Genomic DNA, 72,089 nt, shown 5'->3' with positions numbered 1-72,089 from the left:
TCGTTTAAAAGGTAGGGCAAATGGAAGTAGGGGCTCAGGTCACAGACCAAAGTCGGCCAAGAGGAGAGAGCGTGGAGGTTGATAAGCCTGGAGTACAAGGTATAGTCCTTTTCCATTTAGACTGCCACTTCCTATGTCTATACTCCCCCCAGCAGGCTTCTACCTCATACCTGTTAAAAAGGGTAGCTCTCATCACACCTTTTATCGATCCTCACAAACTTCATGCTGGGGATGTGGGATCACAGGAACACGAGCAGCAGTCAAAGACAAATGATAAAAGGTCTACACTAGTACTTTTCTCAAGTGTATATAGTTTGAAGTTGGTGACTAAAACTAAGCTAATAAATAATTCGGGCCCACTGGTGCTCAAGAATATTATGTCATTTCAAGATCGAGCCAAGGTTTGTGTATATTCACGAAGCAGGCTTTTCATTTTCAGCCATGCTGCCTGCTGTTTTTGTTGATGGTGACAAAGCTGCTGTTGCTAATAAACATTATGTCTTTAAATAACAACATAGCAAAGATAATGTAGATAATTGGCTTACTCTTGGTTATTATCTTAAGTGGTTTTGGGTAAAGGTTGGGGCCTGGACTCTATGTTTTCTACATTTATAAAAAAATCTATTTCATTTGAGTTGGCTGACTGGAATTACCATACTAACCACTTCAGCAATGGGCTGCCTCATGCCTCAGGTCATGATAAATAGATCATACTATTCATATTTTTAGTTTTAATAGGACGTTCATACTTAAACATGCCCCAAAGCTTCTTGTATTGTGGCTCTTTATTGAGAAGTGTCTTGAGAGCCTGGTTTTCAGATCGCTTTCAGAAGTACACACAAATACATGGGTAATTTACCGGCGCTGCCCTCTTCTGGCTAAGGTCATTACTCATAAATAGACAACAGTTCATCAACATCAGTAACTGCACCTTCTGCCCCGCTCCTCCCTCCCAAGGGTTTGGCGCTTTGTCCTCTCTTTTTCATCCTGTTCTTGCATCCCCTTGGAAACATCATATCCTGTAATGGCCTTTACTTCCACTTCTGCGCCAGTGATGCCCAGCTCAACATTTCCACTAAGTCTATCAACACTGCAGCTAACTCCAATCTGAACAACTGCCCCACTGAAATTAAACCATGGATGCAAGCCAACTTCCATTTTCAAAACTAAACTGTGATAATCAGACATGATCATCATTCCCAAATGCCTCAGCAACTTTAGCCTCAGCATCAATAACTCCACTCTGTCTCCTTACCCACACATCCATATTCTCAACAACAATCACATAGCTGGTGTCTGCCCATCACTATCTTTCTTTACTGCAGACACTTTAATTTACTTCCAGAATTGAGTACTGCAACTTTATTCCTAATGGATCATCAAAGTCCAATGAACTCCAGTGCATACAGATCCGGTAATCAGTTCACCCCGGTTATTCCGAACTTCCATTGGCTCCCTTTCCCACAACACATCTAATTCGAAAGAGTTTCCGCTCACTCAAAATGCCCCCCATAACCATGCCCCCTGCTACCCCACCACCTTGCCCCACAACCACACCTCTTCCCATAGCTATCACCAGTCTGATGCCAACCTCCTGTCTGTAAAAAACGTTTTTATATTTTTAGTGTTGATGATCATGGTAAGGTAAATAAGGTAAGGCTAAGGTAAATGACTAATCAAGATGTAAAAACGTTTCAAATAGAATCCATTATTTTATTTATTTTTTTGACTCAGGTTAATGCTGGTGCTCATTTGAGCTGACCTTATTCTGGAACAAACTCAATGAGACTCGATAAGAATAATTTTATATCTCGTCACAGGAAAAAGGGACATGTGTGTTTGACATTATGCAACGACAACACAGAGAAAAAGTCGGTCTCTGAAGTGAGGTAAGGCTATTGCAGTTATCGAGCAATCGAGTCAGCCCCAGAATGTCCTTTATAGATTTCCAAATGGCTTGAAAATGAACATCTAACGAGCAAAGCCAACAATGGGATTTCATAGAAGACTACATAACCCACTCACTGCAAACCCAGGGTGCATAAATGGAACACTGCTCTGAGTTATCAGTGTAATCCCTGTTGACTTCAACAGAATAATCCAGAAAATGTTAAATATTCTGTTCAGAAGTAAACCTACCTCAAATTGGGACAGGGAGAATATTGGTATGACTGCGAGAGCATTAGCATTATAATGGCAACACCTACAATAAAATCTTGTTTACAAAGCGTTAAGTGAAGTTGAATTTTCTAATTTCAGTAAAGAATTTGATACTCTGAGCTGAGATGCAACCAAGCATTGAGTGTGTAATGGTTGGGGAAGAAAATAAGCAAGCAAGACTCAGTCATGGGTGTATTCAAAGCCAGTGTTTGGGGTCGATATACAAACCAGTCCCTGAAATACATAGCACTACAGATCTCTGCAGCTCATAGTCAGCCCTTATTAAAAACCAGGGTCAGGCAAGTCTCTGCTGAGTATCATAAGCCTTTAACTTATTTGTGTTTAATTTTGTGTCTCATATTAACAAATAATTTCAATTATTTTTTGGAGGAAACCTTATCACTATTAAAAACAAGTCACAATTTCACATATGTTTGTGCGCTTTCAAAGGGGAGATCCCCTTTATCAGCCATTATGATTAATGAGATTTCATTTACACGAATACAGATGATCAAGATTGAGCAATTGTGAATCTAATAACATTTCACACCGATGTTGGGAAATGAAGGAACTTGTTAAATCACCTGTCATTTGTCAACATCCTTGCTGAAATACGATACACAACAGTTCAATGACTTAGCGTCTTTTATTGATTAGGCAAACAAACATCACTTATAAACACAACCACGATCATTAAACTACTCTTCCCCCTATCTTGAAACCCATCGAGTATCGGTCTGGTGACAACTAAGCCTCTGGGGGCAACGGCTAATATTTCCTGTGTAGCCATCAGATAATGGATAATGGATATCTAGGCCAGGAGTCAGGACTTCCTCTTCATGTGCCAATTATTGTTTACAGTCCTATTGGCAACTTGAGAGGCAAGTATTTAATTGGCACTGAACGATGATGTGTGGCTCATCTCAAACACAGCAACGCATAAAGAAGAAACATAATAGTGCTTTCAAAACAAAATATTCAAATGATTCTGCTTTGAATTCCGATGTATGTTTATAGAGAATACACTTCTATACAAATATAAACTTTATGTTGTCACAAACTACATCTGACTAGGTTTTAATACAATCCTTCCAGTATGAATATCATTTGTAATGCTATGACTAATGAAGATTCAGCTCTCATATATTTCACTAAACCAACAGCTTCTCATTAACCAGTCAGGCATCACAGAGTGGAATTAACTGTCGCTAACTTGATTCAAATGACATGTGAGTATGTTTGTGTCTCCTGTGCTGTCAGTGACTACTAAATAACTATTTAAAAACCATCGGCCCGCCTGTCTCAGTGACATCTTCAAACTGCCATCAGAGCGCTCGCTTCAATGGCCACCACTGACTTCCTAATGGCATTGTTGCAAAGGGACCATTTGGAGAGCTGCCACATATTACAAACAACGCAAAAGCCTTTGGTGGCTGCACTGAATGAAGATATCGAAGCTAATGTTAAAGTAATTTGAATGTCATTGATATGGAGATTATGTGTATTTGCATTATGAATTAGCTATATCTGGGTTGACCTTCCCTAAAGTCCAAACTCCCAATTTCCATTTGGATCATGTGTTGAAAAGAAAAGCAAATACTTATATTTATAAAAAACGTATTGTTTTGCTTATGAGGTCAAACTACAAAAGTAGCAACACGAGAACAAGAAATGCATAATTTAGTAGTGCAGCATGCAGCTTCATTTATTAAGATGCCCCAATTACAGTTTTGCAAAGCCTACATATGATTTGCCTGAATATGATTGCAGTGAGGTGTCATCTACATTAACATGGTGCATTGAACAGTAGAGCTCTTTAGTCTTTCAATATATTCTTGTAGATACATTTTTTTAATATGGATCATTTGTAACAGCAAAAGAAGAACACACATTAAGTGGCACTTTAAGGTACAAATGTATAGATCTGCTCTGGCACTCACAACATTTGCTTGACGTTAGGGATTGGTAGTGGTATTGCCAGAGAAAAGAAGAAGGCAACTCAAATAAATGGTGTTTAAATGTAATTTCTAAGAGACAGGGGCGTTTTTGTTCTTTTTATAATGCTCCAATATTGCGTCGATGATGCCCTTGACAATGTTCATGATCCACGCCATCTTTGTTCTTGCTCAAGCTGACTTTTATTTATTTTGTCAAGGTGCTTTTTCAGCTATTGCGTCTGCTTGCATTTTATGATTCCACTATCTAGATTTAAAGTAAAGTGATAGTCCAAAGTGTTAAGAAAATATCTAATAAGCAATAACCACCACACATTTTATTTGAATATTTAGTATTGGGAGAGGATAAAGGATTCAAAAGGCTCAACTAAATGTACTTGTAAGCAGCATATTCTGAATAAGACTTAAACATTGAATGTATTACTGTTTTGAAACAGTGAAACTACAGTACCACTGTTAAGCCCTTTCAGTTGAGCTCAGTTTAAAATATGTTTATTTGAATTCTCAATACCTTGCAGTACTTGCTAATGGAAAACAACCCTTCTCAATTCTTCTCTAAATCAAAATACTGGGGATTTTATTTTCCATCATCCAGCAGATTTCCTTGTATTAACAACTTGGCCGACCCGCTTGAGAATGAAAATTATCTTCAGAGTAGTGAAATGACGGGGAGCTTAATCTGCTCCAATTTTGGCTTTTTAGACCTTGAGTCCCTGAGTGAAAACCATCCGTTTGTGTAACTACTGTTTTCGTCTGCCTTTTTTTTCTGTTTACAAAATAATACACCAGGTTTAGTATCTGTCATCCATGACTTACTAAAGCCAGGTAACCTAGAGCCACAACTTGTTTATTGAGCAGCCCAGGGAGAAGCATAAGGATCCATCTCCTATATGGGGTGGGGGTCTACCTGGCAATCCTATCATTGAGCCAAGCCATTTTCAATCACGCCACCGCTGTTGCCTTTGTAGGGGGAGGTTTGTCTGTCAGGGGATTTGTTCCTTCATTACTGGCCATTGATTCAAGATGACCCATGTGGGATAAGAAACGTTTGGGTCTGAATGCAGATTAGTAGAAGTGCAGGCAACTGATTGTTTTTATATCAAGACCATTGGATGCTCTTTAAAATCAACACATTCTCACTCCCAACTCGGCCTATGTTGACGTTATGTCAGGGTCCCTGTTGTCACTTTCCAACGCAAGGGGGGGCTTTTTAGCGTCAAATTTCAACTATCAGGGAGTCCCATTGACTTGCATAGAGCTCCCTGAACGTTGGTAATAGACGAGTTGGGATCCCGGCGAAATGCTCTCCGCAGATCCATTCTCACTACGTTTATCAACCTTTTTCTTACTCAATATCAAGCCAAACTTATTGTTTTTACTTTTTTTATTTTAATTGAATAATGTAGGATTTTTGTTGCCGTCAGTTATGGGGAGAGTAGGGGCTCAGAATACTGAAATCTGTATTGTTTCATCGTTTTTTCCTGCTAATTTTGTATTATTTTCTAAACCACACACTGTTGTGAGAGGCATTCACTTGCCTTGATCCCTGCCGAGTCAACGCACGACTGTTCTTTGGTGTCAGTGCCACAGCAACTATTTAGGGGAAATGTTCTCAACTCCATTACTGACATTATATTCATCTTTTATAAAAACAAAAACACATTTAAGCTATTCTGCCCCAAAAACATATTGTGACAACTTGCACCTGTAACTAACCCTTGTGTCCTTTTCATTTAAAGTGAATTCAACAGGTTTTTCAAGTCACCCAATTTGTCTGAGTTTATCCACACTAACCAACATAACCACATCTTCAATTAGATTAACCTGCAGTCACATAACATTTATCAAATGCACAAACATTCTGTTTAATTGAAAGCATTTATTAACTCACACATCAATTTAACATTTCTTTGTCACATTAGTAAATAGAAGTGTTATTAATTCATGTTTTATTCCCATAAGTTACTTAACCCCCTTTATGTCATACCAAAGAGTTGATGGACCCTTCTTTCATGCTGAGGACCAAACCCACTGCCATGACAACAGGAGGTTTTTACTTTATTTGCATGCTGTTGAAGTGTACTGTATATATGTTGTCTGTCTGTCCTGCAATACAGTAAGATAAATATTGAAAGATTACATTTTCAGGCATATATTTCATTTTCCATATGTTTCCAAATGTATAACTTCATTTAGTGGCATTGACCACAAAACAAATGTATTGCAGGTTTTGCTTTTTGTTAAAGTTTAGGCAACAACAAAAAGCAAAAAACCACTGGTATGGACTCTCATTTGAGACAGGGTTCGACTCCCTGTGGTGGTTTGATCTATTGTTGTGGTGTAGACAGTTAATTAAAGATCCATAAAGATATAACTGCACAGTCCAATAATCCCTAATTGTTGACATGATGTGTTTAAGTCCTCTAGGATCAACAAACGACATATCGCTACCTGGTTGATGCAGGACAAATGGTACCAACACAACTGGTCTATTACCAACGTTCAGGGAGCTCTATGCAAGTCAATGGGACTCCCTGATAGTTGAAACTCGACGCTAAAGGGCCCTCCCTTGCGTTGGAAAGTGACGACAGGGAAACCTGACATAACGTCAACATACAGGCCGAGTTGGGAGTGAATGTGTTCCCTTCTTTCATAATAATTGTTAGAAAAATATCACTCGTCAACGGCTTGGTAGTCATCACAGACAGAGCTGCATGGGACAAATAGTTCCCAGAGTAGAGTCCTTGATATGCTTATACAAGAGAGGGTGTCACAGTCAACAAGATGGAAGAATACTGGTTCAAAGCAATATTCTGACATTAGTTAAGATTAGCTAAGGCCTGAGTAAGCAATAAACAGGACAGTCATGACAGTCATATGCCTATCTCTGTAGGGGCTGTGCCATCATGCCAATATTAGGAACATAGCTATCATAACTCCAACACAGTGCCTCATGAGCGTCATCCATGTAGTCACATCCGGCTACCTACACAGCTACCTAGGGCCTCTCTTATCATGTGCTACGCTGATATAGAAGGAACATTCAGTATTTTCCCTACAGTATAATACTATTTATATCTGTTGCAACACCAACAACCTCCTAGAAAAAGTATTCAATGGTTTTACCTTATCTAGCTATCTGTGCATCATATATTCACGATCCAAAGTAAACAACATTTCCTTTGATGATACTTCAATTTGTATTAAGGGACAAAACGTTGTAAAAATATGTAAATGTGATCCATTACAAAAGGGGTATCTCAATAGAGCATAACTTTCATTTTCAAAGCAATGAAACGAGTAGTATTGGAGCAAGAATCAATGGCTTTCCTTTTTTTTGTAATTCAGGCTGCAACCTTCCCCCTTAATTCCTCTCTCTGCTGTTCATGATGAAGAATGGAAACGGAGTACATGTGTAATGGTGTGTTCTCCAATATCACTGACATTCATTCATGGAGTATAAGAACCTATTACCAGGAGGTTTGAGGTGCATTTTTTCAGAACCTCATTTTGTCTTATGATTCCCCTATCACTGTGTTCTCTGAACTCACACTAATAACATAGAAGGATGTTCATGCTATTTGACATTTCATGATTTATTTCTACCCTCTTCCATTCTGTACTTCAGCATACTGTAGCTTGGTTTCTACCTTTTGTCATTTATACATTTATACTTTTTATTACTGAAACATGCATTTTACACCTTGTATTTTCTTCAACATCTATTGTGCCTTAGTTCCAAACAGCAATTTGAAATGGTATATGGAGTCAGAAGTCAGTTCCTTTCATTGTTAATACGTTTTGGCTCCTAATGTTTTCAGTTTTTCAAGCTCCCAAATGTTTTTCCTGCTGTTGGCGCACAATATAGCCTACAGTGTAGAGAGGGAAAAGGAGCATTGGTACATTCTCTCCCCCAGTTATTTCTTATTTTGGAAATTGTTATGTTATTAATGATATTCCTTATACCTTGTCTTATGATAATTTGCTAAAAATGCCTATGGTTTTAATGTAAGTTGGAAATGCACTAACCTTTTTATTATTCATCATTACAGTATAGCAAACGTGTGTTTGTCTTACTTAAGCATGATACTGTGTATCTATAGGTGCAATTGAAAAGTAACCAATGTGTGTTTGATACTTCCAAAATGGAGAGCCTTATTACATATTAACTCCATAAGGGATGAGTATTCAAGGGTATTGATTAGAAAATGAAAAAGATGTTAAGCTCTTTCAGCAGTTTTGAGGTGTGAATGTATATCGTGTAGATATATTGCTTTTATCCATCCTAAATGGATATTTTTTGTCATGAAGCTAAATAATCATGTTATGCATTGAGCTGCTTTGTATTGTTAAGAATATATTTCTGCTTATACAGTAATGTTTATGTCTGAATGATTTGTTGTTGAAATGGAATAGTGATCTGAATTCTGTATGTGTTGAAAGAAGCATTTACTATCTAAAAGGCAGTAATACCACACTGTGAACATTCTTACATACAATTCCTTTGAATTCAATTACCATCATTACCAACAAAATATTCTTATGATCACTGTACATTTCTTACTTTTATATATGATTTTGCTGGACTAATATTATTACTGCATTTCTGTGCACCCTCAACTTGACACATTATATAAAAAGGGCCTCTTGACTCTTTTCTGTTGGGAGATGTTCAGGCTTCCAACTGGACTCAACACTTAAATGGTTGTTTTTTTCAGGTGAAAGCAATCCCAGGAGGTCAGCAGGACAACAGGGGAAGATCTTTACAAGGAGGAACCTGGTGAAGATAAATCACCGACTACAGTGTGACATGAAGAAAAGGAAACGGAAAAAAAGATGACAAAGAAGACAGAGAATGTCTCTGAGGTAAGCCGTAACTCAAAAAAACAAAACAAGTCAATACTCACCAGGGTTCTGAAAGTATTTAGGTCATGCAATCACAAACACAGCATGTAAAAAATAAGTGCAGTCAGACAAATTGGACCACATAGAGTGAGATAATTGAGGGAAATAACAAGCATTTTGTATTTGACAAAACTCAGGCAAAACTATTCAAATATCCAATAACACAATTATGAACAAGGACAAAAAAACTCTCCACAAAACCACTTTTGTTCTATTTTAATTTCTATATAGAAACCTTATTTCTTTAGACAAGCAGCGTTTACAAAAGTCCTAAGAGGTCTATACCAGTTATGGATTGCACACGAGTTCCATGGTCATTCCTATTTAATTTGTGCTGTCGCTGTGATGCATGGGCAATGGTTCCAGCTGAAGAAACGTGGTTGCAGGTTGTGAGGCTGAGGAATCGATAAAAGTAAGCCCACCAAAGTGATGTACCCTGGGTGCATAATGAACATGTACATTACTCTAGGAAAGTGAATTGGTAGAAAGAGCCATGATTGCATCTGTCAGTCATTCTTTCATTGTGAGCTCACCTGGCTTTGTAGTGATGTTTTACTGCTGCATGCAATGTTTCTTTGTTAAGGGTTACACAGTTTAATCATGTGAACTCTGTATATTTTACTTTGCAGTACTCCTCTCTAGCATGTCCTTGCCTTTTGCAATGTCAAGGGCAGTTACATTGCAAATGAATATACATAAATATGTTGATGTGTGCCACCTTTGCATGTGAGAGAAGAGCAGGATTGGTATTTGCAAATTGACACCCCCAGTCGTGGTGTCCCACTGTGCAGGTAAAAGGGCGACTGTTATTCAGATGCAGAAATGTTATGCATAATGTGATTACAGTCTCAGCAGAGATGGAATTGGAAACGCATCTCATGCTATTATTAGGGTCTCTTCTCAAAACACCAGAATCATTGGTTCACTGCACTGCAAATTGTGTTTTGTTTTTCTTTTCCCCCGCATTTCCATGCTGCTGAAGAGTTGTTAAGAGAGCAGCAGGTGCTTCTTGATCCTGGCACTGCTACTCCTGTTCCTCTCTGTGCTGCCTGTCAGAATGACACCCACCTCGGCTACTTGTTCCCTCTACTGCATTCTGTTTACCTGACAGTGACTTAATAAAGCCTCTCTACTGTAGCTTCGCACCTGCTCTGTAGCTGAGCCATGCTGTGCTTGATTTACCCCTCATGTCCCCCCCCCCCGTAATAGATTTACAGTGGAGCGATTACATGGCCTAGAGAGAAATAAATCTGAGTCTAATTTGTACACAATTCAGGCAAATGAACCAGCAACACAGTCAAGCCAGCGTAACAAGAAAGATATATAATTGTTCTAGTGGGAAATTGAATGCTCCCTTCCATGAGAAGCAGTTGTTCGATCATAGTTCGAACAACAGAGTAGGCTAACACTAGCAGCTCTTCCCTGCTGTTTTTTTCATTTGGATTAAGTGTAAGGAAAAGCATTGTGTTTTCCAACCACACCATTTCTTCCACCAACGTTCTCTTTTAGAATCCAAAGTGAAATCATATGGTTTTAAATCTTAACTCTTTTAATTACACAGGAAAACAACCGGATTAAGTTATATAATTAAAATAACAGCAGATGGAGCTTTAAAGTCATGGAGCTAAGACTAGCTTGATAAACTAGCCGATGATCAATTCTGCCAGCAAAATCGATGGTCTAGAGCAGGGGTGTCCAAACTACGGCCCGGGGGCCAAATGCGGTTCGTTTAAAGAGACGGAGTGAAACATCTGCCACCTGTTGTTATTATTAATGTTGGTTGAAAGCAACAGGAACTAAGAGTTGAATGGTAAGCGGAGGAAACTGTTTAGGCATGACTGTCAAACCTTAAAACATTATGCAAACTGACAGTAGCCATTTGAAGAGGGCATAGGAGGAAACATAACATTTCAAATCGAGTTTGCTTGGATGTGTCATTGGCTGTTTGCCCAAACATACATTGGCCAATATTAGTAGGCTATATCATGGACCTTAAGTGTAATTCGAGACAGCAGAGAGCCAATTGTAACGTACAAACTTGGCAAAGGTTATTTAATGGAAATTAAATCTAAAGACATCCCTCCCGTGATTGTCAGCTTTATTTATATATTTTCTACTTGTATAAAGGAAACATGCAACATTTATAGGGGTTTTTTGTCCTGCTGACTGCAGCCAACCACATCCATTTGCCCTTGAAGTCCAAATCAATATTTAATTGCTTTTCTCTTTTGTCGTAGTTGTCTTAAGTTCCCCTCAAGTACATGGCAAGGACTTTAGCCTGGACATAAGCCTTCCTCTCTCTGAAGTGAGCACCTAAATCAAACTGGAGCGGTCACTTATTATAATGCTTACCCTCTCCATCCTTTTTTTAAGTGGACACAGAACAACTGTCGGCTAAAGTGGAATTAAAAACAACTAGGTTAATTAGGGTATTTGCAGCTTATAGCTCACAAACCTATACCTGACTGTTGCTACCAGCGAAAGGAAAGTCTACGCACAGCTAATACGCGAATGTGCTTTTTTCTCCAGGCTGCTTCCAGAAGTCTCCCGTCTTGTTTTTGTGAGGCTGCTCTGGTTGACCAAAGCAATGACATCTAACAACAACAGCAATCCGAGTAACAGCCTTGTGATCAATAAAGCACATATTGTAGCTGAAGGGGGAAAGGGGTGAGGAGCGTGCGGGGGGGCGGGGGCGGTACCACTTTCACTTTAATGGTCACATTGTGAAAAACATGTTGGCTTACACAGTCAACTTTAAAAACAATGTGAATCTGAAACAGAATCTTTGACTCCCTCATCACAGCATTATGTTATTATCTGGGTTTTTCCAGTCTGGCGTTCTCCCAGTAACTTTGTCATGTTCTGACCTCAAAGCATGTTCACGTTACCCTGTTTTCCCTTATTACATTACAGAAAGCATTCGACAATGTATCGGGACAATTTATGATTTTTGCAGCAACTCAGTTGTCTCTAAATTAATTTACAAACTGTCAGTGCGGCAGATGGAAAGAGTAGGCTATTGTCTCTCCCAGGATGTTTTTGTAGATATCACCTTAATGATCGTTGTTGCATCAGGAATTTGTCAAGTCTAATAAAAGAAAGAGGCCTTTTATTTTCATGAGCTGATAACAGCTGCATCATACAGCGGTATACAAAGATAATGTTTTGTTCTCTTGGGAGACTGTAGTTTTGCCTGAGCTGTGGTAAAGCCACACTGGAAATCCCTGATATGCTGATGAGGGTTTAAAAAAGGAATAGCTCATATAATGGGGTGATCCTGGGTGACTTATCCAAATCCCTCACTCATCTTCTTTTATTGCTGTTCACTTTGTCCCCTGTGACCGCCCCACACATGGTGGGTGAGCAACAGCGGAGAAATCCTGAGTGTACTGCCTGTTAATTTGATTTGCTCAGGTTATGTCTCACGGGTGTATAATAGACAGCCATATCAGGAACACATTTTGTGAGTGCAGACTTCAAGTGTAATAATCACCAATAACTTGATGCATCAAGAAATATTGTTATGAGCTTAACTTAATGTCAAGGGAAACATAGGACAAAGCATAACAATTGTACACAACCTCTGAGGAAAATATGGGACCAAAACAACAAAAGAGGCTGCTGAAGCACTTTCATTTCAAAATTGAATTTTATTCATTTATATTTTAATGGTTTACAAAAAGATAATAGGACAGCCAAAAAGCTACAGGGTCTCCTGCATGCAAAAACAATAAACAAAACACTCCCACACCAAATAAACAACCTAGTCATTTGTCTTCATGATCAAACAAAAAGACAGTAATAAGCTTCCTAACTAACCACAGAAAAGGGGAGAAAGGAGATACAACAAGGCCTCCCTAAAGTTACCAAGACTAACACAATTGTGGGTTTATAGCTATATGAAGGTACTTATTGGAAACTGTTTCACCAGGTACCAGCTGACAAACACCGGCAGCAACAACAGACAGCCCAGTGGGCAAGCTGCCACTTTCTCTCGATACACAGCTCTAGTTCAGATCTCAAACACCGTGAGAGAGAGACTACAGACCGCCAGCACAAAGAGACTAAAAGACAGTCCGTTCACTTAACAAGTCTCTTAATAGTTTTTTTATTTTATAGTCGATGAAGGGAAATTAATAACTAATGGTTAAACTGATGTAACTACAAGAACTTAGATGGATAAGACGGAAAATGTAGTTTGCATACAGAACTATTCATTTGCACGAGCAAATATGTTTCGATGGACCTATAATGTTGTATTGTTTTAAAATATACTGTATACCAAGAAACTACAATATTACTGGTGAGTAGCACAACGTTAATACTTCTCAATAAACAACACTTAGTTACTCCCTATTTGCTTGATGCTTACTTACAGCACACAATGATTTTAAGTTTAAGGCGCAAACAAGTCCACAAGGGGGATTACAATGGACCTGTTTTATTTCTGGCTGGAGACCTTTTATTCACATCCTTTTTTTCGAATTTCATTTTCTTTGGACCCTTAAATTGAAGTAATTGATGCATGTTTTCCTGTTTCCTTAAATGCCCACCATTTTGTGATACAAAAATCTCATTTTTTGCCTTGAAAAATTATGATCTGTGAACAACAGTATTACACTCACCAGCAAAACGTAATTGGTAAAACGTTTTATGATATGGTTCTCACTGGTACATGTGTAAATATTGCTGCCCAATATTCGGGTCTTTGCATATGACAATGTGTTTCCTCTTTAAATGCAAGTCAGATCTCCAAAGATTAAATATCCATTTAGCTGATGGCAAATAGTTTGAGATGACAGTTAATGTTCTGAGCCTTATTGTTATGTTTATATAATTACACTTTTTGAGGGATTTGTCGGCGTGAGATGATTTTTCTTTATTTCTCATTATATGCTTTCATTGAATAAATTAATCCTTTTGCAACATATCTGCCTCATCCAATTAAATTCTTCTTTGCACGACTAGTGTTCAATTTGTCATCGTGGCATATCTCTTACTCAACTTTTAAATTAGCAACATGACTTTTAATTCCAATTCAGCAACTATAACAAAGGACAATTACAATACTTCATAATATCAGTCAGGTTTGAACTACCTTTTCATTACATGCAAATACATGCCATTCAAATAAACACAGATTTTTGTTTAGATAGAAGATAGAATCGTTTAATGTCATTATACATGTACAATGAGATAATAATAAATGCTTCTCCCTTTCAAGGGTGCCATCAAAACAAAAACAAAAACATCACAACACAAGACAACAAAATACACGCAGCATACGGGAATAAGGAATAAAGGAGTAAGGAATAAAGTGCAGTAATTATGTCCAGGAGTATAAAAATAAAATTTGTAATGTAATAAATAAATGATAATAATAATAGTGTGTATTTATGATAATAATAGTAATGATATATATGTATATATGTACAGAGTCACATTGATTCACATGATTTCAGGGGTTAAGAGCAATGATGGCTCTTGGGAAAAAACCGTCTTTGAGTCTGTTTGTTTTGGATGTGATACACCTGTACCGCCTGCCGGAATGAAGAAATACAGAAGATGCTGGTTAATGTTTTACCTACAGACACAGGACTTTTTTTAATATATAGAAATAAACTTGCCTTGCCTTAAAGAAAAAAATAACATATATACTGTAGTTTACACACAGAAGACATTTCTGTGATTTATTTGTTCCGTCTAGAATGTACAGATGGTCCAAGTTCCCAGCCTATGCATATTGCAGGTTTTTAATCAGTTCTGTGACAGAGCTTAACATGTTGCTGCATTGAGCTGTTTAGTGGTTATTGATTAAAGTCATGTTCCAGTCAATGGCCACCACCAAGCCATGTGTTTCAGGTTGAAAATGTTGACATCAACAACAATGACTTCAAAAAACAGCATATAGTAATTACACTGTAACATGAAAAGGGTTACCTAAAATGGCTTTACTTTTAATGGCATTATAGTAAATAAAGCAGTGTGCTTCTGTAATGTTATCAATGCTGCTGGCAAAAATAAATAATGTATATAATTTATTAGCTGAGGTAAAATAATGATTTCCACACTAATCAATAATTTAAGTTGGCTGAAAATCAATCATGCATTAGTCAAATTGAACCTAAACAAACAAAAAGACTCCAAATAAAATATCTGTAGTTTTCCTTTGGGGGATCAAATCAGTCCAAGAGAGACGGAATGTTCCTTGACGACCTTTCTACAAACTTGAACATATTCACTGGGGCTTACATGTGGAACAATGTTATCTTTGGCCCTGAATATGAATGCAAACATTACTGAGGAAGACGTCCCTTCAAGGGAGATTTAAATGCAACCCTAAACTGGTTAGTTTAATTAATTCTGTACGAATATAATATGACTCTGCTCAGTTTCTGCTCCAGTGAGGGTGTGTGTTTGAGCTTCAGTTTGTGTGAGTGTGTATGCCAGGGTATGCAAATGAAATTCTGCATGTCTCACTACTTATACATGTGCTGTCTTAAAAAAGGGGCCTTTATTTACAAGAGGTATTTTGAAACTGGATCTCTCTCAGTTTAGATGGCTAGCAGCATCTATAATGATTGAGATGTTTGTGTGTAAATAAATCAGTAAAGGTCAGAAACTCATCCACTCCAGAAGCACAATTAGAGCCCATCGTGAACTATGGGGTCTCTAGAGTAGCAGGGCAGTGTGCCCCTGACCCTCGCCCCCCTGTTTCCCACCAGCAGAGTGTCGGAAAACCCAAGCAGAGAGAATCTGAGTGGGAGGCACATTCAATGGGATGCTCTCACACTGTTTACCATCTTTCAAACAGCGCAGTGGCAGACTGGGAGTGATGCTGACATATGCAGCGGGATTCTCTTCTGCTGTTAGCGCCTCGCTGACACATCCTGTGTATGAGTCATGTGTTGCCTGGTAGTTACTTTATGGAGTTTAGCGCTTACTCAGAGCTTATAAGAAGTGAAATCCATTCAATATTTAAAAACCTTCCATAGCACACCAGGATTTGGCTGACAAATATGTAAGTGATGAATAATTGAAAGGGAACAATTTACAAAGATTAGCCACAGCAGAGTTTATCTCTTTGTGTTACTCCCTGTGATTTGAGAGCGAGACACCGAGGTAGAGGCTATGCATGAGTGCTGCTGTGATATTGGCGCGTGCTTGCTTTATGATATATGCTTAAATATATGCATGTATGCAAGACAAATGTCGCATAACGTACCATCGAGCATCAAGGGCACGAAAGTATTGCTGCTGTTTGCTGGGAAGGTAATTTCACAATGTGGCTGTTGTACAAAATGGTGACACAGTCTTTTGTTAGAATAAATATTGATGAAATCTGAAAGCAAGGTGCTGCTTTCTCCAATTTTTCATTTTCGCTCTTTTGGATTTAGTAGGAAGTGGAAAGATAAGACTTCCTCACACTGGGAATTGTTGTTTATGATGCAACAATGATGAAGCAAAACATGTTTTTCAAGGTGAAATGCATAATACAAAATGTTTATCACAGCGGGCGGCAGAAGCTCTGCCAGGTACTGTTAACATGTACAATCTATATTTCTCTCATTACAAGCCAAGATACCTGCTTGTAAAAGTCTACTGTGAAACCAGTGATGGAGGGAGTCATGGTCCGGTAGATTTATAAGAGACTGAAACGAGAGGCAGAGGTTCTCTTATCTCTTTTTATGTCATTGATTTATTCACATATGGGAATGGGGGACAAAACAGTATTTCATCAGAATGATTAGAACTCAAGAGAAAGATTGAGGCCCTGTGTGTCCTTGTCTTTGCATATTCATGTTGTTGCACGTTGAAAGAATAATTAGACATTGATTACCCATGTCCACCACCAAGGACCAATCGTTACTTTGTGAGGAACGAGGAGAATCAATTGAAGCCCACTAGTGTCCGCAGACCCTGAAAGAAAATGATGTCCTTATCGGGTGAATGATGCTTTGTGATTTATCACATGTTGAGGATGGTAATAAGGATTTTATAATGAACATTTAGTGCTACATAATTTCTAGTCAAACAGGGAAATCTTTTAACCATGTTCTTTTATTTGTAGTAATTTGTTTAATCTAAGGAAATGTAAAGCAGAAAGGTCAAAGAAGTCAGATATACAATTAAACTGAAACTTCCTTTACAATTAATAAAGCGGCATTTACTGTATGAATAGCCTGGGTACGCATTTCACCATCTGTTAGGTGAGGTGAGCCATGCTGCAAAGGAAGCAGCACTCTGGTGTAAAAATGCAAACTTCTGACACCGGTCACACTTCAGGCATTTGCAATTAAAAAGTTGTTTATCACAGCCTCCAGTCATTGTATTGTAAAAGCATAGCGATGAGCTTTAATCAGACTTAAGCAGTGCGAAGAATTAAACTATCGGGGTGAAAGATGATAGCCACTGCTGCTTTTCACTATTTGCTGCAAGTCACCTGCTGTGCTTCACTGAATAATTAAAAGCTTTATTAATTACGATGAAACGGTTAGGACCATTAGCTGTAAGGGAAATATATCACCTTTTTGATTTTATTTAGGGTGATCATCAAGCATTTAATATTGTGTTCTTGAACAAGTAAGCGGGTCAGACTTCAACAGAATAACAACTAGGAGCAGAATTTAAAGGTGGTAATGATCAAATACTGGATAATGGGGCCTCTGCAAAGCAAGCTTAATGATTTTGAGAGGATTTACTCTTAATACATAATAATGTGGGCAGTGTTACAATTACACATTTAGATTTTTTTTAAACATTTAACAGATCAGTTATAACTTGTATTTGTTGCGCTTTAAAGGTCCTGGAAGGCAGGTATTGCTCTCATTGTGTTTTTTTCCCCTCCATCTGAGGTTCCCTATTTTTAGCCTGTGTCTTTGCAACCTCACTTTATCATGATACTCAGCAGGGATTCTCTCCGAGCCAGTATTCCTCAATACTTCTCTTCTCCTCCTGCTGTTCTACCCTCCGGATATCTATTTTTTTTTTACCTGGCACACCCTGTATTCCTCACACCATCCTCTCACCTTCACGCCTTCAACAGAATGACTTCTCATGCTCATCATTTACGGCTGGAACTCAAACTGCACACTGAAAGCCAACCATCATGTGTTACTCACAATTTTCTAAACCATTGGGCTGGGTTTGACCAGTGTCATGATTCCAACATGACATGGGGGGCAAAAAAAGCCAAGTGTAAGCATCAAATAAACCTTAGTGATAGTTTGCTGGGTGTTGCTTGTTCAGCAGCACATGGCTGCACATATGTTCTTACTGTTACATTAAGGATGTTACAAAGACCTTGGCATGTTTCCTCAGTCACAAGCATGGCAGTTTTTCATAACAATAACATATGTTTAAGGGTTCTGAGCCCTTTTGAACACACTTATTTATAGCGAAATGCATCAGTAAAAGTTGCAAGAAGTATGTAGACCAATGTAACTTGGTATAATTATATATAATATATCCAGAACTGGTAGAAACTATTTTGCTAAACAAACTCAAATACGTGTAACAAAGTAAATGTTATTCAGAAATGTGTTAATTTAGTTTAATCTTAATCCTTGAATAGCTGAGACATCTTGTGTGAAGAATTAGAATACAGGTTAAAAAGAAGCATTACTAAAATATATTCAGTTTTGCTTCAGTTGAAGCAGCATCTGTTATAGTTGCATCAAAATCAAAGACTTTTCTGCCTTTTTTCTCGATGTCAGATGAGAATGTCAAAACTTCAATGAAATGCGCTACAAAGGTTAGAGTCACAGAAAGCACCTAGCCACACATGAAACACTCACACGCATGGAAAACTTTTTTCTCTGCTATATTTAATTCATGCTGACTGAACAGACTGTCCAAATGATGCTGCACTTAGTTTATTTATGCGTACTTTGACAGAAAAATAACAACACTGGATGGGACACAGTTGCAGCCCTTTCATCTACAATCAAATGATACCAGATGTTGCTGAATGTGGTTTATGTGCCATATGTCCCATCTGCAAGTTTCTACCTCGTCCAGGATGAACTAACTCGAAATCCAACCTCCAAACAGGTTCAAGTTCAAGTCCTGACTAAAACTTCAGCATTAAAAAAAGTAAATGTCATTACGACCTCTATACATAAACAAATTCTGAAAATATGGGCGAGCTTTTTCTAACGGGCCACTTGGAGTGTTACTCATATAATGTGTTTAGGCTGTTCATTGACAACTTAGCTGATGGATGAGGTGATTATATCGCTCTTTTGCTTCACTCGAGGACAGCCCCCAGTTCCTAATTGGTAAGAGAGCAGATGACAAAGGGAGAGACGTCTCCCTGACTCTCTCTCCACTCCCCTCCGTCCTTCCCTTACCACTTCCCCATTCCCAGTCATTTAACTAATCTTGTTTTATCCCCTTGTCGACAGGCGCAGGACTCAGGCGGTAAAATGGAGTGCCGTAGAGATAACTTGCATGCAGGACCGCAGTAATTTAATGGGAACAGATGTTTCCCCTGTTAGAGTGACAGCAGATCCTTCTCCAGCTCCCTGAAGGGAAGAGTGGACACTTTACAGATGGTTGTTGTGCCTGTGGTCATCATTACTTAGGCCCATGTTTGGACTGGCTTCCAATCCTGTTGGAAGTTTCGAAAGCAGTGATGGACAAGAAGAGCCTCTGGATAGAAAAAGAGCTAAACGGCCTTTGGCTCAAACCTTGAAAGAGAAGCCTTGACGCAAAGGAGAGTGAGTAAACACAGTGTGTATATGTTTTTAAGAGTTTCCTTTTCAGTGTCCATGAACTATTTGTTGTGTGTGTGTGTGGGAATTCTGGTGCTCGAATGTTTGGGCACTTGAGACACAGTCTGTACGTTCTCATCACTAGAGATGGCCTCCGCAGACAATAAGAGCGGCAGACACTGATCGACCCCGACACTGCGCAACAAACAGAGGTAACAACAAAAAACATAAACACTCCCACGGAGAGAGGAAGAGAGAGAGAGAAGTGCTGGAATGTATTTCTGTGCCTTTTCTCTTCATGTGTCTTCACACTCAAAAGATGAATACCTCTTTAACACGCTCAAATTGAATTCTTCCCTTTTGTGTCATGCAGCAATGAGAGAACATTTCATCACTTCTTTGCTTTTTCATCATGCTTGTAATTCGAGCTGTCAGCTGTGCTCCGTAGGTCGCCGCATTCTCCTGTCTGGACTGAATTTATAGTTTTTTTCCTATACACCTAATAACCATTTTTTTATATGGAAGTATTTGAACCTTTTTTTTCTTTTCAGTTTAATTTGCTGTTCTCCACGAATGCCCAATTATTTGAATACTTGAACTACACAATGCCTTGTCAACTAAAACTGTAAGAATGAACAAATGAAAGGTGAATTGTATAGGAACTAAAATAAATGGAAATAAATTAATTAAAAGTAGTAGTGGTTTATTTGATAAACAAGTGGACTTGAACTGTAAAGCCTCACGTAAAAATACACAGAAAACTCGTTAAGTGAATATCCTTTGGATCCTAGTGAAGATAACAGTTCTAAACCAAACATCCGCTCGTTATTTGAGCTTTTTGTTTTGATATTCCTGCTAGTTCATTCTGCTCTGATATTTCCTGCCGATTGCACATCCTAACAGTTCCACCGTGAGGTAATCCATTCAAGTAAACAATGATTTTGGCAATCATTCCCTGTGCTTCTATCGCAAACCCCTCAGCAGAAATCCATTTTATGATACAATCTAACCACATTGTACAAAGGGAGACTGGGGATTTTATTGGTATGTACTGTACAAGCCTCTGTTCTGCTCCGTATTTCCCATGTGTGTAGTTTGCCTTGACTTAACGGTCCAGCAACCAAGTCGTACAGGCCAATAGTTCTCGCTGGGTCTCAAAGTGTTAAGAGAGCCCTGGAGGAATGCTTCTGTCTTTCTGCCTCTTGTTGAATTGGCAAACTATATAATAATGCCCAAAAAAGGCTTATTTGCTGGTCATCCATAATAATACAGCTGTTAATTGCTGTGCATGGCTGCAAATGATCACACTGGAGCCACAATCTCATGTGAATATTACATGACTTTTGCCGTTGTTTATTCATCACAGTGGACAGTAAATGAGGCCATATTTCAGCATATGCCAGGCATGTAAATGTGCTGCTAGAGGGAGCATTTTATTCCGGAGAGCCATGAGAATGGAGAAAGACGAGCACAATGAAACTAGCATTAACTTCCAAGGACAATTGACGCATACAATGCCAAAAAGCAACGGCGTACTGATTGTACAGTACATTCTCGCTCCGAGCTCCCCAATAAACGAATATGCAATTTATATGCATATTAAATGCAAGATCACTCCTGGTTTTAGGAAAGAAAAGCTGTCATATTCGTAAGAGGATGTGCCAATTGGAAAGGTCACAACTGTCTATAGAGAACAAATGAGGCCGGTAATCGTTTTTCCTGCCAGGCTTCTACAGGCGCATAAAGGACCAGGTGCTTGTCTGAATCTTGACGAACCCCTCTAAGTAAAATCATTGACGCGCACCCAGCTCAATTAAGCAGCTACTATGGTGAGCAAGGAACGATCACAATCCTGTAGCAGACAGTGAAAACAGTCACACTGCGATGCCAGCGTGATGAGGATGAGTTAAACTGCTGGTTATGATTAGCAGTAATGTGACTGAAGACTCTGTAAGAGTTAAGTTAGCTCTTTAAGTCCTGTTTCTAAACCGTCTTGTCACTCCGAAAAAGCAGGAGAGAAAGCACCTCTGACTATACCCCTTTGAGAACTGTTAAAACGATTTGTACTGTATCACCTCAAGGTCGTGTGTGGCACCGGGTGAAGAGGATTACAGGCTCTAATGGACAGCGCTTGACTTTAATAAAGAGCCCTGATGAGGAGGCAGATTGGTCCCCATCGACAGATCAGCCGCTGCCATTTCCATTTCCATGGGTACCCAGATGCATCACGGTTTGAATTTCACGGCTGATTGTTGATCCCTGTGGACTGAATCTGCCTTTGATACAGTACAGGGTATGTACTGTGTGTGTGTGTGTGTTTCCAAAGCTGGTGTTAGAGTATGTCATTGTCAACTCACGATGATCCATTTCAGATACAGAGATGAGTCCAGCCTGATTTGTGCCATTGAGATAATTTGATCTAGATTCACACTGCTCTGTGTCATTCAGGATCACAATGTACTGTAAATGGATTTCCGGATGTAATTCAGGCAGTCTTTCACACACATGGTTTATATGAAGAGTAATCCAAAAAGCTATTATAACTTCCTGATTAGAAAACAAATCTTCTTACACAGCTTTTTTAAGTGTAGTCTGCAGAGCTACCAGAGACTTGAATTGGACTGTGGTCGAGTCCATGATACTTAATCATTTTCTTATCAGGGGTTGCTGCCGGAGCCCAGCTAAGGAATGACCCCAAAAGAAGAAGAAGGAGGAGAAATGAAGGACGGAGGGCGCCTCGTGCTAGCATGTGTCGTCTCCTTTGAGCTCGGTGACACACCTGCTTATTGACAACGGTGTTTTATTCCACCTGAAATCCCCTCCTGATACCCACTCTGAAGGTTAATGGGGGATAAAGCATTTTGTCATAAAGCTCACAGCAGCACCTTTTCTCTCGGTCCGGCATCAGAGCCAAAAGACAGGAGAGAAAGCGACATTTATATCACAGGAGGCGGTCACTAGTGAACACTTATCATCATGGCCTATTTCGGAACAATATACCCGCTAGAGCTTTAGATGCTTCAAGTACAAGGGCACAGCTTAAGATGTGTAGTTAAAGTTTTTCATTGGTCCTGGACAGTACGCTTCTGCTGCGTGGTAAGCATTCATAAATCAAATCAGTGTAAGTATGATGTATGAAGAACATAGAAATGTATAAGATGGTGAAATCCACTTGAAGAAATCTCTCACACAGATCTAATAAAATGAAGTGGTGAAGGTCAGAGTGTTTTTGACATGCAGGTATAGGAAAACATTTCCTCACTAAAGGTCTCTGGGGCCTTGGGGAAGAGAATTTACTAACACATAGTGCCTGCCTCATTGTCCATCCATGAAATGCCCTTCACTCAAATTCACAGTGTTCTTTTTTTTCCGGTACCAAAGAATTCAGGTGTAGTGTTTACACACCGATGCTTCTTGTGAATTTAAATTTGTATTTTGCATTAAGCACTGATGATTTGAACCTCAAACAATGACAACACAATAATCTTTCTTTACTGATGTGAACAGAGATGCTCTATGATGGTGGTCTATTTCAGAAATTATTATTTAGTTTTTTTCCAGCAGATTTAAGTGTTTCTTTTATGGCAGTTAACTTCAAATGGGCGAGCAATCTGATTCACTCACGATGCATTTCGGTTAATTAGAGCCGAGCATGGCGATTGGATCTCTTTTTGACTTCAATATTGAAACTAAAACAAATCAATAATATAATGAGGTAAATTAGGTTGGCGATTGAGTTGTTGTTGCATGCACGCACCCACACACCAACACACCCACACACACACACACACACACACACACACACACACACACACACACACACACACACACACACCCACACACACACACCCACACACACACACACACACACACACACACACACACACACACACACACACACACACACACACACACACACACACACACACACACACACAAGCACACAACTTTATGAACAACCAAGCAATGTAAGCATTGGTAGATGTTTATGTAATTTATAGAGCAACACTGCCCCCAGCTGAAATATGGCTGAGCTGCTGGTGCTACATGGAATAAATGCTGCAAATATACAAACATGTGCATGTGTTACAGACCCAAACACCCTAGAATTATTCGCTCTGAAAATGTGAGTTTTAGCTTATAATTCACCACTAATGATTAAATGATGCAATAAATGGACTGAAAATTATGCTATGAATATTGTGTTGTTGAGCAATTATAATATATTTTTATGTAATTTCAAAATGTTATTTATTTCGTTTTCAAATTACTCAGCCCTAACTCCTAGTTTGTAGAAGTATTATTCAGTCACTCTGGAAATACTTGCTAAAGGAATATCATTTAAATCATTTGTCAATTTTGCTCTTTTTCAGGACTAGGGAGTTGTCAGTGACTGTCGAAATTTGAACAGATGATTGGTCAAAAGTAAAAATTGCTCCTAAATAGCTAAGAATGTTCCTTATGACAAGACATCAAACATGGATTGATTTGCAGAAATGTTTATATAGCTTCAATTCCCTGAATGTATATAGACAACTTTGACAACTTTCCATTATCTCCATAGCTTCCACAAGAGGTCAGCAAAAGCCTCCCAATTATACTTGATTAGTTGTTTTCATGTCTCTGTAAAGTCAATAAAAACCCCAAAGGATTGTCTCATACACTGTACATGTTCTAATTATAATAAACAATACACAAAAAAAATGTTTTTCCTTGTGATACTTTACAGCCCCTGTAGACATAACATTTGCTTTGCCTGTATGTCTGCACATCCTGGGAACAGAGGAGCTTTTGCCCTTTAACAAAACTGCCCTCAAGTTCTTTTTCTTCAGAGCTCATTTGTCTTCTGAAACATTAGTCACACATGTAAATGCCACTTGCTGTGCACGAGTAAAGGTAACACAATGATGCGACTGTTCTCATCCGCTGTGATGCAGCAGCTGAATAAAGACATGCATGTAATTTGTGTATCTGTATAATTTACTAAAGGAAAAGATGGACACAAATGCATTGTACACCAAACTTACAAACAAGGCAAACACATTTTCCCTTGAACTGTTAACATTACATTTCATGTTCTTAATATCTAAAAGTATAATCATTTTTTACTTTTTGCTCAATACAACTTTTTGCCAGAACATTGAGGAAGCATGTATATCATAACCATTAGGCTGTAGTACTTTGTGTCCATAGCCTATGCTCTAAAAGTAGTAAAACCATTAGCCATACATTATTATTTTACTCCAAAGGTATTCAATTTAATTGTGTGATGTATTCTACTGACCTAAGGAACTAACAAGATGATTTATAGAGCTCATGACAACTTAAATAAAAAATACAAAAACAAAAGCCTGTTTGTCAACAAATAAGTTTGTAACATCATGAACAAATACCATAAAGTTTGATAAGGTCAATGTGAAGTTGTAATGCAAACCCCAGAGGGACAGTCCAGGAATGTAAAGCCTATTGAACAAACACATGCTAAAATGTCACCATGTATCATCAGGAAGGAGAACAAACTGAGCTTTTTTTATGCACAGGTCTGCCCTATATCGTGGAGTGATGCAGGAATGTGAGGGATGCTGAGTGTCCACCTGATCCACTCTCTGCCCAGGGGAGGGTCTCCATGCTCCGCTCCTCTCGCCGGCTGCCATAACAAGCTCCGCACAGACAGGAGGGGGAAGCGCATCCTCGGAGAGATCTGCTGGAAATATGACCATCAGGGGAACCTAAACGCGTTATTCGTCTCCGGTCACATGATTCGACAACTTGATGTTTTTGTGCTGTCATCCTAAGGACATAGCAGGAGAGGCAAGCAGGGAAGACACCAGCCGACATCAGGAGCCGCTGCGCCGTGTGAGGCGAGGTCACCGCAGAGTACTACGGTAAGAGGGGGAAAAAAACAGCTCTTTAAACCAGCCGGGCTACTTTCCATTTGCGTGTTTTTGCGCAAACACCGGCTGTTTTCTGTGTGTCTTTTATCTCGTTTTCTTAAACCTCTCCCCGGTGCTCAGTGTAGCTGCGGTGTATTAGCCTCCGTGCATTTATCTTAATTAGTCCACACTGCATTACGCTACAAGCAGAAAATGCTGTAGCTGCTATAGCATTCCTCAACACACAACATGCACTACAGTAAATATGGGTTAGTGGAGCAAATCCACACGCCCTGTGACCACAGGATGCCCCATGAGAACATTTTCGCCTGTACAAATGTTTTTTTTTACATTAATTGTGGTGTCATCTGAAAAATGTGTTATTTTGGATCGAAATTGCGAGCAGATTTTATAGGGAAGGGGCGCACTCGATATGCAGCATCTTCACTGGTCTAGACAGAAAACGCTAGGGGGCGAGTACACGTAGTACACATGTAGACAGGCCTACGCTGCATACTAAACATTCACACTGGACACTGTATTTTACACACTATAGTTTGTTTTCTTGTATAGATATAATAATGTGCCAGTTTATTTTATTTTGAAGCAAGGGCATATCCAGGTCAAATGTCTGATTTCAAAATAAAATATACATCCTTATCTCAGACAAGCTCAGTCTCTCTCAATTCTACATTTCTTTGTGGCACTATGACAATGACTGGCCAATACATCTGGAACACAACATTAATGGGACAATAAGATGTCATAATTGTTGCAGTAGCCTATAGGAAACTGGTGGAAATGCCATGTGTTCACATGATATGAATTATAAATGTCCCTCACTCACCATAACCTCATTCACAACAACTTCCATTCCATCCCTAATTAAATGGCCTCAAAACGCTGATGTTAATTTGAGAATTTCTTCAGTTTTCTCATCTGTGGTCTGAATATTGGGACACATGGCCCACATCTCTTTCTCCTTGGGAATACATGAGCTATAGTTAGACACATGCTAGTTTGAGGTTTCATTTCTTGATGCTGCCTTTTTAAATATCCTAAAATGAGAATAACCCTGTGTTGAAATCATCCACAATGGTGTCATTGAGCATAGCCGTGAACATGAATGAAAACAGGACATTGATATAACAACATCCTGTGTAGAAAGACATGAGTCATTGCCGAGTCAACATGATGCATTTCTTTTACATAATATGTGGTTCATCTGCTTGAGGGTAATTCAGTGGTTGCCATAGATGCTCTATCAGATGACAGTCATAAAACCTTATTCAATGCTTCACTGGTGTCCTCTTGTATGAGGTGAGTGTTGAACACCTGGTCCGAAAGAAGAATGGTTAAAGATTTATGTGTGATTTAAATGATGCCCTCTCAACTGCAGTATCTTCATTTTCAGTCATGGAAAGTCCTTTTTCCATCCTTGTTTTTCTGTACTCATTGGTTTTATTACGCATCTCCACATTCATAATCAGTTTAGTATGCAATGGAAATGTGATTGGTTTGTTGTATACAGTAGATTATTTCACAGATTAAGTCGTTTTTGTAAATGTTTTGCTTATTGCTGAACTATTTTAACTGGAAATGACTTGTAAAATGTGGGAAGTCAAGTAACTTTATACAGACTGATTCATGTTTTAACCGTTCTTAATCATGCCTGGCATATTCAGCCATGTGGGCTAATAAAAGGTTAATTAACCATATACATGTTGCATTAGGTGTCTTGTTAATTATCCTTCATAATCTGCTAAACTGAACTGTCTGACTTTTGTCTAAGTGGCCTTCTTTCTCTGCTGTTGACACCCTTGTAATAGTTTGTCATTGAAACAAGTGGAATGGCCTTGTAGATGCTGATTATTATTAACTGTATGGACTCTCTGCATATGTAGAGTAGAGTGCTTCACATAACCTTGTGAAGCACCTCAGTACATTTTTTGATTAAACTGCACTCTTGATTATGATGAAGTGTGTTCTGCTGTGTTATGTTTGCAACTTGATGTAAACCAGGGATACTCTTCAAATGTACATCCATACATTTTATGAGAAACAACACGCTCCACTGCATCATCACAACCCTATTTAAAAAGGTGCATTATGCCACCCACTCAAGACTTGATTATCATCTTATTAATACAGCATCTGTTTAGAGGCCAGTGTTTTATAAATTAACCTTGACTTGAGGTGTGACTTGCTGTGGGAAGAGGAAGTACTCATGTTGTCACTCCGTCTGATCATGAGGTGTGAAAGAGTCAGAGAATAAAGCTGCTGGGTCCAATTTGAGCCTTAAAAATAGTTTAAAATATCACAAATAACATTGTATTTATACCATGTAGTCAAGTAAAACATAATCATCAGACTGGACTGCTGTAACACAGTTTGATTCACAGTTCTTGCATCTTCTATTCACTTATGCTGGACTCTAGTGAAAGGAGCACACGTGTCCCTCTTGGCTAAGCTGCAGCAGAACGAATGGTGGAGCTGTAATTGTGATAATCATTATCTCGTGTCCCTGGATTCACCTACGCTGTGTCCCAGAAGTGTCATTTTCTCAAACTTGAGGCTGGAGATTACTCTACTCATCATCTAATATGAATGCATAAAAATAATATTCTTTAGCTATTTCCCCCGGTGATGGCCACTTATTTCTAAGTGTGGGGGTTCGATGCTCAGGCTCTGATGTGCTCATTCATTTTAGGGGAACATTTCATCTCAAACAAATCTCCATAAACATCTCCAGGTGATTTCTAACAGACCATTCTTTTGTTTTCATTTGATGAAATCCTTTGATTAAATATTCAAATAAGGCATTATCTAGTGTTAACTGTTGGTGAATTAAAGAGATAGCTATACACCCAAATGGCCACCTAAATGTTTATTTTGGATCTTTTTCTCTAGTGTTGTGAAATTGGCAGATTTCATGAACATTAAGACATGTCTTTTAATGGTTTATTTCCGAAAAGACACGATTGTTTCATAGTTTTGTATTGTATGTCTTTATTGTCTACTGTAAAAAGCAGCATTAGTTCTCCAGGCACGTTTTCAGTAGGCAACCTCAAAAATTGAATTGACTAATGATACTCAGTCACCACAATCTGAATTTGTGCACATGTGTGAAATCAAATTTAGCAGCCTGACTGACAAACCGCAGTCTCTGCTTGCTCTCCATGTTGAGCATCATACAATGAAGGTTCCTGCATGCATCTGAGCTCTCTGCAAACCCTCAGTAGTTTCCCTCATTTTATATAAAACTATGGATTCATCATCTCAGGAAAATCATGTGCGCCTTCGGGGCAGAAGCCATCAATATTGAATTATGTGTCAGGAAGGCAGTATTTGAATAGCATGAATAGCTATTCATTACACTCATTCATTATTAAAGTTGTTTGAATAGCGTCATCAGATATAGGATTTTTAAATATTTTGACCAAGCAAATAACGATTAAAATAATAATCTCAAAAGAGTACAATAGTTATATCGAATCCATTATTAGATATTATGTAGAGACAACTTTACCCTGCAGCAGCGCTTAGCTACAGTACTTAGTGTTGTCTGTTTTGGTATTAATTAATGATTGAACCACAGAGTGCTGGGTGATGACTGCACTCCCATAAAACTTTAATGGCCTGCATGTTTCCCCTCTTAGTCAATGGGCAGAGTGGCACAGAAAGGAAGCTCTTGTGCTTGCAGTAATCGTAAGCCGCGAGAATGTCTCCTTATTCTTTTGACTGCATGTGTGATGCAGAAAGGGAACAATAATCCGTCTGAAAAGATGAAGATGGCTTTATAAAGTCTCCCAAATGACTTGTGCAAGTGAAATGCAGTATGAATAACTTAGCATATTATATACATTTTTTATACCCATTATCATTTAGCCGAGGCTTCTTAACATTAATGATTCTATATTACCATAGCAAAAGGCCTAGCCTAATTATTTTAAGCATGATGTAACTTGAGTGTAGCGCATAACCTACAGTATTGTATCTATTATTAAAATTGTCTTACCGCTGCTCGATAACTAAACTTTTCTAAAAACCATCTGAATATAAACTAGGGAGTTCAACTTGGGAGCAGAAATGTGTTCAAATTCAGAGGACAGACCCATTTCTGCCTGGTTACTCTGTGATTCATTTTTGATTGACAGATTTAGTGATGAGATTTATGTTTTTAGGTCAGGTCAAAGGTCGCATTAGCTGTTTCCTGACAGTTTTTCCTTCGTATATGTTTTAAGCATGACCTTGTTGTATCATTGTACATTCACTAGATCCACATATAGAATCAATTCACTGGAGATTTCTCTGCTGGATGAATCAGAGAAATTGGTGCCATACCATCCCTGTTTTGAAACATGTTACCTTGAAGAAAACCTTCATTAATTTCATGTCAGTGTGAATTACTAACAGAGGGAGAGCTACATGGCCTCTGAAAACCCTTATATAACATCTTATGTGGTTAAGGAGGAGCCAGGAAAAAGTACTGATGGACTTTCTATAATAGATTAATAACATTATGGAAGATGAACAAACAAAAAAGTCAGGATTACTTTACTGGATTAGTTTGGATCTTTCTGTTCTGTATCTTAAAGGTCACCTATTATGCAATGTCTTTATACATAAATATGTGTCCCCTCTGTGTAAAGAGATTCTGAAAGTTTTAGGAAAAAATATTCGCTCACTTTTTGTAATAAACATATTTTATATAAAAACCTGTCTGAAAATGAGCTGATCAGATTTTGGCCACTTTATGATGTCATAACGGTTTTTTGGCTTGTGTAACCATTAGCCAATCACCAACCGAGGTAACACCCCCACCTTATCACCTGAATCTCCTCCTAGAGCACCATTGTGTTTTTTTTAACCAAATATCTCTCAGAGGGGCGTGGGGAGGGGCTCCTTATTTTCATCTAAAGTAACAGACAGAGAATCTGCACTTTTGAAACAGGGCTGAAACAGAGGGGTTTATGGGATGCTACAATGTATGATCTGTTTGGTATTTTGAGCCAAACACTTCAGAGACATGTTTTGTATATATCTGAGACCTATAATATATTGATGGAAAACAGTATGATAGGGGACCTTTAAGTCGTTGTAAAGCAGTGAAACAAAAATGTGCTTCTTTTGGTTGTTAGTGTTTTCCACTGAATGACTTGATGGTTGAATTTCCCATTCAAATGTAAAGATAGCATAGAGATTTAAAATGTATCCAAAAGGTTTTCTTATTACACACACACACACACACACACACACACACACACACACACACACACACACACACACACACACACACACACACACACACACACACACACCCCCACACACACACCCCCCCCCCCACACACACACACACACACACACACACACACACACACACACACACACACACACACACACACACACACACACACACACACACACACACACACACACACCTTCACACAAGAAAATTATAAGAAAATCGTCCATCCATTAAGTGTAGTGATTATCAGTATTCAGGTTTCTTTTCCCACACTGCTAAAACACCATTATTCAGACAACATTTTTTTGAAAATATATGTTATTAATAGAATCAATCTCTATTATTTGCCAGATAACTGAACTTTGATAAAAGCTGAGAATTTCCCATGTCAAAGGATACCAAACAAAGTTTATGAAAACATTGATGTAGGTCCATAAATCAAGCCTTAATGAAGATGCGCCAGTGTTTGTGAGAGTTTATTTTTGGAAATGGGCGACTAAATTCCTAAGCTCATCAGTAACAGCTGTCACTCACACTATCGACATATGATAAAAAGATTTTGCTAGATTTTGCACACACCTTGATTGTATTTGTCACCTATTCTCACAATCTGCATGTGTTTCTAACAATGACGTTTAAGAGCTTCTAAAGTCTCATTTATAAGAGATCTATTGACCAGGTTTAGTCCTCAGGATAAAGTTGGTGCTTTTAATGTCGAACAGGTTTATGTTCAAATGCCAAACACTTTGCAACATTTGGAAAAGTTGAGCAGAGCTACTACAGCACTTGTGAAAAGAGGTGTTTTAAAACATTGTTCATTCATTCTCCTCACCCAGACTGAGACTGAGTGGGCCGTCCTGCTGGGTTTAGTGACTAATTCACCTCTTCTCCTCTGCTTTCAGCCTCTCTGCGTCACAGCGGCCAAGTGTTAACAATATGGCTTTGTGTCTCACACCTGTGGGCAGAGGGACTCGGAGAGTAGGAGTGAGGGGCAAGAGGGGCACGCTTTTTTTCTCAGACTCGAGCACTGCAATAGAATAACATCACTGTACAGTCAAATTCATGTAGAGATTTGCCATTGCGTGTAGCTTTAATTGGACTAAATTGTCTGTGAACATCACTCTCTTAATCAATGTGATTATATTTGAAGGTTATATTGTTAGAAGCAAGTTGTATTTGTGTGAAAACTCCTCATGTGTACCACGGACACTGTTTGGGAAGACTAATTTGGGGATCATTAGATTTGCATGGTTGGAGATAAATAGCTTGTTGTTATTTTTGCTTTGCGACAGTGGTTTCAGGGAATTGCAACAAAGGGTGTTGAAGTAAACAGTACACTAACATTAGCCATTTACATCCTCACCCATTTGATTAAATGCAGTACCTAGTCATTCTCACAGACATACTGTGCACAGATGCAAACTCCCACTCATTTCCCATCTGTTTGTTGTGTAATCATGCGTCTTAGGGGTATTTTTGCCCTGGCCTCAAATAGGGTTTCAAAGAAGGCCTGCCTCTTTTATTTCTTGAGAATATATAATAAAGAAGACATTTGGGTTAGGTTAACATTTCTAACTATTGTCTTTTGCTTTCATTTCCCAGGTTCCCCTGTGATTTGATCCCAATCTAAAGCTCTCACAAGGGCCTCAGGCTCCACCACTGACCTCACTGAGTCATCTTTCATCCGGTACTATCATCAATATCTCGGAGAGGATGTGAGTAGGAGAAGGACTGAGGGTAGGAGACCTCAATAAGTCCGACCAAGACAGGAAGTGGGATCACATGGCTGCTATGGACTGACGGGTCAACTGATACCAGATCACACTGGCTTTGCTTGGAAGTGTAAGTCTTTTATTAATCCATCTGACCAACGAACAGGTCAATTACGCTTCAGGGAATCAATTGTAATTCTATCCATTAATGGGAAATAATCTAATAATTACAGTGTCTCCTTTCTAGATTGATTCTTTTGACCTTAACAATGCAGCAGAAGGTGATCGGAGACATGTAAACAAGATTGAGATAGCGATACAGTAGCAGTCCTAGTATAGGGTATAAGGTTTTGTGAGGATTTGTAGCGAAATTAGTTTTTTTTTATGTGTATTTTGAAAGGAAATCATGTTGCAAAGCCTCAGAGTGAACTGCATTTAAAGATATATCAGCGATGTACCGCTTCATCCTTTTTACTGCCTCTGTGTACCAAGTATGTCTTCCATTGTAGCTGTTATCTCCCAACCCAGAATCCATCTCCTCTCCCCTCTCCTCTCCCCTCTCCTCTCCCCTCTCCTCTCGTCTCATCTCCTCTATCATCTCTCCACTCCTTCATGCTGCCACACTACCCTGACATGTGTTTGTGCTCTCGTCCCATCGTTTCCTTGGCACTTGACAATGGCTGTTTCTGGTTTTCCTTTCTTTGTTGCCCTGCCTTTGTTTCCACTCTCCCTGGAAACTAAAAAAAAATCTTATTGTGTACAAGACATGCCATCTATTCTTCGCCAAGCACACAATATGGGTCTGTCTTTGGGCCTGTATTGATTTGTGAAGAAACTAAAACATTAGATGTCATCATTAGATATCAATTGTATATATTTGTGTATTAGTTCCCCTGTGAACAGAACATTATTAACCTTTTTATAATGCAAAATACCTTCCTGCAATACTAATGACACCTATATTTTTTAGCAGGGTTTTTATGCCTCATTACACATTTGTAGTCAAGCAAACCTCAAAATATCGCTCTGATAGTTCCAGATTAGAAACCATAGTTCAGTAGCCATCACGTCTGGCAAATATCCATGAATGTCCTTTCTACAATGTGGAACACATTGAATTATTTAGAAATCATATATTTTTCAAGGGAATGGAGGTTTCAATTGCTGTAAGCTTTTAGCAGGGTCAGATCAGTGAAGCTCCTTTTTGTTTACATATCGTGCGGCGTTTTCCATAGCCTACAGTACTGTGGTGCATTCCAATTAATATAAATGTAATGTTAGAGTGTCATGTGGTGATGCAGTAGTGCATCATTTAGTAAAGTGGATAAACAATGTTGGTCTGTCTGTCGGTCGATTCACCACTTTAATCCAGACTGAAACATTGAACTATGTTATGCATTGCCATGACCTATTTTACTGACATGAATGTAGACCTACTGTAGGGATTCATTATAATACATTTGGTGTCTATCATCAAGTCAATATTTTAATGTATCCAAAATCTGATTATGATCAGATATTTGCTAAATAAAAGCCTTATTTTTAACTTGCTATTTCAAGCAGTCTATAATGCTAAGCCAATAGGAAATACTGTTAACTGTACATTTTACCAGCTACAAATGATTGTCATTGTGACAATATTAGCATGCTGGCTGAAGTTAGCATTTAGCTGTGCCTGAATTTAGCCTCAGCGTGGCTGTAGACACCAGTCTTGCTTCATTGCACTTTGCTGAGCATCCTGTTAAACTGTGTATAAAAGTTATTGCACGTAAAACTATTTTCCAAACGTTCACAACAAACTATTCATATATTTTAGATGACATTAAGCGGTTGACTTTGCTTATTGCTCGATCTGGTTTTATAGACCCTTTGCATACTCATAACTGTTCAATATAAAACCCATTTTGATTTCAATAGATAGCTTTCCAGGGTGTACCCAGCCTCCCAGTGCATGATGGGATAAACTACATGCATTATTACCCTAAGGTATGGATAATGGATAGATTGTAAATGTAAAAGCAGATTAAAGCAGGTAGGGATTATCTGTAGGGTTGAGTTAGATTTAAATGTAATGATATGCCAACAGAGCAAATGCATTTATATGTGTAACATAAACTAAATTGAAATTCTTAGTGAGATTAATAAAGTTTACATCATTATTATAATTAAAAGTAACCAACTGATTTAGTGCTGGTGTCTTTTAATGGTGCCCAGTAGTAATGTAAAACATGCATGATTGGTAGTGTTTGCAATTTTTTCTGATTTGTAGATTGTAAGACTGCCATTAAAAATGTCCATAATAATTGACAGCTGTTTCCCATTGGCACCTCATTGCAGCGCTACAGTAAACTTGTAAAAATTGCATTTTACATGTTTAATCCACATGCTTTTAGCAAAACAATCGTAAAGGATAATTGCAGGGAAAACTTTCATTTTTATTCCTGGCTGCAAAGCTCAAATAGATTCCCCACAAACACATGGCTGGAGGTCAGCATAAAATCATATTGTTATGCTTTAGGTATTTATAATCTGCTTAAGTGTTCTCAGAAACACATTTCTGAATTCAACTGATTTTCATGGAATTGGAAAATAAAACTCTGTTTATATCGGTAAGGTTACATTTGTAAATACAGTCATTTTAAAACAGAATGGGGAAAAACTGTTGAAACTGGTTGGAAATAGATAACACATCGTCTTCCCCAGCAGTTTGCTTTGAATTAATGATAAACTTGAGTGAACCCGCTGCAGGCAAAAGGAGAATTCATATTTCTGTGGTTGGTGTTTTTTATTTTTGATGGTTTGGGAGCCAAGGTGAGGACGATGTGGAAGTGAAGCAGAAACATTTTAGTGTGCCTCGAAATGTGAGAGACGTATAGTATATAGTATATAGTATATAGTATATATTAACTATTTATTATTTTTCACTTGGGTTTTTTTAAGTTTATCTAGCTGTCTCACATTTAATGCACTGTCATGCTTATCTTCATGTTATCTCTCTTCACAAAATCAAAGCGGATCAATGTTGAATGATTCATATTAAGGTTCAGCCGCCCTGTGATGCATTTTAAATGTTAGCATTGCATCATGCATGGATTCCTTCTGCTCTCCCAACTCAACTGAAGCAGTATAATTTAATAGCCTGCAAACATGTATGTCAAGCAGGTGCATGAGGTTGAAGGTATCACCTTGCTGTTAGTCTTTCATTAAACAGACAGAGGCAGGGATCTGGAATAAATGATGAAATAGCTGGGATGGCGAGGCCAATTATACCAAAGCGTGTTTTTCCTCGTTTAAAATGGGTCTCTCCAGCAAATCCCCTTTTCAAATGAGGGTCACATGATGTCATATGCTAATTAAGATATATAAATAGTGCATTGTAAATGGCATTAGTCAATGTCATAATGAGTCATGACAAGTTCTTTAAAGATAAATGCAGATTGAAACAGGAATATGAAGAAATGTACATCATTAATTCTCAGAGAAAGTTTAAGTAATATCCTGTCAGTCGCCATGACTTTATTGAATTCTCATTAAAGTCTTGTTTACATGATAAATATCAGGCCCTTTAAGGCTAAACTGAAGATATAAAAATTGTGTTTGTAATCAAGGACTACATTTTCGAAGCCTTGAATGAAGGAGAACGATGAGCATCTTTGTAGGACCTATAATCACCATGTTTTACTAAATGCTTTAATGAGCAACACAAAAACCCTTGTTCCTTTTGGTCTGAAAAAGAAGTGAGATATGTATGTTATCATTTGGCCAAATCTTTTTTATAAAGTGACTCACACAGTGCATCCTATAGATAAACTAATAAATGACCGCTCATAAGACACCTTATATTTCTTCCTCTTCTTAGTGTTCTCTCAATGTGTGTCATCAATCCCCTCTGTTGGCCAGAGGGCCACACTGCAACACATAATGATTCATCACATAGGACTCAATTCTATTCCATTTTTCTTTTAACTGGAAAATATTTGATCTAGATTTGACTCATCATTTCTTCATTTAATGGAATCATTTAAAGTGACAGTGCATTTAACATGTCTTTATATGCCCCTTCTGTTCTTTCATTTCCTGGCTTGGCTTTTTGCTGTATATACTGAAGCTGCCAGGAGATGACAGATATCCTGCGACCTGCGCACTGACCCGTACACCCAGCATGCCTTGCTGCATAGAGCTGTAGGATGGCTCTGTGTGAGTGAATGTGACTTGCCCAGTGGGGTAGAGTGGGGAACAGGTGCCAACACTGTCAGCTTGTTAACACTGGCTTCTCCAGCAGAGTGCGGCACATATGCAACACATAGCCTTTGGCTGTGGGACGTATGTGCAGGCATGCACACATCTCTGAAGTGAGAAATGGCGGTGTGTGTGTCTGTTATTTGCACGCAGCGATGATTCTGGGACATTAAATGGGTGTTAGGGGAATTTGATATGTTTGTCCAGTGATTATTATTAAAGAAATACAGATCTGACTGCACTGAGAAGATTAAATACGTGAAATATAGCAGTTTTGTGCAGATGGTACGTGTGTAATCTTGTCAGCATCCTGTATGCTGTACTGTTTATAACAGCAGAGAGACTGTATAATGTGCAAAACACAAAGCCCCTAATTTGTTGTCCAATTATACTTTTATAAGTTTTGGCATACATTTGTTTTTGAGCACATTGTTAGAGCGTTATCATGTGGCTCCGTTTTCTACATAAGCCTGGGAAGATACAGTTATGTGAAGCCCCCCTAGGGTTATGCGGAAGAAATTCTCTCAAACATCACAAATTAGGCCCCTAGATGACCCATTTCTAGAATAACTAAATTGACACAATGAATTATTCCATGCTGTCTTGTGGCCTCTATAACGAGAAGGGGACTTGGTACAGAGGATAAATTAGGACACTGAGTTCTTGCTTCTCTCATTTATTCCATCAAAGCCATTTAGGCAGATTTGCCCCGTTTGCCCAATTTATTCTATGATTTCTTACCCTCTCATTATAACAATGGGGGAGAAAAGAGGAAAATGGATGTGAGTTTGAAGAAATTGGCTTCTACAACTTGGAAATAATAAGACGCAAGGATAACGTGTCAAAATCTATTTAATTCCGGTGTAGTTGTGAGTAACTTGATATATACTTTTCATTTTGGAAAGACACTCGCAGAGCTCTTCCCAAAATAAATCTCAAATAGCTCCCAGCCATGAAGCAAAAAGGGAAAAGTGAGAATGTGGTTTAGAATATAATGATGGTTCAGGGACAAAGAGGGAGAGTGACTGAGGTATAAAAAGAGAAGCTGCAGTAGAAGAGGAAACAAGGAAGATCACACCTAAATGGTGTCCTCCACATTTCAAATCATTGATGAACAGTGTCTTATTGTGACCATGCAGGATGCTTTCCCAGGCTGAACGGTGCTGTACATCAAAGACAACGCTGCAAAATGAGATGGCTTCTAACAAATACTACATTGAGCTCAACTCAAGTGTCAAATCCACAGTCTACAGGGGATATGGTTACTGTCACCTGAGGGTTAAAGCCTCCTCTCCGGTTTGATGTCTGAATATTAGGCTATTTGATATGCTGCAGCTCTTTCAAGTCAGCCTGGCAGGACCAGACTGCCAGCAGATTTCCCACAAGGACTGTAACTGCTCAGCAGAGAGACAGACATCACTCTCCAGCCGCATCAAAGCCAGCAGCTCTCCTCTCTGCCCTCTGCATCTTACTCACAGCTGCAGAGGCTTTTCGTAGAGATGTGGCGCCTTCTAGTGGGAGGTGGAAAGAATTACAATGTTGAATCTGATTTTATGTTTCAAGTGACTGTGGTTCTTTTTCATCCACAGTGACAATGGTGTTGTTCCTGATTGGGATCTCTATTGCTGTGAATAATTCATCTCATGAGAATCAAACTGCAGGTAACTGTAGAAATGTGTTTGTCTTTTTCTTTGCATTCATACAACACATGGAAAGGATCAGATATTAAAGAGAGACTTCAGTATGTACTTTAAGAAGAATACATAACATTTTTATTCTGCATACATATACAAAGCTAATTTATTAGCATTAATATGGCTCATTTAAATACACAGGAAAACTGCTGATACCGCCTTACTTGGTCTAGTGTGACCAGTTCCGTATGGTACGGTAATACATTTTGGCAAACTGAATTATTGGAGTGCAATTAAAATTAAAAAGTCAGTTTGCTGACTCTTTGCTACTCATTCTGCTGTGACACTACATTTTACTTGATAACAGTATCCTTTCACATGTGGTTACAGTGGTCACCATTCAGTACAATTACAAAGTATTGCTTCAAAGGAATAGTTTCCAATTCTGGGAAATCCACTGATTTGCTTTCTTGCAAAGACTGAGATGAATTTTTTTTATAAATAGATAACCGCAAGTTACAGTAGCTTAGCAAGGAGATTGGAAACAGGGGACACGGTTAGCCTTACTGCGTAGGGAGAACATCTACTTCTCAGCACCTCTAGATCTCACAAAAATAAAAATGCTTCAAATTGAATGTACAGATAGCAAGAAAAAAACAGTATATGCACTTCCCATCAAACGTATCCTTTGCATATCAACAAGTTTACATTGTCTTTCATTAAAAGTATACTGACGACTTAGTGTTCTATCCAGAAAACCCCACCCACCAGGGGGCTCATGTGCTGCCCTCGACACTCATCATATCCCTGCTTCTTATCGTGGTTGTCCTGCTGACTATCTACTGTCTCAGGTGAGTAAAGAAACATTCAGATCTGGCTATTTTAGTTTGGAGTTAGTCTGTGCCTTCTCTCCTCTCTCTCTCTGTCTCTGTCCCTTTAAGCGTGTGTATGTGTGTGAGAGTGTGTCGGGTTAAAACTTCAGGACGGGGGTGGTTGGGGAACATGCGGTGAGCATTGGCTTATGGGTAAACAGCTGCTTCTCAAGTAAGCCAGCAAACAACAACAGCTAGGTCAGGTCGGGTCAGACTCATTCACTGATCAGCCGGCTCAGAGCTCTTTTCCTGACGGAGACATGAGGAGGAACAGCTTTGCCTCTCTGACGTGGTTGATATTGGTTTTAGTATTTGTTGTTTGCTTATTTTATGTCCTCACCAGCTATGTTCTAGTAATTGGGGTTCACTTGTTTTTGCTTTCCTAATAGAGATGTCTGCCCTTTATCTTCTCTGAGGCTTTTTCTTTCCCTGCTTCTCTCTGTGTGATTACTACAGGTTCAAAAACCACAGGAAAGCTCTCGTTACCTCGGTGGACAAAAAAATACCAAATGGCTTCTTGGAGGAACAAGGTAACATTGTGTTGTACTCAATATAACCACCAAGTGCTTTAAAATATAATACAGCCTTTTACTTTTTATTTCTTTTTAGTTTTAAGTGTAGCTTTACATTCTTTATGGACTCGGAAAGTTTTACGATCTGAAGTCCAAGGAAGCTGGAAAGGTCTTGGAAGGCCCTTGGCTTTCCCAGCACGTAGGGAGTCATATAAACTTTCACTTCAAGTAGAAAGTTCATAAATTAGGGGAAAGGCCAAATTCTGAGTTAAGACAGTTCCTTGCAGCAGCAGCAGCGGCACCATGTTTATGACCGGAGAAATCATTTCTGTCATGTACCCACAAAAGTAGGAAATCTTAATGGCCATCAGGCTTGTTTTTGCAGGTGCTATGAGAGCTTGTAATGTTCTCTGTTGGGAAACATTAGCTGTATGACTGCCATATATTCCCTAAAACACAGGAGAGCAGACAGTGGTCCTCCTTCCCAGATCCCCCTCGCCCTCCAAGAGGTACTTCCCCATCCCTCTGGACTCGCTGGAGGAGGAGTACCGGATACGCTCGGCAGACGACGGCAAGCTCTTCAGAGAGGAGTTCAATGTGAGTTTGTGTGGTCTGACTAAGATCTTTGTCCTGCAAGCACAGAACAAATACAGAAAAATAGTAATAAAATGTTATGTTGGTAGGCTGTCGACCCCCGGCTTTATTTTGATCTCATGAGTATTGGGGGGGGGGTTCTTTCTTTATAGTCGCTGCCATGTTACTACCACCACGGGTCTTTCGAGGAGGCGAGCCGAGAGCACAACAGAGAGAAAAACAGATACCCAAACATTTTACCATGTGAGTGTCAGGATGTATTCTGCAGCACACAATATTAATGTAACCTTTAGACTGCAGTTTTATTGATCTCTAAATCGTAGGGTGATGTGGGCTGAATGAAAAATAAGCCCATTATTTACAGGATCTTTTTTCTTCTCTCTTCCACAGATGATCATTCAAGAGTGCTGTTGAGTCATCTTGATGGACATCTGTGTTCAGACTACATAAATGCATCCTACATAGATGTGAGTCTTAGTAGCAATTAAGCGTGTAATATGGAAGATTCTTGACACATTTTCATTAATACCATGTCCATTCACACAGGGTTTTAAAGAGAAGAACAGATTCATTGCAGCTCAAGGTACATTTTTCAGTTTGCTTGAGTTTTTAATGAATGTTGAGCATGCAAGCATTCGAGTTGTAACCATTTGCAGCTTATTTGAATACTTTTCTTGACGTTGCTTCAGGCCCAAAGCTTGAGACGCTGGCCGACTTCTGGCGGATGATATGGGAGCAGAAAACAGCAACTATAGTAATGCTGACGAATCTGAAAGAAAGGAAAGAGGTCTGTCTAAAAGTATTCTTCCTCGGCAATGCACTTTTCTAATTTTAAATAGGGTGTGTATAGATTTAACCTATACAATCGATATGGCTTCAATTCACCATTAATGAAACCCTTTTATATTCACATGACCCAAAGTCATGGGCATCATTTATTTGACCCCTTTTCCAACTGAGGATCCATACAAAGTGTCACCCAGCAGATTACTTAGCATCGCATTAAATTTAGCCTCAAAGGGATGATCAATTGAGAGCTCAACTGCGGGTTTGATAGGGCAGAATGGAGGCAATGGGGATCAATGACGGAATAATTGTTGATAAGATCCTAAGAGGCTCCATGATAATTAGTCTGAGATTGTAGTTAATGAGTTGAAACGTCAGTGTGAAGATCGTATTGACTGACAGAGTCGCACAAAGTCCTTGTGATTGCCTTTGGATTGGATTGGGAGAAATACGTCAAATACACATTTCTGTACGCACACCAATAAGATACACAACATACGCTGATCTCCAACCATTTGAGTTAAGTAAGTTACAATGAAAATACCGTTTTTTTTTCCTTTTTATGGTGTATATTTTTCTTATAGTTATTAAAGACTGACCTCTTTCTTGTTCTTATTATGTTACCAGGACAAATGTTATCAGTATTGGCCAGAGAAAGGCTGCTGGATGTACGGGAACATCAGAGTGGCGATGGAGGACGTCACTGTACTGGTGGACTACACCATTAGAAAGTTCTGTGTTCAATATGTAAGTCAAATGTGTGGATCTCCATATCAGTATGTATATCATTTTGAAAAAGCTAATTTTTAACATGAAATCCCCTTTTTGTATTATTGTTAAACAGAACAGTGTGTCTCAGTTAGCAGTATGGACTCCAGCTGATTTCACAGCACGTCAGCAAAAAAAGTGATTATACTGTGCAGCAGAAATAATGACACAATAACACAATAAAAACAACCAAAGGTTAAGCTAAATGATGCCTTTATTTAGACATACACATGCTATTAAAATAATAGTGTGCTTTTTCAATATTGTTCTTAATATACTCCTTAATTGCTATAAAAAAAACCTATCATCATAATAGCTAGATTCTTATTAAAAATTAAACTTGAAACAAAGCTACATTGAGATGGTGTAGTTCCCCATGGAGACATTTTAGTAAACTATTATGAGATGCAAAATATAATAAATACATGGAAAATGGAAACAAATTAAAGGATATTAAAGGGTGTATGTTATGGGCCCAGCATGAAAGTGTAGGTGTATTTAACATACAGTAAACACTACAAATGTCTCATCTTTAGAGGTTCATACAGCACTCTCAGTGTCTGTAGTTCTCTCCGTGTGTTTTTGATGCTGCTATCTCAGCCAAGCCTTCAGATTGCAAAATTCACTTTGTTCCCTTTCCATTTGAAGCCGGAGAAGTGCAGATATCCTCTCTGACTCTGTGAAAACTGTGACTGTGTGCAGCACGAGCTGGCACACTGAGAGCTTTTACATCCTCTGAACACAGAGCATGAAGTTGTGTTCTCTTGAGAGAGCATTCATGAGTAGGAGAGCGAGGCAGAAGCACACCAGTACACATGTTTAATAATTGTATTCCGTCACAAGTAGCGAAATGACAAAAGGAGACGAATGATTCAGTACATTTGAGGGTAATTTTCCAGTAGGTAGCATAGTATATTTGACTGATGTGTGTCTGCACAGTGAACATGCTTCATGCTCAGCTTTGTTTCTGTGCTTCGCAGCAGGGCAGCGACGGCCCCCGAGCTCCGCGCCTCGTCACCCAGCTCCACTTCACCAGCTGGCCAGACTTCGGGGTGCCGTTCTCGCCCATCGGCATGCTGAAATTCCTCAAGAAGGTCAAGACTGTCAATCCAACGTATGCTGGACCCATTGTTGTGCACTGCAGGTAAAATGTGTTGTAAAACAAAAGCCAGAAAGCAATATATGACAATAATCAATCAGCTAAGGTTTTTATCGAGCACATTTTATACAGCAGGCGTGGACCCCATGTGCTTAAAAGAAAAAATAGAAATAGGCGCAGATCATCTCTGACAAAAACATATATAATATAAAGAAATATGAGTCAACAAGGTATTACAATAAAAACATAGACAAAGTTAGGAAGGAATTTTCACATTATTATAATCGGAATGAATACTGATTCTAAAATAAGGATCTTAGCAATAGCCCTACACTTTAAACTTAACTAAAACTTGGTGAAATAAAAGTTTCTTAATCCGCTTTTAAGTTTAAGTTGACAGCAGAACTTTTTTCCTGTAATAGAAAGTTCAAGTTGTACCATAAGGAGTGAATTTAGATGATTTATTCTCTCTATAGGAAAGAGACCTTTGTTCTAAGCGAGGAACAAAAATGTAATTAAATAAAGTGAAGAGAAGTTAATAAAAAGAGCTGCTTTGTTTCATTAAAAGAGACAAGAAAATACTTTGCGAATAATGAATTTCTCTATTTGCAAGAAAATCTATTCGCAAAACTGAAATTTGGTATGTGAAAAAATCAACAGTTCTTAAAACCTTCAACACAGACCTCTTGGGATATTTCCTGTCTTTTTAGCTACAGTATAAAACACTAAAGATATACTTCTTTTGTATTTGTATCATGTTAGGTTTGGTAATGTTAGAGCGGAATTCAACTGTAGATCAAGTTTATAAAAACTGAATAGAAGCATAAATAAATATATACTGAAGAGTGCATATGTTATGTTTGCCCGGCCAATCAGTGCAAAGCCTCACAAAAGAAATCAGCAGCTCAGAGAGCAACTGCAGCAACAGGTGCTGGGGGAGAGGGCCTGTTGTTCTTGAATGGGGCCCATTGAGGAGCCCCTCGCCCGCTGTGGACGGCAGCTCTGCTCCCCGCGGAGCCGTCTGCTCAAACGACCTCAGTAAATCTATTAGGAGTGTGCTTCAGAGGTGAAGCACTTTTACACATGCTCATGCTCCAGGCTGTCCACAATTGACGTCTATGTTAAGAGAACAGGGATAGCTTGGCAATATATTAGAAGAAAGCAGAAGCATTTTTATATTTCTATATAGTTATGTTGTGTTGTCAGTAGTTATATACAGAATAGTTTGATCATAATGTTGATATCGAGGTTCTAAATTCACCGTCAAATTGTTCTATTTAGTTTTTTCCATTGTTTTATTTCTTTTCGAACCAGTTATTTATTTATAGTTAATCTTTTTCAAAATACACGTCGTTATCTTAATTTGTTGTTTAGTTTGTTATTTCTGGTGTTAAGCCTTTTCCAAAAGTTTGCTTTCCTACTTCCTAACACTCACACCAAAGTTAGTTTTATTAAAGAAAAGATGACTTGACAAAAAAAAGATCAACTTGATTTGTCCAATTAATCACTTTATATAAATTGAGGATTTTACTTTCAGGAATTTACATTTTAAGTACGGTTATAATGTCATAAAATTTGATTTTTGCCTTCATTCAAAAACCCTAATAGAAGCTTAAAATAAAAGTAGAAATACATTTGTTTCAACCATTCGGTACATGTAATGTTCCTCTGTTGCTAAGGTTCTATGTGTGCTATACAGAAACAATATTGTTTCAAGTTCTTATCCGACACATTTTCCTTCATAGCTTCACTTTTGTCCAACCTTGTGCCTTCCCCTTGTTTGTGTTTCCTCAGTGCCGGGGTGGGGAGGACTGGGACGTTCATTGTCATTGACAGTATGATCGACATGATGCACATGGAACAGAGGCTGGATGTCTTCGGCTCTGTGAGCAGAATACGAGAGCAGCGCTGTCAGCTCATCCAGACAGATGTAAGTGTTGACCCTCTCCGGCCTGTGGTACCCGGACTGACAGCTCCACTCTCTCTCTAGTGTTGGAGGCACAAACAAGAGAGGACACAGAAAAGCAACCTCCTCTATGATACATGAAAATAGTAAAAAATAGTTTGGCAAACTGAAGCTACTTCTTCCACCTTTTTCCTTGACTTCCTCTGTGTTCCCCCTCAGATGCAGTACTCCTTTATCTACCAGGCTCTGCTGGAGTACTACCTGTATGGAGACACGGAGCTGGATGTGTGCTCTCTGGAGGGCCATCTGCAGAGGCTTCACAACACCAGGGCTCCCCACGACAGGCTGGGCCTGGAGGAGGAGTTCAGGGTAGGATGACAGAGGCTCACTCTCAGACATTTCAGTCAGTAATGAATCGTCCCCATCACCCTGCGCCCTGCATGGGTAAAACTTGCCCAGGGTGCCCCCCTTAGCGGTACTAACATAGATAACAATGCTTTGTATCAACTAATACTTTATAAGAATCCCCATATCTGCCACAAAGGATTTAATATAACGTGGTGAAATATTCACATTTTTGTTCTCACAGTTCCGTACACTCTTACTGAAATGATTCCCTTAATCCTCTTCTTCTTCTTCGTCTTCTTCTTCTTCTTCTTCTTCTTCTTCTTCTTCTTCTTCTTCTTCTTCTTCTTCTTCTTCTTCTTCTTCTTCTTCTTCTTCTTCTTCTTCTTCTTCTTCTTCTTTTTTCTTCATATCTGAAAATACAAAATGCTTTTGTCCAGCTTCTGTGTTTTTAAAACTGTCCGAGTCATCATATTCATAAGCGTTGAGCTGCCCTGCACTGATGAAGAACAAACCTTTCATCATGTCAATCTGCTCCTGCTTTCTCCTGACAGAAACTGACCAACGTCCGCATAATGAAGGAGAACATGAGAACTGGAAACCTTCCCGCCAACATGAAGAAGAACCGTGTGCTTCAGATCATTCCTTGTAAGGACTGCTCTGATAATAATCCATAATACATCACATCCCAGTAACATCAAAGTGCCACACTGCTGGTTATTTTTATAGATATACACAGATATCCAGCTAATCAGGATGACTATGATCAATGGCATTTAACTACAGCTTGTATCTTGACTGAAAAGTGAGAGTAGAGTGGGAAAGGGAAATTGTGGTTACAACTTCTTTTACAGTGAAATCTGATATTAGCTCTGGCACATTTGGCTTTAATAACACAGCAACATTTGAACTTAGCTCTGTTATTTTTTCCATCAGCCTTTTCAAACTTTTATTTTATTAAGAATCACTTGTGGAAAGTTTTTATTTTTCCTTTTTTTCTTGTGCAGATGATTTCAACCGAGTAATGCTGTCAGTGAAGAGAGGACAGGAGTTCACCGACTACATCAATGCCTCCTTTATTGATGTAAGCACTCCCTCTCATCCTCCTGTATAGATTTCCCATAGAAGTATATATAAAGCTCATTGTTGCCTTTAAAAACAATGCAAAATATTATGTTTGCTGCACTCTCAAGTGTTGTTTACCGGATGATCTGCCCTCCAGGGCTACAGGCAGAAGGACTATTTTATCGCAACCCAGGGCCCACTGTCTCACACAGTGGAGGACTTCTGGAGGATGGTGTGGGAGTGGAGGTGTCATTCAATCGTTATGCTCACCGAACTCAAAGAGAGGGAGCAGGTACAGTACGCTGCTCCTGCAAAAGTACAGCCTGGAAAGTGGAGTTGCACATTTAGAAAATCTCTTATTTCATTGCATTATTCTACCTATTTCTTATTCCTGACAGCCTGTGTATGTATTTAATAGTTTTATATTGCTCTTGTGGTGCACACTGAAAACACAGAAAAAAGAATAGGACATTAATCAGTCAAATGAAGCCTGATCGTATTTCCATCTGACCTTCTCCACCAGGAAAAGTGTTTCCAGTATTGGCCATCAGAGGGCAGTGTAACATTTGGAGATTATACTGTGGAGCTGACTGCAGACACACAGTGTGAAACCTTCACTCTCAAAGACATGGTGCTCACCTACAGACCAGTGCGTAACGTTTTATTCTAACATTTAAAAGCTGAATTTCAATTCCCCTATATGCCTCCCCGTCTACTTTATTCTATCAGTTTAAAATGCATGAAATGTCATTATATCTAGCATCTTTAGCTGCATTAAAATAACAGAGAAAGCACTCTATCTCACCAGGAAAAGAAGTCGCAACACGTCCGACACTTCCACTTCCATGGATGGCCTGAGATCGGAATACCGGCTGAAGGAAGAGGGATGATTGACATTATTGCCGCTGTACAGAGGCAGCAGCAGCAGTCTGGAAACCGTCCCATAATTGTGCATTGCAGGTGCGGAAATTCAGTTCTGATCATTTTGCAGCATGTGTATCTGTAGATGAACATTTTTACAGACATGGTATAAATGTTTCTGTCCGCCCGTGCTTTTTATTTCAACCCTTTTTCTTTTATCACCTGAATCTTTTAGAGGGATATTGGAAGGAATTACATTTGTACAGATACATTTTTCTCTCAAACGCCTGTTACGATAAATTGTACAGTTTGCCTCAGTAGACCTGGTGTTCTATGCCTAAACCACTTATGTGATCCCTTATAAAGACTTAGCTGTGAAAGCTTTGATCAGAACCTAGCTTCAGGTGAAGTGATTCTAAAGCAGCACACCCCTGTGGGATTGATCCAATCCACTGATTCACAGTCAATTAAAACCTCTCAAAGTGAAATCTCCTCTGACTCCCACTATGATTAATCTGATAAGATGAGCTAACGACAGGAAATGGTGTCATCACTCTCTTCTATTCCTTCATCACCACTTGTCTAAGAAGGGCTTTTTAAAGCTTTTTCTCTGCCCCTGGGAAACGGGGCTAACCCGATGCAATCCCCAAAGTCTCTCTACACTTCGCTTCCGAATCACACATCACTCTCACACTCGCTCCCCGTCTCTCTGTGTCTTCCTCTCTCCATCCCACCATCCTTGTAAACATTGACTCAGTCAAACACTGAGCTTCCAAACTGATTAGTGTTAGCGTTTGGATTAGCCTTTCTTTAAGTGGGGATGATTATTAGGACTATAACACAAAGGTCACCTTTTCTCTTGCAAACTTTTTAATTCAAATGGGAAAAAAAGCTTCTGCTGCAAGGATTACAAGAGATTCATTGCAGCATTCTTTGTAAGAAATGTAGAAGTAGTGAGAATGTGAAATATTCTTCTTCTGAGCTTTATTTTTCTAAATTATCTGTAGTTCTTCTGCAGCAAGGCAACCCATTTTCAAGGCCGTCCAGTGTGTGCAGAATGTGATGTGGTTGCTAATGTTTTTGTCCTTCATGTTTCAGCGCTGGAGCGGGTCGGACCGGTACCTTCATTGCCCTCAGTAACATTCTGGAGAGGGTGAAGGCTGAGGGCCTGCTGGACGTTTTCCAGACCGTCAAGAGTTTACGCATGAAGAGACCACACATGGTCCAGACTGTGGTGAGTAAAAGAGATCCTATCAAACCCACTGTGCAGAATCTGTCAGCTTATTCACATTTGTGTTGTTTGGAACTATTTCTGCATGTTTACGCAAAGTGACACTATTTTATTCTGCTTTTTCTTCCAGGAGCAATATGACTACTGCTACAGAGTGGTTCAGGATTTTGTCGACATTTTCTCAGACTACGCCAATTTTAAATAATACCTGTGAAATTAATGTAGGCATTTCCCTTCCCTGAATGTTGTTTTCTAAAGCAAGCTCTTTTTACACTTTGCACTTGATTACAGATCTAAACAATAATTGTAACATACTGTAATATAATGGAAAACATCTGTACTCCAGGAGAGTATGCCTCTGTCAGGAATGCTTGATCGTCAGGCTTCCAGTGTAAAATATGGTAATTATGGTGGTTTATGGTACGGTTGGGTTCTTCGATATGTATGTTCTGCTTCAGTTTTATGTTGCATATGTTGCAACAGTGTGAGGGTCAATAAAGGAAACATTCAAAGATTGTATTTCACTTAATCTGAAGATATTGTATACTGTATATATTGTATGTATTGCTAATTACCTAATTGCATCTCATCTGTTGTGGAAAACATGCATTTTATTTTATTTCTGCTTAATTTGTCGCTGGCCACAATGCCTGTTTTTAACATTAGTGTTGTTTGATTGCTATGAGGGGAATACATTGTGTGTTTGATAAGTATGGTAAATATAATTACTGCTTTTGCTAAAATAATGTCTTGTGTGACATGTGTGAATACGATTTATAATCTACTTTGAGCTCAAACAAAAACACAAGACTCAAGATACATTTCATTCTGTTAGACGCTGCACATTTTCTCACTTCTGTCTATGAATAACTAAACAGCTGCTGCCTGTTGCAATTTTATTCAACTTCACCAACTTTCTTGGGTTGCCCGTGGCAATATTACTTAGTGGATCGGTGCCTGACGCTGCAAAATGCAATTAGCCCACATTGGAACAGGCAGAAAAAAATGGATTACAACATCCCAACGTATCTTTCTACGTACGTAATGTTTTACAGCCAATCATGACATCCTTCCTTTTTTATACACATTTACATTTCCACTTTACATTAAGCCATATTGATTAGAGAGACATTTCTAATCATGCAAAACTTGTCACCAAGTGACGCAATTTTAATACAAACAAGCCAGATGCTTTTTGTTTTATTAGACACACTTTTAAAAATGCATTGTTTTCAAATAATGGTTTACTGTATGAATCATGAATTTCTTTATTTGTACAAACACTTCTCAGAATATTATAAGGAAAATCAAATGTACCATAGCTTAAGTTAAAGTGTGAAAGATATGAAGAAAAACAGTACATTTGAGTTGTATTGAATTAAGAGATGTAGTTGAACCTTGTCTGGACAAGTATAATGAAAGAGCCAGTGTAGAGCTATAATAGGAAGTATGCATGCACAGGCATTATGAAATGTTTTGAGTGGTAGTACGTTTGGTATTAAAGGAAACCCCAACATTGCTGCTAAATCAGAAGCATATATTTTTGCAAGGCTTCTGCTTACTTCTTTATAAAACAGTAAGCTTGGTTTGGGTGAACAACTTTCTACTGTTTATACATGAAACACTAATCATTTTTGTTTATTTACTGTACATAATGTATCGTTGTGATTATTATTCATCACCAATGTTAACTGCATTGTTAACTTCATTGTATTAAATGTCCAAGCTGAAAGAACAGGAAATAGGGGCAATGACAGTGAGGCCTTGCAGCTGATGAAACATAAATGCATGGGCATCTTGTTTCAGTGATGTTTCTGCCTTTTTGAATCTGTATGGATACTATTTGTTTGATAAAAGCTGATTCCAATAAATTATAGATGGAGAGAAATGCCAGATTTCATCCGAATGTTGTCTTTTCATCTGCCCCATACACAGATGCGTTCGATACAAACACAATGATGTTTCTGATATATATTTCATGCTTTCTGAACCATCATGGTGACGCCAGCATATTGGAGCACTTAGCCAGGTCCATTAGCAGTATTTTGTGTTCCATTAGTCGGTAAATGTGTCACACCTGCGGAGAGGGGGATTATAATCCTGACGGCGTCTCCTACAACACCTATAAAAATCCCCCTCTGGCTAATGCGCCACATGCAAACAAAGCCAATACAGAGGTGAGTCAATCCACAATGAAGTGTGTTCAATGTTTATCAAGTTAGACTCGCTCCTCTTGGTAATTACTGTCTGAAGTACTCTTTGCTAATGTTGGTCATTGCTTTGTAACCCCCGGTCTGAGAGAAGCGGCTGTGACATTATTGTTTTTATTACTAATGTGTGTCCCTCTGCAGCTGTAATGGAAGCGAGCAGCAGAGTGATGGTGCAGGTGTTGATGTTGGCGTTGGTGGTGCAGGTCACCCTGTCCCAGCACTGGTCCTATGGGTGGCTACCAGGTGGAAAGAGGAGTGTGGGAGAGCTGGAGGCGACCATCAGGGTGAGTGGTTTTTAATGTGGATGAGTCTAACAGTTTTAGCAAATGTGGTGTCTTGAAGGGAAAATCTCTAAAATGTTTCAGTTTAGCTTCTTTTTTGTAAATGTTCTTTTGGATTCAGATTTCTAACCCACCTTGGTTTCATTGTGTTCAGATGATGGGTACAGGAGGAGTGGTGTCTCTTCCCGATGAGGCGAGTGCCCAGACCCAAGAGAGGCTTCGACCATACAATGTAGTAAGTGCTTATTATACATAATTTATCACCAATGTCTACTTCAATTGTACAATATTAATGTACAGTACACCACTGTGGGCCATTGTGTTCCCAAGCAGCAATGACAATATACAAACTGCTCCAAAGACTGTTTTTATTTCCCCCTTTTTGCTTGAGTGAAAATGTGAATGCCTAATTTTATGTTATTGAATGATGGCGGATGTGATACGTATTTCCTTGTTTGCTATCCTATGTACAAATGAAGATTGAAGCATTTTTTGAATTAAATATTTAAGCAGCAGATGAAACCGTTAACTGTGATTTAATTTCAACCTCTTCAGATGAATGACGATTACAGTCATTTTGACCGAAAGAGAAAGTTCCCTAATAATTGAAGAGCTACAAAAAAAAAGAGAGAAGAGAAACACGGACTGTATTTGCATCTTCATCAACACCGGTGAAGGATCGCAGGAGACTGACTTTAAAAAAAACATATTGCACAGATCAATTGAAATCTATGTCTGTAAGATTTACATTTAAAATTGTAATAAAGATTTTGGACTCTGATGAAATGATCAAATCTTTTTTATTTAGTTACATTGTAATCTAACACTGTATATCTGGTCATAAGAACTGAAATGATGCTATTGAAATATAAAATGCAATTAAAAAAAGAGCTTTTTAATAGATTAAATTGCCTTTGTAAAGCAGGCACGACCGACAAGCATGACAAACTTGTGACACAACAATCTTAGCATGACAACAGCTGGTGATTAAGGCCAATTTATTAGAAATCAATGACTTAATTGAATTTGTTACAGTTTTGCTAATTCCATTTTCTGCCACACCAGTCATGTGCATATGTGATGTGGAAAATTACACCAGATGATTTTTTGTGTTGCTACCTGAATGTTGATTAGCCCCCCCTACATGAAAGACAAAACATGTTCGGCTTGTGATGTCCACAACAGCTTTCTGTAATTTAGGAAAACTGCAGCCATCCAAAACAGAAAGGGAATAAAACTTTTTTTCCCCCTCCCTCCACTCCGTAAAAGAAATTGGTGTTCATTATAAAAATTGGAATTTCATATCAGGAAAGGAAAGGAATCAGCAGGGGGCATATGTTTTAAAGAGAACTCATTTTCTGGCAAAGCCCCACAGACAGAGCACCATACTAATCGCCTGGTGCATAAGGGGCCAGGATTCATGAACTGTGCTGACACCGTGGAGGCCCCGCATTGTTCGAGCGTGGTTGTAATGCACGCCAATGAACCCAAACCCGCTGGCACAACTGGGAAAAGGTGAACATTATAAAAGCACATAGAATTAAAAAGAAATTAAACCACATTCCATTGCACTTCCAGAACAATGCTTGTTCATTTGTGATACTTCACATCGTTGACTTAATATTCATGGTTGTAATTTGCATAACACAATCATTTCCTTTGATGAGGAAAGACTTTTTTTTTAAAAGTACTATATTTCTACTTGACAAAGTTACAGAAGAACATCTTGTCTTGGTTATTTTCTTCTGAAAGTGAAAAGGAATAGATGTACTGTATTCCTTATCTTAGTGGGGTTTTCAATAATATTGCATCATCCTCATAAAGGATAATTGTGCTTTTATAACATTTCCTAAAATATGGTTTTAATTCAATTTGGTATACTAGAGTGTTAGAATAATTAATGTTTACAGATAGAGCATTACATTCCATGAATTCCCTTTAAATAATCCCTAAGTGTTTGCTATGAAAGCCAACTTTCTCCCTCCCAGTGTCCTCATCAAGGACCTTCCTAATTGCACGTATATCAGGACAACAAAACCTGCTGGTATCTATGTTTCCAAATTTGATTTAACCTCACTTTCTCCTTCCCGGACCCCCTGGTGGATATTCACTTTGTTTACCTCAAATTAAACTTCATATTGTTTACAGCCTCCAGGTCCCTGAACATTTTATAGCATTTTAGAATTATTTATTTATTTATTTTCTGTAATGATTGTAGAGTTGGGATTCATTTGAATGTTTCCCTCATCTGCATGAAAATTATATAATTAACTTTTGATTAACCAGCTCAGTTGAGTTGGTTCCCCCATGCACACTGGTGAATAGTACCCACCGCATTTTAATGACTGTTTTCCAATTGAGTGGCGACCTTTTCATCAAAGAGCCACAACTGGGGCTAAACAACGGTAGAAAATAATCACGGTGAAGACAATGGTAGAGGCCGACTAGGCTAGGATGTCATCCTTAAATATAACAAAATAGATGAAAGCAACCTTAGTGCACGTAGTGGCTGTGGCGAGAAGCCAAGTGCTCGTGCTGCTGGATGCCCCATTGTTAAATCTGTGGAGGTCACGTCCACTGGCATATAGAGAGGGAAAGCACAGGAAGCTGAGAATGGCCCATTGTTACGTGTCCTTGCTCAGAGGGAATTCCATTATGAAGGGCAATACATATTTGATACTTTGATTTTTATGCTATTCATTTGTTTGAAAAACAGAACATATTTGGATAATGACTTCAGGAAAAAGGGGGTCTCAGAGCACCTCCATCCAAGGCCACAGCGCTGCGTTAACACACCTGCCAATCAAACGAAGCGAGCAGATGTGCATCCTCGCACAGCCCACCATCAAATAAGCATTCTATCATATGCATAATATAGTTTTCATTTCATCACGATTATGCTCCGTGCGCCATGTGTGTGTTTCTGATGGGTCATAGGAAACTTTTATTGAAGCAGAGTGTATAATAAAGTCATTTTCCAGGTGCTTGTTGTGGCTCTTATTATGAACAGAATGATAATTTCCCCTGGAGGAATCTGGCCCTGAATATCAATTGAAGTTTAGTGTGGGTCTTACTATGTTCCCGCAGGCTAGAGTAGAAGGCAAAGTCATCTTCAGAGAGAGTCTAAATGTCAGGGAGGTCTTCAAACACTTTTTCTCGCAGAGCCTTACTGAAAAGACTCTTTGGAAGCGCTATGTCTTGGAATTGATATGGTGGAGGTGAGCTAAAGAGGGACGCAGAAGGCTTAATGTAAAGCGGTTGACATGAAATTTAATTGGAACAAATATGTAAAACAAACTAAGTAGAGGGTCAGGGAAGAAATCAAAATAGGACTGCGCTTCTGCTTTCTGATGTAAAGTGTTTTCTCTCAGCGCTGCTCAGTAACTGCTGTGTCGTATCCTCTCGTCTCCACATGGTGACACTCTTGAGCTGCGTGGTTTGAATCTGCTTCTGGCTGTCGAGTCTATCAGCAATTCCTTCACTTAAGTTTGCAAAAACTGTTATTCCTCTAAATCTAACAAAGACTTAAATCAATCATCTTTAACTCTGGGAAACAAAATGTTAATTTTCCTGCACGCTGACTGATGGAGTTTGTGTTTATAACAAAAAGTATTTTGTACAATTTTGCAGCAGAACTGCACAGGCCTGAAACCAAGCTCATTGTGAAATGTGAAACAATTCTGATTAAAACATTTGATATGTAGAAATTCATGAATTTCGTAAGTGTTTTTAGTTTTGTATTTGCAAGGCATTGATTTGTATTATTCCATTATTTTTGGTGAGTGAAGTTAAAGTCAGCTATACAGTAGCATGTACAGTCTTGGCTGGCAGGGAACCTTCCTGTTGTGATCAGACTTCTCTCCTTTGATCAAAGAACAGTGTTAAAGCACTGGGAGAAGAAGGAGGTATGAAATATGAATGAATACAGCTGTGTTTTGATGGATATGTCTCAAAGTATCCCAGTAAGAGACTGCTAAAGGCCAGGAAATCTGTTTGTGTTGTGGAAATAGGCTCTTCCTCGCCTTTTCTTTACCAGCTTCATCTTGGGTAGCTTTTCACTTCATATTTTAGAGATCCTTTGTTAGGAGAGAGATCAACCCCTTATCCATGCATTTGTAGGAAACTGTTCTAAGAGGCCCTAGTTCATAATATATATCATTAATGACACCATTTCCTTTGTTTGGTCTTGAAACCACCTTTTGATCGAAAGCGCCAGCCATGAGAGGAGGATATTTATTATTTTTCTGGGGTAGACCCAAAGTTCTCACAGATGGAGCGAGATCTTCTATGAGGTGATGGAGGCTTTGTCACTAGTTATGTCTGTGATTCCATTTCCTTTTCTAAAACCCCATCGGGGAGCTGTGACTCATTTTGAAGTTGGAAGTTGATACTGTGGTGTAAAACTAACGTTCCCATCTGAATTAAGAAACTATCAGAGCTCGCACAAATCTCAGATTTTCAGAGTTAGATGAACTCATCTCTCACATTACACTCCTTTAATAAACAAAGATAATAAAAAGATACGCTCATAAAAACACAATTATTATGAGAGATTGTAAAATGGAAATTGGTGCCTATAGATGTCTTTTACACCCCATCACAGCTCCTCTGTCTTATTAACTATCATTTAAAGACCCTCTGCAGTCATATATTAACTAAGATTCAGCGTTTGGACCTGTGGCAGGACAATGTCTCTTGACTACGGAAGGTTCAAAACTTCCTGCCCAGCCTTTATTAGCCTCACTAATAGCTGGGTTTCCCAAATGCCACGGTCCACCTCTGCTGGGAGTAAGGGCTCAGATCCTGTCAGAGAGGGGTCGCACTAACCAACTGTAATCTTTAGGGTACTCCACTCCCGCTGACCCACATCTAACGCCGGTTCCATCCCCCCCGCTTACCCCCAACCGCTATCCTTTCCCTCCCCAATCTGGCCTACCCATCCCACTTCAGTTATGCCACCCTTGGCTCTCCCTCCCACGTCTTACCACCCTTGTGTGATAGTTTCCCCCCACCCAACCCGCCCCGTGCCTGTTCCAGCCTCGTCCGGCTGGCCACAGCGAGGAGCATGCCTTATCCTGTGGTAACGGCAATTAGCAGTGTAAAGCAAGCTGTGGAGAAGACTGGATCCCTGTCCACGTTTCAACCCCAGATCACGAGTCTCCTGCACAACTTCAAGGCAAACCATGCAATTAGCTACAATAATGATAATGTGTTGTAGGGGAACAAAGAGAGGGTAAAACAGACTACTGGTGTGAGGGAGAGTGGGGTGCTAATAGTAGGGGGGTTATTTGAATGCTCTGGTGCAGATAGACCAAATCAGTCTGATTATCAAACGTATGAGGAATTACATTTTTCCTCTAATTATCCTTGCCTTTTATGTGTAAACCAACTGAGTGAATTTTGCATTCTAGACATCTACGTTCACTGGTCTTTGGGCATCACACTGGGGTTGCACCTTTCATTTCCGCTAAGAAACATACAAGGAGTTACTCATGTGGCTAAGCCGATGGGAAGAGGGGGAGAAATGTACTGACAATATTCTCAGTTGACTTAATTAGATACTTTTAAAAATATTTGGCAGCGGTACAGGAATGGAAAAAATGAGGGGAAATATGCGGTTTGATGTTTGACTATCGCAGATGTGTTGACACAGAGTCCAAACATGCTGGAAACAAACCACAACACCCAGACCACAAATAGGAGCATTTCAAGTCAAGCCTGTGAGTAGATACAGTCGAGCAGCAGACTCACTGCCTTGGTCTGAACACAGAGTGCAGCGCCTATTCTCTCCGCTGTGAGCAGAGACCATTCCTACAGTCTCACATACAGAGGTTTATAGAGGATATTTTGCTGGGTGTTGTGCAAAACGAACCGTGTCCCCTGAGCAGCAGCAACTTCACCTTGGCGGAGTAATGCTGTGATATTCTGTTTATTCTTCACTCACTTCATTTTACTCAGAGGAAATCCTCTGGAGATGGCTTATCTTGGAGCTGGAACAGGTGCACTCTAATTTACTCCTATTGCTTGGGGAGCCCAGGGGCCCCTGTAGAGAAGAAAGTAGCGATGTAGCACACTCCACTGTAAAGCACAAACAGCCAGAGAAAGAGCATTTAATCGAAAGAGAAGAAAACTGTGAGCTTTGAGTGCAGCCGTATCATTTGGATGCAGAAAATTCTTCTCTCCTTTTTGTTTTTTTAGTTTTCCTGAGGAAAAAGGACCCGTCATTTCATTTAACTTTCATTTGTTCAACACTGTTAACTTTGCCTGAAACTGTCATGCTACACTTGGCAAAGCAGCAGATGACGTGGGGGACCTGTTGTATTACCTCCTGCATAATAAAACGTTTCCTCACAGTCACTCCTGAAATATCTACAGCATTTACGGCTAAAAAATGTTTTATGGTATCTCTGATATGTGCCACTTAAGTTAAAGTGTACGTAAGTGCGTATGCTATTGCCTATTTGTTTTAGTAATGCTGCACATTTCCAGCCAGGAAAAAGTTTGTTTCATCTTTCACCCGCATCCCTGCATTCACTGAGAAACAGCTAAGCTTTCAACTTTGAATTTACTCTCCAATTCCTTTTCTTTAGAGAACTATGGTTTTGAAGAGTGGAGCTGGTATGTTATTTGTTCGGTATATTATAAGTCTGAATTCAGTCAGTATTTTTGTTTTGTGTTGTTCGTCTCTTGGGAATTATGCAATCAAAGCAGATGCCTCAAGCAGTCTAGAAAGCGCCCCATGTGAATAAGAGAAAATCTTGTACACAGCATTTTTTGTATGTGTGTATGAGGAAGGGGGGCATGACAACAAAGCAAATATATGGCATTGTTCTCCGTATACTATAGCCCTATGCTGCACCTTTTTTTAAAGAGAATATAACCATCACACCTGTATTCATTTTTCAAAGATGTCAGACCATTTGACTCTATTCAAATGGCAATCTTACACCCCTGATGAAGTGCATAACTACACCATGTGCACCACTTTAAGTGATGCAATGGAGGTCCAACAGTCAATGCGCCACATCTTTATTATGGAAAATAAGGTTTGAAGGCTGTGTTGCTGGTAGAATTTCACAATGTATAAACAAACAGACATTTCTCACTCAGAAAAAACTGAAAAAACAAACAACCACCAGAGAGACAAAGGCTTTGGCAGGAAGAGGAGTAAACACAAAGAGGAGTGAGCAATACAAGGACAACAAGAGAAATATCAGATACACTTTTAATGAGTGTGCCTGCCCCAAGCTTCTGTTTTTAATCACCTTTCCGTGTGACATAATTTGCTGCAAGATTGTATATGCTTGAGGGACTTTCAGTTCTTGTCAACTCAAGAGCATTTGAACCAATCAATACCTGTCTATCCTGTGGCACACTCATAGTTGGCCATTAGGAAAGAGCTGCTTAAAGTAAGCTCAGCCAATACCATTAGCCCTAGCCTAAGGGCAGTTCCATGCCTTAGTCAGGGTAGGCACCTGCCCCCGTCACCCCCACCTCACCCCCTTAACCCCCCTCCACCCCTCCCCCTACCATTAAGAACCTCCCCTGAGACATCATTTGGACACATCGGCCAAAGAGCACTTCTTTATTCCCTCTCTTTTCTTTCCCCGGCTCCACCAAAAATCAATACATCTCCCCTTTTTCTTATTTTCACAATTTTGCCTCAATATTATTCTCTTCTCAGCCAGAAACCAATGGACTATCCTTTTTTTTTGTCTTTTCATCTACAATTTCCTATGACTTATGTTTCCACACCTCATGTTTTGGAGGGGAAAAATTGGAAAATAATTAAATTATCTTGTCATGGTGATATCAAGCAGAGGTCCCACAGAGCGCTGGGCGTTTTAAAAACAGTGTGGTCATTCTGCATTTAGTTGCTCCCATTTTAACCTCATAGATTTCTAGATTATTTTCCATTACACAATTTTGATGTGCACAGAGTAGCTTTGCAAACTCAGCAAATGTTGTAGTTGTACTTAAACCTACTTATTTGTTTTTGACACTCAATAAGGGAGACATCAGCGCTCAAATATCTCCACAGTAATGAGTAAGCTTCCTCTGTGTCAGGGTTTTCTGCTCCGACCATGTCATAATACCAAACCCTAGAGAACAGAGCCGCATACACAGTAATGCTTCCTGACTGTGTCTAACGTTATTGCAATGCAATGACTCCACGCTGCACAAAGTTTCAGAACAAGTGATACAATATAACGTCCTTTGAAGTCAGTCATTCAGTTATTGCCCTCCCACCCCTCAATTTCCAGTTGAAACAGCAAAAGTGTGGTACTGCCCTAAACCTAGGCCTTTGCTGTTTACGATAATAACTCTGAAGGGTGATAGCTGGTTCCGCAGCACTGGCGATTTCTGTGGCCGCCTATATCGATCGGGGGGCCCTAATGAGCAGCAGCGGAGCTGTGGCTAATGGTGTTGTGTCTGGTGTCCATAGTAAACGCCCACGTTGAGATTATCATTCCCAGGGGGGACTGAGAAAGGTTTTGCCAGCCCAAGCCCTCAGGGTGCGAGCGACACACTTCAGGGGTCAAGGTAAACCATCAAATGAACAGCCAGGCCTTTATTTCCCTTGCGTTAAGGACTATACCGTCCTACAGTAAAGATTAAATATCCATACCATCCTGTGTGATGCAAAGACAGAACGCCAGACATATTTTGATATTTAAATTATTTAAGTGCATATACCCGAGGGTGCTTTATGAGAGAAACTCAACACCCTGTTGCAACCTTACTTTATCACTTCAGTTCTTTGTCTAATTTCTCTACAGTAGTTCTAAAAAGCTATTACCGGGGCATTGATGGAGTCTTCACCAAACTGCCTAACTGTTATTAAGAGACCTCAAATGAGACCTGGCGTGACAGACTGATAATGGCTTATATGACTTCAGAGATCGCCCTGGCACAAACACTGCAGCCCCTTCACATACCCCTGGCAGTCATTGTCCTTTGCTATGCACGGCCATTCTGGCAGACTTGAGTGACATCCAACAAGTTCAGCAGATTCAGAATGTAAGTGCACACCAGACAGTAGTGTCTTCAAATAAGGAACTGCAAAAGTCTCATTGTAATGAAGGGAGTTGTTGCTCCCTTCATAAACCCGACTAGGAAATGCAACCTGCTGTCAGCTCACACGTGGGACGGGAAACTCTTTAAACTACGTGGATAATTAAGTTTCGATAAAACCGCAGCAAAAAAGCATCTTTATTACCGCAACCACCGCTCTGTTTCAACAGGCGATTCCTCCATGGATTATGCTTGATGGTATTCAGCTCAGAGTGTGCACGGAGCATTAGTAGGGCACAATAATGAAGTCAACCCAACGCACAGCACCTCTCGGAGTCATGCCCTGTTTGGAGTCACACTTCCATGTCCTGGCAAATGCTGAGCATGTAAAACAGAACTGTCAATTATTCAACATGAACGGGAGGATGTATGGAGTGACATGGGGGGTGGACAGGGGCCGACTAAGCCTCGGGCAGATAGGGGGTACTACTTTGATGTGAGTGTGTGGGCCTGCAGAGTTGAGCAAGGTGCACTGGGTAATCTGCTAAAACACCCCCACCACTCCTTCGTTTTTCTTACCCCTCCCTCCCAATGCAGAGTCTCTCTGCACCTTTTATGTCCTGCTTCGTGTTCCCCTCTGACCCACAATCCCTCCCTCGCTTCATCTCTGCTTCACACATACATAAACAAACCCACACACAAACACACACACACACACACACACACACACACACACACACACACACTAACACGCATAAATGCACATGTGTGTGCATACAATGACATGAAAGCAAGCTTCCTTTGTCTGTTAACCAAACAAGAGAAGGCAGCACTTGTTACAGATAATAAAGTTGTGAATAGCTGATTTTAGAGAAGTAGCGTTGTCACAGGAATGGCATTACTCATTTATACAATGAATACTAAAAGTTCCTCTCTCTTGAGTCTGCTCTCGTAGTCATACAATAGCACGCTTAATTACATTAAGTTCTGAGAAGAGGGAAGTTAATGGATGACATTTTGCTACACCATGAGTGCTCCTTCCAATAACAATAGAAACCCAAATAAGACCTAATTAATATGCATAGCAGAGCCAATGAACTTAATTGTCAAGTTGCTTTTATCAACCTGTCAAAGGATTGACAATTAAAACAGCCTCTGTTAAAACTTTAATGAGAAGCAAGTAGGAGAGAGGGATGATGAGGGAACAAAAAGACACAGCCTTCATCCGTCATGAAAGACGATACAAGACAACTACCCATTATTATTTCCTATCAGGATAAAACTATGCAAATCATATTATGCATTTTTAAATAATAAGTCAATGAGTAATATTTAATTTAGTACCTATACTCTTAGAATGAATATTTAACGCTGTTTTTAAGTTGATGAATTCATTAGATAATTTAGCGTGTAGCTACAACAGCAGGTTTTTTTTTTTCACTCAGAGTGCCCTTTACTTTCTGTGTTGAAATCCAGAACAAGTGTGTGTCGGTTTTCAAGTTCAACAAGTAAACTTCCTCAAGTCTTCCCTCCATGAGCGCAGAGCGCCTCATCATTTTCCGTGTAGCCTGAGCAGAGGCGAGGTCCAGAGCTGGACCTGAACCGGGGGAAAGGCAGCATATTGACTTGAGTTTTTATCCCAACATTGACACCAGCATGTCTATGTTCCAGAGGGGAGTTAAAACTGCTGACTCAATCCCAGTGCGCTGGTTGTTGTTCTCCCTTACAGATGTGACCGTTAATAGGCCTGCATCCATAATCATTAGTGTGTCTCAGTGCACAGGTACCCGATGGGCCCCGTGCGTCTGCCATTTGGTCTCGGTTCACTGTGCTTGCCTGCAGATGTGAGCGAGACACACACCTGCTCAGGGGCTCTCAAACAGACCGGCGCCATCCGTCACAGCTCACGCTACACTCGCTCTGTCGGAACAAGGCCTTGGTTCCGGTCCAATGGCCCTCAGACTGTAGGTCAGCGGCCGTCTCTCGTGATGAACCCACCTTACCATGAATCATATTCTCTCGTCCCTTTATACCCACTCCACTCCAACCAACCCCGACCCTCATTGCCCCTGTTCATGGTTCGCTCTTTCTTCACACAAGCACTCGAGCGCACTGAAGTAGCTCAGGTGAGCCAGGTAAAGACAGCACCTTAAAGAGAGACATAAACTAATGATCATGTTTTCCCACATCATACACTCCCTCTGCCCATAAGCCACAGTGCACTCAATAGAAAAAGAAAAAAAATGAAGAAAAAAAAACTTTCGTGTGGGTCTTTCACGGGCATCAGGCCACGCTTCACACTACATTTGTTGATGTGTGCATGCATGTGCACGTCTCATGCCAGCCCGCCTCCCATCAAGTCCTAATGAGGCCAGCTGGCTCTGTGCTCGGACCAAACCAAACTGGAGAGACGGCACAGTCCTGGCTCTCTCCGCCTTGTACACCCCAACCTCCCCAAAGCCTCCCACCCACCCTCCCTCTCCTCCAGATATCTTGGAGAACCATGGACGGCTGAGCACACGGCAGATTTGGAAATGGCCAGTTTGTTTGTTAAAGTCTACTATGTCTCCCCGATCCCTTGGCCAGGCCCAGAATTAGACAGTCCACGACCGCAGCCCCCAACCTGCCTCCTTGCTTACCACTACAGTGTTTCCTGAATCTACAAGAGCGGTGGTGATGTTGAGGTCTGCTGTTGAACAGCGGAAAGGAGGAGATATACCCCGAGGCGCAGTCAAGGGAATATTGTTCCTGACTATGGAAACAGGAACACAGCCGATGTTACATATACCTACAGTAACTACAATAAAAACTCAGACAGATAAAACAGATTCTAGACAACATGTCATAATGTAATTTTTTCAAAAAAGCCAGAAAAGCCGACAACACACATCCGTTGCCTTATTTCAACTTGAATGTTCCTTATCTCTGGGCTGCTGTCTTTTGAATGTTTCATTATTAGGAAGATAATTTTTATTAGGCTACAGCAGTTAATTTCACTGCAGACTAATTAGAGGCATTTCACATTATTAACAAGCATTATTGTTGATAAGGGCCAGAGAGGTCTGCAGAGAGACTCGTATTGTCCAGGCTGTTACTTGGCATGTGATTATGTCCATGTGGGTGAGTAATTCCAGATCCCTAGCAATATCTCCTTGACAACTAACAATAATATACCTCCTCTTAGTAAGACGTGAAATAATGAACAGCATTTGTACACACATATTGCTCACACATGCATAATGTGCCCACACGTGCTTAGGCATGTGTGCATCAACATCAATTTGTATATAAATTCACATAAACAAAATGCAAACATACTCCTTGTCACCTCCATCCAATCAACACCCAAATCTTGTTCACTGCAGTGTGTAGACGGCAGACTGCATGTGAGTTTTTTGCCCAGGAAGAGAGACTGGACCGGGGGGAGCACCTTAACAGGTAGCCCTGAGGTGCTTGCCAGAGTTCGGGCAGCCAGGGGGAGAGAGTGGCTCTGGGAAGCCGTACCACCACTATCCTCTCTGTCCACTGATTATGAAGCAGGTCCCAGACGGGTGCCTTTAGGAACCCCCCAGGCTACTCACAGCCTCCCTCTCCTCTGTTACAGGATCTGTCGCTGGGGGATTCGACTGAAGTGTGAAGAGGGTGTATGTGGGAGACGTGCGGAGAATTCTCAATATGTACGTGCTTATTTCATTTGTTGTCTCTCTGTTAAGTTTAGTTCTTGTTACAGGTTTGAGGAAAAAAATATTGCAGTGTTCATTGTCGTTTTGGGATTGATTTCAGATCATTCCGATTTGACTTGTGTATCCCCTTGATAACTCTGCACGTCTCAGTTGTTGAAATAGTCAAACAAGAAACCAAATATGTCCAGTTTTGTGTGAGCTACAAGAGCTGAGAGGAAAAGGTCTCAACACTTGGGCTCCTCTATAACCCTGTCTTGAGTTATGATGCCGTCCCAAGTTTGCAAAAGCCCTCTGGCTTCAACTATCTCTGACATGTTGTTCGTGTGTGTGTGTTTATGTGTGTAAAACTCCTCGCAAAGTCCAAAAAAGGAATGAAAAAATCATAACTAATGAGCCCATTTAGCGCCCAGCACCTGACTTTGGCCCGTGATCTCCGGGAGACATTAGAGGCAATTTGCCATCGACTTCAGGGCTCGTGTCCCAAACGTTATCAATGAGCTTGTCAGGTAGAGACCTAACCTCCCTTTGTTTCCTCCTCCACCCCCCTCTCTGCTCCAGTCCCCCAGCCTGCTCCCCGGGCCCCTGAAGAGGAACCAGCGGCATGATGTCACACACCTGTTTGGCTGGAGGCTGCGGCCCGGCGATGCTCGCAGCCGTGGGTGTCGCGTTGGCACCCCTCGCTCCCCCCTTGTCGCTGCCTGCTACGCCCCGTGGATGTGTCAAAATGGCAGATGATGGTTGGGGTGTGTGCAGCTGCTTGGGAAGAGGAGTGCCAAGGGCGCTCATTTCCTGCGGTGAGTTTTAATTTGCTCTACCCGCGTCTTCTGAAGAACCCTAACCCCCCCAACACACACACACACACACACACACACACACACACACACACACACACACACACACACACACACACACACACACACACACACACACACACACACACAAATTCATCTACTCCTATAAACACAGATTTACCTACCAAACCCACACCTACAATAAACACACTCATACTGTATACAAATCTGCCACCACACCACCCAAGGGGGGAGAAACCCAACATGCCCAAATAGAGGTGAGTACAGGGGAGGGGGGATCTGGATAGTGCCAGACTTTAGTTTTGGAAGCACACTTTTCTTCAAACTTGAAAAAAACTCCAAACTAACTCACATGTTCTAACTGGTGCATGTACAAATCACTTCTCAGAGGCGTTCAGCTGGGTAAAAAGAGACAAGTCTTAAAACCTGGTGATAGAATGTGGGGCTAGCAGTGCTACATTGTGTGAGGGGTCTATGTCTCTTGACATCTGCTATGCAGTTGTCACTGGTAACTTAAATCCCCATTGATCAGACAGCTAGAGTGAATTTGTGTTGCTGTTTTTTTTCTAAATCCCACTTTGCGAACAAACCCATTTTCACACGGGGCACACGCATATACCTGACAGTTACACCCAAACAAGCCTTGCTGTTTACTCGAGAACAAACACATAGACGCCAACCAGCAAATCTATTCTCAATACACACATCACCCCAGACGTAAAGAGATTCAATTTTCGCCTACCGGGAGTGTTTCCATTTTTTTACGCAACAATTTTTTTTTCTTTCTCTCCTGTGTCAAGACAGCTGCCTTTGATGTTAGCATCTAATATACAGGGCTAAAAAACTATAGTTTGCTGTGAGCTGACAGATAAAACAGCGCAAGACGCCATTACCCTGCAAAGCGGAATAATGAGGAGACCTGAACACACAGAAGACAGGAGCCCAGTTGAATTACCGTGGTCTCTCATCCAAGGTGGGAGCTTTTTGACAGCTTTCCAGGCAGCACAACACATTACCATACTGACGCTGCTCTGTAGTGCCAAAGAAAAGCTTTGATGAAAACATAACTGGGAAACTGGGAAATCTTTATATGTGTGTGAGAGCGTTTGTGTGTGTGAATGCGTGTGTGTACCTCTGTATGTGTTTGCGTGCGCACGTGCATGGTGCGTACGTGCGCGTTTGTGCAGGCACGCGTGTGTCGGTGTCTTCACTGAGTGTGTCTGTACATGTCTGTGAGTGCTTGTGTGTGTGTAACAACAAAGACAGGACAACAATAGGAAACCAAGCAGTGTCAAGCTGCAACTTTATGTTCTCTAATTACTAAGTGGATACTGTATTCTTGAGTGTGTTCCTATTGGCTGAGATACAAGGGTTTATTTTTTGATATAAATTCATGTTGATGATTCAGTCGAATTATCAAAGTATCAAACCCAACTGACAATATGTCTAAAAGAAATTCTTCAAGTGGAGAACAATGTTGCCAAATGTATTCCGCCATTTCATTAATGTGGTTAGCTAGTTAGTTATCCATATTCTAACAGAGTAGGCTTGATGTTAGATCTTTGGCAAGGACACCCTGTACTGAGTTTTGGCACGGTACTGTGCCGCAGTATGCTGCTGACTCTGGGTCTTAACGACAGGCTAAACGAAGCGGGCGTTACGGCCCCCTGGATAGGTCATTACTCGTCCGTGGCCAAGAGCTAAACTGGAGCAGGGCTTTTTAAAGAGGGGAGCAGGTGTGTTTCACCATAGGGGCTGGAGCCGGCCCAAGACCAAACAGCCTTAACGGTCTTTATCTCCTTCATAATGAGGCCACGCTCTCCACACACCCGAACTCTGCCCACATGGCTGATGCTGGAGGTATGGAGACCCAACCCTCCCCCCGGTTAAATGGTGACACTTTCAAAATGACCCATGCCCCAAGCAATGGAGGAACAGAGGCATGTCATGAATGTCTATAGACAGAATTTATAAGGGCAGTATGTCATTAAATGTCTGTTTCTTAAGAATTCCACCCAATTAATTATCGAAAAAGTTGGTTTTTGAATTGAATAAAATACCTTAGAGTATACAAACAAAGTCTTCACCTACTCTCATTTAAAGGTAAAATGTTTAAATAACTCTGTGGACTTGATCAGAGTTCCTGGGCGAGTGTGTATGTGTGTGATTTAGTGTGTGTTCATATGTGTGACTGGCTGCCTACGTGAGTGTGTCTGAGTGGTATTGTCCCTCTCCTCTTTCACCTGTCTGAGTAGGTTCTCTAGTACGGTCCCTGTGCTCCCTACAGTCTTCTCAGCCCTGTCAACCGAGTTGAACTTGATCAACATCAAACAGCATTGCATTCAAAAGTATTAGTGTTCTCTGTTGATGGGCCCTCTTGCTATCACAAATCAGTCCCTGAGCTACTTCATTATTTATCTCTAATTCATCAGTGTTGTCTCCTCGCACACGGGCAGTAATGCACACACATTCCCTGATTGTGAACACACACACAGGACACACATTGCACATCAGCACATTAATCTCTGCTTACCTTGAACAGAGCTTTTGTTTTTCTGATACTCCATGTCATCCCCGTTTAGCTAACAAAATCAAATGTTCTTTTTATTTTTTCCTCCTACCTTTTCCCTAGGTCAGTGTAAAGCGAAAATATTCCCGAGGAGTGATTAGGCTCATGCTTGTACTTTCAAAATGCTGATTATTGTGCGGACCCCGACAGGCCTGTGTTTTTCTCTGAGCATTCTGGGGATGTGAGTCCGAAAGTGGCCCCATGGTGCCGTGACCCCTGACCTAGCGTGGGCGATCCCACCAGATGTGGAGTGTGTGCTGGGACAGTGGCGAGGGGCAGCTCGGTCTCACGCGGGGAGGCCCTGTCTCCCCAAACTGCCACAGAGAGCATGGCCAGAGGGGTTCTGTCAGCACCGTTATCAATCATACTCCCTCCCTGTCTCTCTCTCTCTTTTTCTCCCACTTTTTCTTTCTCTCACTCTCTCTTTCACACTGTTTCCTTTTTGTCTCTCACTTTATGGCATTCTCTGCTTTTGTTTTCTCTACACTTTTTATTTTTCTTTTTCACTTCCAGCTCTTTCATTTTCAGTGGCACACTCTACTCACCTTCAGCTTATACGTATATACACACTTTAACCTTCCTAATGTGACTGTTTTTCTTTCCTCAAATCTCTAACTTGTTTCACACACTTCAGTGTAAGAGCATACTTTGAGTATAAAATGTTGTTTTTACTTGTCCTTTAGATTGACAGAGCAGATGCTGCTAGAAGGATGCGATACCTGGGTCCAACTCCAAAAGGAATACATAGACCGTGATTTATCATACCCAGGGAATCTGATTAAAGTGCAAAGGAAATAGAGACATGGAGAAGAGAGCAAATAAAAAGGACAAAAACCAGCCTCAGCAAAAAGAAATAGAGAGGACACCCAGAGGAAACATCCTCAAAGATCAAGTTTGAAAATAACTTGTTTTATTTATTTTTGTATGAGTGATGCAGTGTAATGAGAGCTGGAATCAGGGGTCATAGTTTGAGAAATATATGCCAGTTGTCCCTGCCATCCGGTGTGAGGTGTTTTCTGACACATGGCGCTTTGAAGGCCCCAGTCCCTCCTATCCCTGAGATCCTTTACATCTGCAATCAGGGCAAATGGGTTACAGCCAGCACAACAGACAACAACTAAATAAACAACATACCTGGGGTGGATCCCCTCCAATTCCGGACTGCCAGTCTGGCTTTGGTGCATTTTTAAAACATCACTAGGTAATTGAACTCGAACGTTCACACTGAGACATTTGCATGGAGTAAAGGGGGGTTGGTGTAAGCAATGGAGCAGCTGGTACGCACCAGTACGACTCCGGCTCAACCAGTCCTTCTGACTTCATATGTAGCACTTAATTGGTTCCCAAGGCAAGAATGAAATATTTAGCTCGCACGTCCTTTAAAATGCGATTGATTTTGATCTGACAGCTGTGCCTGTCCCGCGCGAGGGAGTGAGAGAGAGAGAGTGAGAGAGAGAGAGAGGAGAGGGTGAGGGCTGTCTGGGCTCGTTGCCTGAGAATTGTGCGACAACACCCACTCAACCGCACACAAACACCAGTATATGGCCACCGAATGTAAAGGATCACTCATGGATGCCATATGCTTTCAACTAAAGCCTCCTTTTAAACCCCCCTATTTAACCTCTAAGATAGAACGAGCTTCGAGCTTTGGACGATCATGAGTCAAAGCTGTTTTATCTGTACCAGTTCAAAGCACAAATGCAAAGTGGTGTGCAAGTCTCCACCGCACATTAGACACAAATGTAATTTCATTTCATGTGAAAGTTTAAATTATCAGGTAATTATATAGCATGAAAAAAAAGAAATGGAAATGTACATTTTAAATAACACTTATTAACTCCAGTGGAGTTGATCACACTAACAGTAGCACATACCGTGTCTATGTAGGTGCAGATTTTACTCAAAAGTATTGCTTGAACCAAAGTGAGGCCGATATCCAATCAAATTGGATTAATGTCACTAATTATATGACAGAAATGAGCAGTGAAGGCAATGGTGTGGTCACGGCATAACATGATAGAAATGCATTAAATGGAAACCTGCACGGGATCCATGGCTGGGAACCTCCCCCCTGTCAAATTGACTAAGCTGCAAATTACGTACAAACGGATATATCCTTTATATAACAGCAGTGATTTTCTCCACTTTATCCTACCTGTCAAGCTCAGAACATCACAGGCTAATTCTTTATTAAGTGAAAGGGCATCGGGGACCAGATGATCCAATTTAAGTACATTGGGCAGAATAGAAGACTAATTAAAACCCATATTTTTACATTATTAATTTTGGAACTTCACTTTTAATGAATGTGAAAAGACAGGCCTTCCATTTATACACACATACTCTTTGGGCTGCTCAACAAGGGAATAAGAGTTACGGGTACTGCAGAGGCTAGGAAGAATTTGTAAGCATCCATGACAGACTTAATATCAAAGTTTAGACAAAGGTGCGTATATATAACTTCTGCAGCGTAAACACAGCGGTTAATTGAGTGAATAGCTTGAGAGCATTTAGTTTATTTGAGGCTTCTGTGAGGCTTGAGACAAAAAGTAATCAGGACGTCTGTTGCCAGGGGTGCAACCTTGTCATTTAGCGCTCATTCTTCCTTTAGTACCTGGAGAAAGAAAGAAAGAAAGAAAGAAAGGAAGAAATAGAGAGGCACCTACATGCCGTTTAATGATGTGCCCCATTTCCAGTCACCTCGCCTCAAAAGCAGTCCGTTTTATAAGCAACGTCACCGGTTAATTGTCCAACATGTCCTCTAATCAGACCATTAAGAACATGACCCAGTTTTAATTATCTTTGTGAAGAGCAATAAAAGCTGCCTTGGACTTCGAGTTTCTGTATTGCCTTTATTAGGAAACTATATTAAATGTCAAAAGCATCTTGTCTGGAAAACAAAAAGGATGACAAATAATTTATTTGCAATGCATAATGCTTAGTTGAAGCATAACTGAAGGAGTTGCTACTGTGTGGAAAGAAATTGATGGAAAATGGGGAAGGTGGGTCTTGTATTTACCCTTCGTAAAAACGATTCTCTCTATGCACTTTTCATTCCCCACAGGCTGACGCTTCCTCACATCCACAAATAGGCACGAGTCAAAGGGCAGCGAGTTTGTAAAATTGAGTCAAATATACAAAACAGCAATATTTAATGGCTTTCTTTTTCACACTAAGTGACCCCTGCATGGAAACCGATCCTTTTTTTTTTCCTCCGGTTTCAGGAAACTCTTGGAAGGCAAAAGCAACATCCTGAGTTGGTGAGGAGACAGGAGAGGTGCTGACATGCCGACAGGCAGGGGATCCTGGGAAAAGCCACAGACAGGAAGAGCCTGACTGACTTTGACCCCCGAGGTCAAGGCTGGGGGCTCGGCAACTGAAAGATGTTTCCAAGCCACACTCAGACCATCATAGAGTTTTACAGGAAATAGCTTAGAAATACTGTATGCTGTGAAATGTGGGAGATCTTTTTATTGCTTGCTCTTTTGTTTTACTCTCTGTGACATAAAATGCATTTTCGCCCTGAGCTATATTTGACTTATTTGTTTGAGGGTTACTGTATGTAATTGAGTTGAGCTCAAGTCCATTTCTCATCTCTATAATGTGAAAAACAGTATTTGTTCAGTCCATGGATGTGCCGTGACTAATAGAATTATAGATGATGGGAAATGTGGAGGTTTGTGCAACAGAGTTTTGACTGGGACAAAAGCACAGTGTTACACCGCTGCTCCAGTTTCTGACATGTGTTTTGAATAGAGTGAAGTTTCTTCACTTTTTTAGGCTTTGTGCGGTTGGTCTCCAAAGGCCCTTTACAGATAAACCAAATTAGGTGAGAGATTGTCCTTTTCCCGGTCTCACAGAAGGACCCATAAATCAAGGCATCCATCGTTTGTCACACCTCTGTCTCTCAGCTCGTGGCTCTGGCCCACCGCGTTACAACTCTGAGTTTTTTACAGCACAAATGTATCCATCAACCCCACCGAGTGGCCGCCATCCGCCAAGCCTCCTCAGCGATCGATGGGTGCGATGTACCCTCCCTCCCAGGCCTGTGTGCAGCTCTCTCTGCGTGGGAAGGGGTAAGAGGAACCTCATTTTAGCTGGTTTTAGCCTCGGGCCACTACTGTGATTTTACCCCATGCTCCTGGCCTGACGTCATTAAAGATGCATGATGATGGATACCATGAAGTCAACCTCTCCGAGGGGGTTTTTAAGGTGGAAAAAAAACCTTGCTTGTTTTTCAGATCACACTAAGAATAAATCAAGACTGTTTAAATGTAGAGGTTGCAACTGGATGCATGTGACTAATCTTTCAATGCACATCAGAGGAGAGAGTAGGCAGGTATTTAGTGTTGAGGAGGCATGTTTTGACCAGTTGGTGGTGCTCCTGTCACAGTGAATTCACAAGCCTGGCTCTCTGTGATTCAGATAAATACACTCATGGCTGTTTCCAAACTGGGCTGGAGAAACAGAAGACAATGATGCAAATTTAGATTTCATATCAAGACATGCTTGAGAAATTGTTTATTTTTCTCCTCTTTTGCAACAAAAACTTGTATTTGCTGTTACTAATTTTAGATTCTTTCACTCCCGCTTTTCATAATGTGATCCCCATTTTCTCCTCCCATTACATGTACATGTTTATAAGATGATAGAGGATATTCATGAGGACTTTCTACTCCATAGTCTGAAGAATTAGTAAAAAAACGAATCCATATTCATATGTATGTTCAGTTATTTAAATCCTGGAATTTCAGTGTGGCGTTAAAAAGTTATTTTTATTTCTCCTTTTTTCCATAGATAGCAGGAATTTCCACCTTGAATTTGCTACTTGAGGTGTGTGAGTGTCTAAGTTAAATGCATCCAATGTGATGAAAGTGTGTGTGTCACTGAGTGTGTAGTGTCTTGTGAAGAATCAGTGCGTCTCCAAAGGGAATGACAGGGGAGACATTTGACAGCTGCGCTCCTTAGGTTCAAAGGTCGTGTCAAGTCCTGGATGAGCCCAAGGTAAAATGCTTCTCAGGGCCCGTACCGGTCAATGG

General features: G+C 40.0%; 2 protein-coding genes across 6 annotated transcripts; both read left to right on the top strand.

Annotated features, from left to right (window-relative positions):
- Positions 1–25,382: 25,382 nt before the first annotated feature.
- Positions 25,383–50,380, top strand: LOC307042294 (receptor-type tyrosine-protein phosphatase epsilon-like). 5 transcript variants are annotated; one of them, XM_079686104.1, is made up of 21 exons: positions 25,383–25,620; positions 32,459–32,698; positions 38,397–38,468; positions 39,184–39,292; positions 39,770–39,843; positions 40,286–40,422; positions 40,572–40,662; positions 40,810–40,886; positions 40,966–41,002; positions 41,109–41,206; positions 41,833–41,952; positions 42,957–43,117; positions 44,867–45,002; positions 45,198–45,347; positions 45,878–45,971; positions 46,331–46,407; positions 46,546–46,680; positions 46,912–47,037; positions 47,197–47,348; positions 48,348–48,483; positions 48,611–50,380. In XM_079686104.1, exons 3-21 carry the CDS (start codon positions 38,402–38,404, stop codon positions 48,683–48,685), a joined length of 2,052 nt encoding a protein of 683 aa, XP_079542230.1. In that variant the 5' UTR covers positions 25,383–25,620; positions 32,459–32,698; positions 38,397–38,401; the 3' UTR covers positions 48,686–50,380. The 5 variants fall into 5 exon arrangements, with proteins under 5 accessions (XP_079542230.1, XP_079542229.1, XP_079542231.1 ...); XM_079686103.1 differs by having other exon boundaries at positions 42,954–43,117; XM_079686105.1 differs by having other exon boundaries at positions 25,384–25,620; positions 39,196–39,292; positions 42,954–43,117.
- A 428-nt stretch (positions 50,381–50,808) lies between these two features.
- On the top strand, positions 50,809–51,671 carry gnrh3 (gonadotropin-releasing hormone 3). Its single transcript, XM_079686641.1, has 3 exons — positions 50,809–50,974; positions 51,126–51,206; positions 51,527–51,671. Exons 1-3 carry the CDS (start codon positions 50,837–50,839, stop codon positions 51,578–51,580), a joined length of 273 nt encoding a protein of 90 aa, XP_079542767.1. The 5' UTR covers positions 50,809–50,836; the 3' UTR covers positions 51,581–51,671.
- The last annotated feature ends 20,418 nt before the right edge of the window (positions 51,672–72,089 follow it).

Source organism: Notothenia rossii (genome assembly GCF_949606895.1).
Source record: "Notothenia rossii genome assembly, chromosome: 6".
Classification (NCBI taxonomy): Eukaryota; Metazoa; Chordata; class Actinopteri; order Perciformes; family Nototheniidae; genus Notothenia; species Notothenia rossii.
Note: the sequence above shows the minus strand (reverse complement) of the source record. Positions and strands in the feature narration are given on the sequence as shown.

What these genes read in the sequence shown, in the direction of transcription:
- LOC307042294 (XM_079686103.1), top strand. Translation starts at nt 38,402, where the DNA reads ATGGTGTTGTTCCTGATTGGGATCTCTATTGCTGTGAATAATTCATCT. An exon ending in GTCAGCTCATCCAGACAGAT is followed by an intron (nt 45,003 to 45,197) that starts GTAAGTGTTGAC and finishes GTTCCCCCTCAG; the next exon opens with ATGCAGTACTCCTTTATCTA. An exon ending in TGTGCTTCAGATCATTCCTT is followed by an intron (nt 45,972 to 46,330) that starts GTAAGGACTGCT and finishes TTTCTTGTGCAG; the next exon opens with ATGATTTCAACCGAGTAATG.
- gnrh3 (XM_079686641.1), top strand. Translation starts at nt 50,837, where the DNA reads ATGGAAGCGAGCAGCAGAGTGATGGTGCAGGTGTTGATGTTGGCGTTG. An exon ending in AGCTGGAGGCGACCATCAGG is followed by an intron (nt 50,975 to 51,125) that starts GTGAGTGGTTTT and finishes CATTGTGTTCAG; the next exon opens with ATGATGGGTACAGGAGGAGT. An exon ending in GGCTTCGACCATACAATGTA is followed by an intron (nt 51,207 to 51,526) that starts GTAAGTGCTTAT and finishes CAACCTCTTCAG; the next exon opens with ATGAATGACGATTACAGTCA.